Source organism: Gossypium raimondii, chromosome 8 (assembly GCF_025698545.1).
Source record: "Gossypium raimondii isolate GPD5lz chromosome 8, ASM2569854v1, whole genome shotgun sequence".
In the NCBI taxonomy this organism is placed as follows: domain Eukaryota; kingdom Viridiplantae; phylum Streptophyta; class Magnoliopsida; order Malvales; family Malvaceae; genus Gossypium; species Gossypium raimondii.
Genome location: NC_068572.1, coordinates 38,135,369 through 38,207,457, shown reverse-complemented (window position 1 = coordinate 38,207,457; position 72,089 = coordinate 38,135,369). Strand labels below are relative to the sequence as shown.

The window sequence follows — 72,089 nt, the reverse complement described above, 5'->3', positions numbered from 1 at the left end:
CTCGCTTCCAACGGAATTAGGAGGTTTCAGGTTTCTTATCAATTCCTATTTCCTGTTTAACCATTTTCACTCGATCAATCAAGTCCAAAAATTCTTTTATCTTGTTTGAGACCAACTGAACCTTAAGCTCTTCTTTCATCAATACTAATTGCAAAGCATATTTACTGAGCCTAAAAAATTCTTACTCATAATCAACCACAACCTTCTCACCCTATTTGAACAACAGGAACTTTTGTTTTCAGTCCTTAAGATACAATTCCCTAACTTACTTTTTTTGAAATTCAAGTTGGAAGAATTCCCAATCAATCTGTTCAGTGGATGCATGTCATGTTATAGTCTACCTCTAGGTATATGCCTCTCCTTGTAACAATAAAATTACGCAAGTAACACAGTCTCAGGGAGTAGATTCTAATTGTTATAATACACGGTTTGTCTCTTCAAACCTCGTTTCGGCTATCAAAAGGTCAACTCCTTTTATTCCAATGAATTCAGTAGCATCGTACGTTCATAATTTCTTTATATGAGCTCATCGGGCTGCCGATGTTGGCACAACTGAAGAAGTAGCCCCTGTTAAATGTTGAAGACCTTCTACAATAGTACGGAGTATATTTTCATTTCCTTAACCCTCAGGTCTATGTCTAGTTTTACTGGTTTGACGGGTACTAGATAAATCCATGCTCAATGTCTAGGTTTCAAAGCTATTTTCATTCTCAGTGGTTCGCCCACTGTTATTAATGCCATTATCAACAACAGTTCTAGATTCTCCTGACATGTTTAACTACAAACAAAAAACATATATAATTAGCAGCCAATTTTTTCGACCCAAACTCGACTCATCTTTGGCATGTACCTTCTAGACTCACATTTAAGCTTGATTTAGTCCGAGAATTAGCTAAACCTATAGCCCTAATACCAATAAAGGTAACACCCCTCACTCGATCTGATCACCGGACCCGAACTATAAAATTTTACAACAATTAATAGAATGAATCACATACAAATTCTAGCTTTAAAACTCAATTAAACAATTAAAAATATTACATAATCCATGCACAACAAAATTTCAAATGAATCTGAGTCTCAACCAAGCTTACGAAAGCTATGAAGTTGACCCGAAAATAAATAGGGTTAAATTGTAACATTTTCCAAGAATAAAGGCAAACACGTAAAACAGGGGTTACACAGTCGTGTATTCAAGCTGTGTAACTCTCTCAAGTCGTATGAATCAAATTTAAAAAATTCAACAAAAGTCACATGACCAATAATTTGGTTGTGTACCGAACTGTGACCGTGTAGAACTAGAGTCACACGGCCGTGTGACCAGACCGTGTAACTCACTGTGACCATGTGGGTCAAATTTGAAATTATTCAAATAAAGTCACATGGCCATATGGATGGGCCCTTTAAAAATGGATTCATGTGGAAAACTAATTGATCAAATCTACAGTGCTCACAAGAGTGTATGGCCATCCCGTGTGACAATCAAAAATTGTATGGTTGACCACCTCCCGACGTACAAACGTCAGAAGTGAGAATACTACAATAAAATATATGAATTAAGCGGTGACTACAAGTATACGAGTCAGATTGTAGTATAGTTTGTCCAACGAAGTACTGAAAGTACTCTGAGGATCGTACTCAAAGGAGGCTTGATTAAACTAAAGCTAACTCCTACACTAATAGGTCTAACAAGTACTTTACCTAAATTATATTACAACAATTCATAGATTGATAATAAAAGGAATTTTAAGGAAGAAATAAAACAATGATATAAACAAATTGTAAATTTATCAGATCTAAACGCAGAAGACTAACTCGCTTCAGTGTTCATAGTTAACTTGTATTTTGGGTCCTATCCAATCAACTAGTCATTAAACTAGAAAGACCTCTCGACCTTCCACTAACCTACTAAGTCAGCAAGGAATACTTATCTCTCGATGTCACAGGTCAAACTGGGTAAGGGTAAGGTTTTCACGGTAGACCATACCGATTTCAGATTAATTTCTAACTCCATGACTTTCTAGGTCCGTCAATTATAGGGTTTAAGTTCTATCCTTTCCAACCAAATGATCTGCTAAGAAACCCTACATAGGCGTAAACTGCTTCCACATCCACTTGTTAATCTCTATAACGAATGAGTTCCTCATGGATCCAACACATACAATAGAATTGAATTAAAAGATAGACATTTGCAAAATCAAAGGTAAAGATGAGAAAGATCTTGATATATATAAATATTGATGTGCGAGTAGCAATCCATAACGAATCTAATGAATCCACAATCCAGATCTCTCAAAGAGCAAAACAAACACTGAAATAAAATTACAAGTAAAAACCTAAAAATAAGAATAAAAGTGAAAATAAACGAGAGGCAAAGGTTCCATAAATTGTTCTACGCAATCCTATTTGTAGGCCTAGGGTTAACAACTCACCGTTAACCTAAAATGGCTGAATATTCTTCCTTAAAGTAAGTTATGCAAACGAAAACATGCCTACTTCATTAAGTGGCCATGTCGAGCCAATGTCGCGACACCCTATGGTATGTGCCGTGACACTAATGGCAATATATTTCCTTGAGTGTGTCTTCAGGGTTGTTTCGTGACACCCTCTAGCTTGTGTCATGATATCCTTGGCTAACTACTTCTTTGGGTATTATGTTTGCTATGTTGTGACATCCCAGCTCCGTATTGCAACATCGGAAGTAGTCCACTGTCCTTCTGCCCTTAAGTAATGTTCTGTACACTCACCGAACATATTAGTTTACCTTTATGCCTACTTTGGCAAACAAGGTCATATAAAATACCAAAATTTCTCATTTTATTGCTGTCAAAACCTTTTTGAAATCGACTTTTATTTTAAAAAGATAAAAATGGGAGTCGCCACCAATCCTTTTTATGAGGTGTGATCGGATCACCTCGTAATGTGATTGTTTTAGTAAAAGGTTTGATGTACTAAAACAGTTATATTTGGTCTACAAAATCCATGAAATGGTTCGGGAGTCGATTACGCACGAGGAAGGATCAGCACCCTTGTGACGCCCAAAATTGGTACCTAGTTGATTACTTGATGTCTTAGTGTCGAGAATTGAAAATTTGAAGGGAATTTAAATCACGACCCCCTTTTTGTGTTAAGGTGTTACTTAACTAAATTAATTTTCATGAAAAGGGCTTATCTCAAGTTAATCGAGAAAAAAGGATCATGTCCCGTAAGTTAGGACACAATGCCTTAAATCCTCGAAATCAAGAATAAACACCGTTTGGTCGTTACTTAAATCTCGTTTTTTTATTTTTAAAATTGATATTCGACTATCCCAATTTTAGAAAGAAGTCATATTCCGTGATTTAGGAACACGACTATACTAATTCCAAAAATAATGAACATTACCTCGGTTTTGAACATTTTATACGTTAAAAAAATGAAGATAACCCTTTTTTTAAATGTGTTTTCTTTTAAGTAAAATGAATGAACATATTGTGATATAATACATGAAAAGATGATAGTAAAATAAAATGAAATAGCCAGTATAGGTAAAAATGGAAGGATGATATTAAGGTAATAAACAAAAGATAAAATAAAAATAAAATAAATAAAAGAATGTGTTGTTAAATGATGATAGAAATGCCACTACAATAATAATGAGAATATCAATTTTATAATAATAATAATGGTACTAATCATAGCATAGTTATTATAATATAAATTAATAAAATAATGATGAAGGTAAAACAAAAATAAAAATGTATAAACGAAAAGAAAATGTAAATAATATAAATCTAAACACTAAAATAAATTACATAGTAAATAAAATGGCAAAATTAACCAAAATAGGGATTAAATTGAAATTTAAATGAAGTTTAAAGAATGTATTTCAAAAAGGACATATATAAATGGGTAAATGAAGAAATAAAAGGCTAAATCAAAAACATAACAAAATTAACAGTATAAATCATAAAGAAAAGACACAAAAGGACTACATTAAAATATGATGAAATATATGGGGACTTGAAAGGCAATTTTCCTCAAAAAAATTCACACGTGTCCTTCCCTTAATGGGTCCACAATAATCGAGGGACCAAATTGCAAAAGAAAAAGAATAAAGGGGTGAAATTAAAAGAAATAATAAACAGTACTAAGATGAAATTTAAAATAGTGAAAATACGGAAGAACCAAAGAATAAATTAGACCCTCCCTTGTCGAAAACACGCGGATCCTGCGCGGTTCGGGTCAGGTCTTGGGTCTATCTCGAAACGACACTGTTTTGGGTGTCTATTTCCTAAAAATGGCCCAAGGACAAGAATAAAATAAAATAAAATTAAGTGGTAAAATTAAAAGGTAAAAAGGACTACATTGTAAATCACCTAAAAAGTGGAGGGACCAAAGGCGCAAATAGACCCCCCGCATTAAAAACACGGATCCTGCGTGTGTCGTGTCGGGTCTCGAGTCGGTTTTTGTGTCAGTTTTCAAAACGATGCCGTTTTCGGGTTTATACACCCAGGCCAAAATGATGCGGTTCTGACCCCTTATTCAAGTTAAAAATTTTGAAAAAAAATCATTTCAGCCTTAGTTTTTTTTAAAAAAATCGAAAACCTCTTTCTTTTTTTCTCTAAAACACACCGTAGGACCAGCCACTGGTTCGGCGAGCCTCCATGAAGGTTACCGGTCGTCGACGATGGGCTCTGTCGTTCCCGGTGGCAGAAAAATGCAAAAAAAGTCCCCTTTTTGGTCATTCGACTCCCAGAACTCAAATCGGGGGTCGAGTCTCTCGACAAACTCGCCAAAAGTCACCAAAAAAAAAGAGAGAACCCTTTGGTTTTAGGGTTTTTAAAAGGGGTCACCTTTCATCGGAGGTGACGACCTCGGCCACTCTCGATGGTAGAACATGAAGCATCAGGCAAGTTCCTTATTTTTCTTTTTTTAATGTTTTTATATATATAAAAAGATTCAAAAAAATAAATAAAATAAAAAAAATAAATTACCTTCGAAATTTTATATTCTGTTGGTTTTTTTATTGCTTTTTTGTAAAAAATTACATTGTGATTGTTGTGTCTTTTATAGCCGATTTACAACATTGTTTTTTTTCTTTACTATTTTCTTTTGCTGTTTATACACTTGTATCTGTCCTTTTTCTCTTTTCTGGCAGGTGCTGGAATAAACAGAGAGGAGAGGAAGACCCTTTGCCATTTTAGTGAAATGGCTGCAGAAAGGGCAGACCTTGGGCGAGGATCCGGCGCAGGGGGCACTAGGGTTTTTGTTTAGCTTTTAGTGTCATGGGCTTTAGGTTTCTTCGTTTGGGCCATATTGGGCCACATTTGTTGTAAATGGGCTCTCATTTATTGGACTTTATCATTTATTTTTTGGTTTTGTTTATCTGATTTCTGTTTGGGCCTTCTATTTGTTTGCAGTTCGGGCCCGGGAAAAATTGGGCTATCACAATTGCCAAAATGCTAAAAGTAAAAACTAAATAAAAACATAATAAAATTACTTTCTAAGGAGCTTATTAAGTACAGAAAGTAATTTAATCTGCTACAATGAATTGCAGCAGATTGAACTCCCCTACACTTAAGTCATTGTTTGTCCTCAAGCAAGGCAAACATATAAAAAGAAAAACAAAACAACTAACGACCCTTGAGCAAGCATGATACAAATATTAATTTGGGAGAAAAGTAGCCAGGTATAATCATAAGTACGTATAATTCTAGCATGATATGTAAATGACTTACCACTATCAATTTCAAACACCTAAGGTCAGTATATTACAAAGCATATAGGCGAAAAGGTTATCAAGTGTATTAACCCATCAAGAAGATTACATAAGGACTTCAATTATGCTAGCAGAATATTGACCACTATTATTACGTTCACTTAATGCAATGTCCATCCACAAATAGATTTACCTAGGTCACATTAGACTTTCCAGCTTGTAATGTTCTGAGGCTTAAGGTTGGCATGGATTTCAAGAACAGTGCACATCAAAACGGTTTTAATTATGAAATTAGTTTGGCATATCGTATTGTTCTCGATTCACCCCCTTTAGTATCCCATTCCCGCTCACCGCCTTAAATCTTCTTCTCTCACCTTCCTTATCTCTCCATGTAGGAAGTTACAACATAATAGCAACTATAGTCAGCTTAACGAGTTTTGCTGCACTAATGACTGAGTTTTTCTAATTTTATGACCTATGGTTTTTGGTCACTTGACTTTTTACTCTTCTCTTATTCACAATGCTTTTTCTTGATTTTGTAATTTTTCATCTCGTTTTAACTTTTCTTGAATTTTTCATTTTTAATACACTTTTGGTCTGACCTATAATTACTATATCACACTATTTCTTCCTATTTCACTTTAATTTTTCAAAACCCTCATTATGTATCTACCTATCCCTTAATACGTATGGCCTGAAGTTTAAATTCGTGCAATTCAGGGACCAAAGAAAAAGGATAAGTACAAGTTATGCTTTGGGTTTGAGTTTTATATGAAGGTTCCTCGATAAGTGATTTATGGCTCAAATATATGTACTAAAGGTTGATAAATAAGGTTGACTTTTTTGCTCTATTTTTATACCAAACAATGTCTTAGGTCATCCCTAGGTATTTCAATATTCATGAATTTAATTGACTAAATAATTGCAACTCTAGTCACCTATTGTCCATACTAGTATGCGTGTTTCCCTTTATTTCCTTTATAATTTGGTACACTCAATTACTTAATGTCTATTCACATTGTAATATATAGAACTAATTAGTCTAACAATCGATAATTTAAAATCATCCACTATCATACCAAATTTAACAATAAACACAATCAACATATATGCATGCTCTTAACCAATCACTTGTATTTCTACAAGCTTAAGCATACATTTAGACAAGAAAATTTATGAAAAATGAATGTAAAAATAAAAATAAAAGCATAATTTTCCTATTTTACTCTCCACACTTTAGATAGCATATTGTCCTTAATATGCAACTCTAATGTATAAAGAAAAAAGTTATCCGTTTGGCGTTGAAATTGTTGTGAGCTTATTTTGGGTTTCTCCTTCCTTGCTCGTTTTAGCTCCCAATTGTGGTGCTTTCCTTGTATAGTGCTCCTATATAGAAAACTTGCAAAATTAGACAAGGTTAGGTTTCAACTCTTCCTTCCTCCTGGTAGTCCCCGTCGTTTTCTTTCTTCAACTTGCTTCCTATACAATATCAAGAATTGTGTATATGTCCTATCCCCTATCATCTTTTTCGGTGGGTTCATAAATCTTTCGATTGTTTCCATTGGAACTCCTACTTTTTTTACACAATGTTGTTACCAAGTCTGGAAAGAAAGTTCCTTTCGTTTTTATCTCTTACGCATTCGAGCATACTCTGATTTATTCATGTTCCTATGCGTACTTGTTTTCTCTATAAAATTGCATATACTAGAATAGCTTGTAGAGTATTAATGTTAGAGATGTAACGCCCTCAGCCCGATCCAATTTGCCGGATCCAGATCTCGAGTGTTACCACTCTATTACAGACTCATACTTAAACAAAATATGCAAACTACTGAACAAAACATTTCTCCTAGCGAGGTCTTACAAGTATATATCATATTCTGTTCACTCTACAAGGCTTATAAACAATTTTCATAGCTTATTCATAGTAACAGCCCATTTTCAGTGATGTCAAAAATAGTAGTTTCGGGACCACAAATCCTACTACTGAGTCCTTAATTAGTATTATTTAATTCGTACAACTCAAATATAGTTTTATATTGAATGTTGGATTAATAACTTTTACTAACTGAACGAATAGTTAAGTTCAAGTAGGTTGCTTTTAAAATCAAGTGGTTGTAGAAAATGAGGTATTAGGACTCATTTTTGTAAACTGAGCTATATTTACGAGAGTTACTATATAGGTATATTGAAGTTCGGTCCAGGAATTTTAATGTTTGGCTTGTTCATTAAAGAAAAAGGACTAAAACATAAAAATGTAAAACTTAATCACTATTGAATTTTATTAATTAAATGGTTTCAAGAGTAAATGTGAGAGGACTTACGGGGAAATTAAGCCATTATTAAGGTTGGTGGACGGTATTTGATGGTGTTTTAATTAAAATAGTGTATTTGTTAATTAATTAAAATTATAAACATTAGTTAAAACATAAAAACATAAAAAAGTTATCATCTTCTTTTTTTATTTCTTGATTCCACCGAAAACCAAAGTTAAAACCTCCATTTTTGAAGCTTTGAATTAGACCAAGCTTAGATTATTGCATGTAAGTGAGTTTTTTAATTTGTTTCTCATAAATTTTATGTTTTTTAGATCGTTGTAGCTTAATCTAGCTAACCCGAGAACTAATTCGTAAAACTTTTAAATGTTTAGAATTATGTCATGGATGAATATTTTATGTTTTTAAGTTTGATGATAGATTATTAAGCTTGATAGTTAAATAGGACTATTTTGTAAAGTGATTTTGGTTAATTTTTAGTTAAAGGACTGAATTGATAAAATTTTAAATTTGACATGAAATTCTTGTGAAATTTGAATAATTATGGGCTATAATAGTATAAAATAAAATTCAACTAGCATGAAGTTGGTGAAATTGTGATACATTTGAAAGTTTCAGTTTAGGGACTAAATTGTATAAAATGTAAAAGTTTAGGGTAAAAGTGTAAAATTTTGTTAAAGGGTCAACTTTTAAATTTAAATGTTTTATGATATTCAATTGGCTAATTGAATAAAAATTATTATATTTAGATCAAGAAACTGATCAGTCGGTTGATAAACGCAGGAAATAAAAAGTCGTTGAGTAGTCGTCAAGTAGTCGTCGTCGCATGTTGATAGCTATTGTATTTTGGTAAGATCATAGTGCATTAATATATATATTTGTACTTATTACTTGCTATAAAATCTTGAAATTATATATTGTAAATGTTATGCATTGAGATTAATTTACTATAAACGAAAGCTAATGTGAGACAGACTATGTCGTGAACTGTTGAATATTGAGAAATATGAATAGTATGATTTCTGAATGATTTTAAATTATTACAATATATGGAATTGCTTATGTGGAAGTGCCTCTGATTTGTTAATGTGATGAACTCATTTAAATTCCTGTTTAAATGTAGTAAACGATTAGGTTAACATTGACATGCTAATAGGGTTAGAGCATGCACTTGTACGATATTTTCACTTCGGTGCCTCTGTTAGTAGTTTGATGCTCTCCGGTGTGATTGGGTTACCCAAGTATCTGATTCATGTTACTATAGTTCATCGGGCTACTAAAATTTGTGACAAATTTTAAAATGATTTGATAGTTTCGGTGTTTATCTATTAGAAGGTTTATATTAAAGAATGATAATGCAAGAATTTTTCATTATGATATTGATGTAATGAAATGTAGATATATTTATATGAATGAATTTGATTGAATCATTGAAGAGCATGAAGTACATGACGAACTAATTCAACACTAATTCAATGTGTTCTTGTAAATGATTGTCAGGTTTAAGTAATCTAAGCGTTTTTAGTTTTCAAATGTTTAGTTGAGGTAAGTTGATTTGAATATTAGATATGAACTTACTAAGCTACCTAAGCTTACTCTGTCTGCTCTTGTTTTCTGTAGTTAACATTTTGCATAACTAGTTGGATGGATCAAATTTAAGGCTCACACTATCAAGCTTCTGTTTCAATGATTTTTTATTTGTTATTTCGGTTTTATGACATGCGTATACGGTTTTGAAGTTGATAAATTTAAAGTTTTAGTTAGATTTGTAATGTGATTAAAGTTGGTAGATAATGTTAAATTTCATATTTCATGAATAACTTGTGATGAATGTGTGAAACTAATTTGGAACATCATTTTGATTCTATTTTGGGAGATAATAATTTGTGCTATTTGGTTTGTAAACATAATTTTGGTACTTGGTATCATGGAAATGGTAACTTGTCATTTGATGTCTTACTTGGTGATTTTTTGTGGAAATAGTCATTTTGTTTTGACAAATCTTGGAACTTTGGTTGTCGTAATTTGGCATTTGAAAGTTTGGTATAGATGGTTGATTGTAGCTTATGTTACTTGGAATTTATTTGATGATTGAATAAGATTGATATGTTAGTTATGTCTTGTTCTATATGGTTGTTGTTTATATTGAAATGTAGTGCCAACGAGGGCATATTAGTTAGGCGCATAGGTTGAATGTGAATTAGTACATTTTTTAATAGGTTAATCTGGTGGTAAATACATGGCTTGGTGTTTAAGAAATTGTAAGTAAATTCGCTTGTTTTTTAAGGTATTTTGGGCACACACAGCCTATGACATGGTCTGCTACACAGTCCTGTGCCTCACACGGTTCCATGACACAGCCATACGGGCTCTTTGATTTTTAGTGCAAGCTCATCCACAGAGCCTCAGAGAGTTACACAGCCTGGTGACACGGCTGTGTTACCCTTGTTGGAAAACGCAGCAGAAAATAAATTTAGGGAAAAACTAGAGTTTTTAAAAATTTTTCCAAAACAAGATCTTGGTTGTGATATCTAAAGTAATAAACACTTAATCAAAATTGTACCTTTTTGAGTCGTCTAGGATGAGCGCTTCGACCGAGTAGTCTTCTTCGCTATCCTCAAGCTCACGTCTGCCAAGTGTAGGCTCGCTTCGACTCTGAAAATTTTTCACAAAAATTAACAATGGGGTAATTTCACAATTTTCTCTCTACAACTTTCTCTTGAATTCAAGTGTGTGTAAAATAATGACTCAAGGCTCTCTTGATATAAGAAGAGTTTAAAGAGTTCAACTATGATTAAACTTAATCACTTTAATATTAAATTTAATCTAATATTTATCAAGATAAATATTATATTAAATTTAATATTAAATCTTATTAAAAACAGAATGTTTCTCTACAAGATAAATATTAAATTTAATTTAATATTAAGATAATCACTTTAATATTAAATTAATAAAATACTATTAAGATAATTATTAAATTTAATATTAAACTATTAAAATATTATTATTTTTTGAAATAGTTAATCTAAAATCAAATTCTCTGGTAAAGTCCTAGTAGGAGTGTAACTCTTCCACTATTCAACCATCGAAGATCAATCATCGCCGGCCACTGGCACATTGTCGCAGTCGCCGACACCGCCATGTCCAATGATACAGGTGCGACACCCTTCCGGCACCCCAAGCTGGTTCAACTACTCTCAGTTCAGTTCAAGTCAATAACAACCCAACCGGTCCGGTCTAGCCATTAGTTGGACCGTCGGCCCGGTTTCACATATTAGGCCCAATTCGACCAGTTTTTGGGTCTTGGTCTCATTTTTGGGATCCCGGCCCAATTTATGATCTTAGGTCCAATTTTCAAGTTCAATTATCCATTGGGCCAATTATCTGACTTGAAAATTAATTTCCAAAAATATCATATTAATTTTAAATAATTTAATTAATTTAATTGTACTTGATTAAAATTAATTTTCTCAAAAGTCACTTAGATTTTCCAAATTAATTTTTCAAGAAAATTCTTTAATCAAATTTTCTAGTTGAAAAATTCTCACGACCATCTAATTTAATTCCACATCGAATAAATTGACTCAATTAAATTATTTCCAAAGTTGTAGAATTTTCTTCTGATTCAAATACAGTTCGATCGAGCTTTTGTTAAGAAATCAAAGAGACTAACTGGACATATACAATTAAGCTCTAGTGATTGCAATTATGTCCAGAAGCATCATCCTGATAATTCGCAATTACTTAATCTTGGAGTCAGTCCACAAGAAGTACCATGATTGAAAACTTATTATTGTATACTCTTTACGAAAACAATTCATCCAACTGTTATGTCCAATGACCTCGTCATGTGTGTGTTACCCTCATATGATATCCTTGATTCCTTTAAGTTAAATCCGTTCACTCAATAGAATCCTATTTTATATCATTGTCACAATTGTGTCTTATTAACGATTAATATGATCACTATCAACAAATGACTGTGATAAATTGCTCATTCGAGAACAAGCAACTCGTGGCAACGTTCTATATTTATCAATCCAGAAAATGCCAATGGTAGGATATCATTAACTCTCTACCCATGGAGTTCACTGCTCCAATAGCCAATACTAGTCATCTCCCCAATTGGAATTATAGAAGACATAATAATCTTTCTCAGTATTTGAATCAAATGCTCACTTTGATTCTTTTACGGGATTACAAACTCATTTAGATTATCTACTAAAGTAAGTTGTCTTTCTCGCAATGTAAACGTTCTTACAATGTCAGTTATCTTCAGTTTGAACTTAGACAATCAATGAGCTAATATTTGCTTGTCACAATTTCTCTATGCATGGAAATATGAAAGAAAAAAATACAAAAGACATAATAGTGAAATGTGAAATTAAATTTATTTATTTATTCATCGTTCAAATAAATAGAAAACAGTTACATGTTTACTACAATATGGGCACATTTTCCAACAACCCTAAGTTATATGGGAACAATGAGTTACACAGTTTGGCCACACGACCATGTTTTTGAGCCACACAGGCTGATCTCTGTCATACGGCCTTGTAACCCCTGTTTTCACTTTTTACTCAAAATTTTGTAAAATTTTCATTTTAATCCAACATTGTTCCGGATTTGTTTTAAATGTTCTATAAGCTCAAATTAGGTCTTGTTTTGATTGACTAGAATGAAAATTATTATAAATGAATTATATGGTTATTTTTAATTAAATTGTGAATGATGTTAAAGTTTTATAGTTGTAATATCTTATAGTTTGGACTTAGCAACTAGACCTAGTATAGAGTGTTACATTCATTATATTATCTCGAACTCAGACACGCCACTTTACTCGCTTTGTATGCATAATAGCCCATATTGCCACTCCTTTGGCGTACCCTGGCATTGTCCCTCAAAGCGTAGTCTCATCTCAGTTTACCTGTGACATAAAAATCCAGAGGTATGTTAACGAGAACTTAGTGAGTAATCCCTGATTTACTTGGATCTTGTTCGGGAACTCCATTTTCTTCTATCTCATTGTTTCCATTCTTCAATTTGACTCTGGCGAATACATTTTTAAGATTCCATTGTTATGCCATAGGTGTCACACTTCACATCGAGATCATAAATTGCCTTTCATATCTTTGATACCTCATTGGCGCTCTTTGTCTTATCCTTTCATGATTCCTTAACCATTCTTACTTCAGAGAAGCACACAAACATAATATTGTTGATCGATTTGTTCTATAAGTCCATTTGGCTCATACCTTAGATTCGCCACATAATTTGGCACATTCCAGCTTCTCTATTCATACCTTAAGATTATGCAAGATTTACTATAACATTTCACACGAAGCCTTTCTTTCAGAGTTCGCTGTACACATTATTCCTATAAAGTTCACCATACTTACTGCATCTTTAGAGTTCGCCATATATATTATTCCTTCAGAGTTCACCATACTTACTACACCTTCAGAGTTCGCCAAGAATACCATTTCTCTTTTTCAGAATCCGCCACAGAGGCATTCCCTTCAAATGATAGCCACTAAGGCCTTCCTTAAAATCACGCCATAGAAATGCTCTTTTCATTATTAACCACAAAGGCATCCCTTTCTATAGACCCCAACAGAGGCTTCCATTTCAGATACGCCACAAACGCTTCCATTTTCTGAAGTTTTTACGATTGGGATTCACCTAGACTCACATTACATGAGGTTTGCCCCTCATAATTTGGGATCACGCAGAAACCCCATTTGGTAATAACCTTCCTTTAGTTCTTCCCATATGATGCCATAACCCATCAGTTATGGTTTTACATGATATGGTGTTTCCATATGATGCCATATCCCACCAACTATGGTCTTACAAAATATAGTCCTTTCATTTGAAATACTATGGCCATGGACTTTTCCTTTCAAAGTCGTGTTTAAAGTCCTGACAGACCCTTTTAGACGACTCCAAAGACAGACTCGGACTAATCATACATATATAGACTCATCGTACAATGACTTACCCAAAACAAATATATTCATGCTTTCGAACACATATACACCATAATCATTCATTAACTTCCAGATTCGCATCCTATACTTAGTCCATCGAACTTCTTGAAATCCATGCATTTCAAGTTCATAAATCTTACAATCCTCATCAAAATCTTCACTTCATACTTTTCTAGTCTCAATTTCAGAACTTTATCACCTAGCACAAAAATTCATATAAGGCATATTATGCATGCAAGATTCAGTTTAGGGACTCACTTGAATTTTACCCCCTTTCTTCATCTCCAAACTCCAGATCTAAACTTCCATTAAATGATCAGTAACAATTACTACTACAAAACATGGAAACTCATTAATACCCCCTCATATATCCCTTTTTCTTTCATTTCAAATACTAAAATCCACCAAATAAAGCCTTAGGTCTTTAACCTCGCCCAATAGAAACAGACTTACTCTTTTACAAGATAGCATGGAAGATCATAAACCTTACCTTGACATGAAGCACCCCTAAGTGGGAATCCAGATCAGCCCTCAGCTTTCATGAAGGAAGTAAGTTTGGTTTTCTTTAGATCCAGACCAAAGAACTACTTATTGAGAAAAGAGGAGGAAAACTCCTTTTTCAATTCCTAATTACCTAAATATACCACCCTTGTCTCTATGAGAACTTGACACGCATCATAATCCTATTCCATCTGTCATATGGGTGGTTTACAGTTGTAAGGAGACATATAATACAATCCACTATTCTATATATAAATAAACACTTTTAGGTCAAGTCCACCATTCGTTCCTAACCATCTCATTAGAACATAACCAGTACCATAACTAGCCAAACTCGAAATTCCTTAACACTTTAATAAGTTCCTTCCCAGTAATTTCTCACTTTACAAGATATCTTCACTCAATATTCCAATGTTAACTATTCGCCTAATCTATCCACTAAAGGCATCGTTCGGTCAAGTAGATCTATGCCATTCTGTTTTCTTCCGACTTTGTTCGTTTAACAAATACTTCGCCTAAGGGCACACCCATAGACTTCAATCTCTTGGTTGAATCTAACACCTTACTTACTCAAAACCCATTCAAAAAATCTTACTTCGAAAAACAACACTTGAGCGCTAAGGCTTCACCAAGTGAGATGTTATAAGAGATATCTGACGTAGCTATTATCTAGGAGCAAATAAATTACATCCATATTTTTAGTAGATGTGACATTAATGTCTGATTAAATGTTAATGCCAACTCGGTGCTTGTCTAGTACATCCATTCCTCTCATCCTTTTATTAAATATGCTATTATGCTATCCATACTTATGTTTTTGTACTGACATAAATAATTCTTAAACATAAAGTCACAAAAATAGTATGGTGCATCATGATATTGATAAATTACCTTGTGAGCAACTAAGACATCTATCTCTCTCACCGTAACATATGCTTGCATCTCATTATTAGCTCTCTTTTCTCTCTTTCTTTTAGCGCTAAATAAAATTCTTGTACAATTGGTATTACAGCGAGTTCTTCTGGGGTTAGACAGAACGTAGTCCATTCGCACTAATTTACTACTTCCAATATTCCCTTACACACTATCATTAAAGGATCATAGCCTTGTTCTTGGAGAAACATTTTTGGTTGAAGGTATAACATATATTTACTTACACCTTCCTCTTTGAAAACAACAGTTCTATCCATAATATTGATAAGGCTAAGAGTAAGAAAAGTTAACCTTTCTCTTGTTGGTCTCTTTGCCTAGTTGTTTGCTGGAGTTAGTTCTTTACTTGTGTCGTTGACTTGGAAAATATTTTAGAGTTATAGATTTTTCAGACTCGATGTCACAACACTAATAGCAGTATGCCTGTATAGAATTTGTCTCAGTTTCGAGACATGAAGAATAATTTACAGGTGTAGTTGATGTTGTGACTCCTTCCAAAAAACACGAATTACCGACTACAATTTTTTAATTGGTGAGACTGGAATCCTCATTCTGTAACAGGTAGTTGTTTAATTCCCAATTTTCCTCTTGAGTCTCCTTTCCATCATCTTTCTCCCATATGGTTTTACATTGCAAATCTTGTTTTTCGACAACTTCCCTTATTGTTCCCTCAAAATAATGTTTTATTCTCTACTCATTGACAGGGAAAGGTTGTCCCCTGTTTCCTATGAGTTCAATTACACCGTGAGGTGAAAATGTGATTTATGATGTATGGTCCTATCCATCTTGATTTTAATTTCCCTAGGAACAACTTTAACCTTAAGTTGAATAGAAGAAACTTCTATCCTGGCAAGAAGTCTCTTTTCTTTATTCTTGCATCATGTTGGATTTTACTCCTTTCTTTATACAGATTTGCATTCTCATAGGCTATGAATCGAAACTCTCCTAATTCTTGTAGCTGAAATAATCTTTCTTCTTTAGCTAACTCAGGATCTAAGTTCATTTCCTTTATCTCCTAGTATGCTTTCTTTTCTAATTCAAAGGAAAGTGATAGTTTTTCCCATATACGAGTTTATATAGGGACATGCCTAATCGGGTTTTATATGCAGTTTTGTATGCCTATAGTGCATCATCTAGTCTAATTGCCTAATCTTTCCTATTCGGGTTTACTGTTTTTTCAAGAATTTGTTTAACTTCTTAGTTTGACACTTTTGCTTGTCTATTCGCTTGCGGATGGTAAGTAATAGTGATTCAATATCTTACATTCAAACTATTTACTGCAAAAATGGGATCCTTCATTGCTAACGAGAGCTCGGAGGGTCCCAAACCATGAAAATATATTTTTTCCTTAAGAATTTCACTACTGACCTGGGATCATTGGTAGGCAAAGTCATTGCTTCAACCCATTTGGAGATATAATCTATGGCTAACAGAATATACTGGTTCCCAAATGAACTTGGAAAAGGCCCCATGAAGTTAATTCCCCAAACATCAAAGATTTCTACTTCCAAGATTTCGGTCTATTGCATTTCATCCTTCTTCGATATAGTTTCGGTTCGTTGGCATCTGTCACATTTCTGCATAAAGTCATAGGCATCTTTATTCATGGTGTGCCAGTAAAATCCCTATTGTAATATCGTGTGCACGATCCTTTTACCTCTGAATTTTCCATCACAAGGTGATGTATGACATCCTTTTAGAATGTAATCTATCTCTTCTTTAGCTACGCATCTTCAGATCAGATTTGCACATTACCGAAAGACATGCAGTTCTTCCCAAATGTATTTTTCGATTCGTGGATAATCCTCTTCTTTTGTTGCCAAGAGGAGTTAATTGGGAAGACCCCTCAGGCTATATAATTAACGAAATCGACATACCATGGCAATTTATCAACCTTCTGTGTCTTGATACAGCTCTAGTTTAAATAATTGCTCGTTGATGAAATTTTCGTTTACTGCTTCATCAGTTTCTATTTTTGTTCCATTTTCCAACATTGATATATCATCAGCTATTTGACTTTTTGTTCCTTTTTTTATCTTTTATCCAAAGGTAAAATTCTTGAAGCAATATGACCCATCCCATTAGTCAAGCTTTAGTTTCCTTCTTTTTCATCGCATATTTTAATGCAGAATGATCTGTATAGGTATATACTCTATTTGTCATCAACTAAGGATGAAATCTTTCACATACAAATACAATGGCTAGAATTTCTTTTTCTGTGGCAGTGAGATTTGTTTGTGTTGGGTTCAATGTCTTACTCGTGTAATGAATGACATGAAATATCTTGTCTCTCTTTTGTCCCAACACTGCTCCTATCGCATAATCATTAGCATCATACATAATAACAAAAGGTTCTGTCTAATCAGGGTTAACAATACTAGGTGCAAAGGTAAGTTTTTTCTTTATTGCCTCAAAAGCATCAATACACTCTTTATTAAACATGAAAGGTACATCTTTATGAAAAAGTTGGTTTAGTGCCTTTGTGATTTGAGCAAAATCTTTAATGAATTGCCTATAGAAACCAATGTGTCCCAAGAAATTTCTTACCCCACAAACTATAGTGGGAATGGGTAGATTTTTTATGACTTCGATTTTAGCTTTTTCTACTTTCAGGCTTTTCTTAGATATTTGATGTCGAATAACCATTCCTTCCTTCACCAAGGAATGAAATTTTTCCCAATTAAGTACCAGGTTGGTTTCTTCATATCTTCTTAACACCTTTTCCAGATTATCTAGACATTTTCTGAATGAATCTTCGTTTACCAAAAATCATCCATAAACACATCAATGTCATCTTCTAACATGTCTGCAAAGATAGCAATCATACATCTCATGAAATTTGTCAAGGCATTGCATCACCCAAATGGCATGCGCTTGAAAGCATATGTACAAAAGGGACATGTAAATGTGGTATTTTCCTGATCATTGGGGTGTATGAGGATTTCGTGGTATCCGAAGTATCCAATCAGCAAGTCATTAAACTACTAGGGCCTCCGGCCTTTTAATAAATTAATAAGTTGACAAGAACTACTTATCTCTCGATGTCACAGGTTAGACTGGGTCAATGTTAGTTTTCACTACAGACCATACCGATTTCGGGTTAATTTCTATCTCTACGACTTGCTAGGGTCTTTAATCTTACGGTTTAAGTTCTTCTTTTCCCAACCAACTAATCCGCTAAGAAACCCTACATAGGCGTTAACTACTCCCACAACCTCTCGTTAATCTCCTTGACGAATTAGTTCCTCATAGATCTAGCGCATACAATAGAATTGAATTGAAAGGTAGGCATTTGCAAAATTAAAGGTAAAGATGAGAAAGATCTTGATATATATAAATATTGATGTACGAACAACAATCTGTAATGAATTTGACGAATCCACAATCTAGATCTTTTAAAGAACAAAACAAAGACTGAAATAAAAATTACAAGTAAAAACCTAAAACTAAGAATAAAAGTGAAATCAAAAGGGAGTAATCTTATTTATAAGCCTAGGGTTAGTAGCTCATCCTTGACCTAAAACGGCTAACTAATCTTCATTAGAGTAAGTTGTGTTGATGAAAACACCCTACTTCATTAAGTGGTCACGTCACGTTAATGTCACGACATTAATAGCAGTATACTTCCTTAGGCGTGACTTCAGGGCTCTATTGTGACACCTTGTAGCCTATTTCGCGACATCCTTGGCGGATTGCTTCTTGGATATTCTATTTGTTACGTTTTGACATCCTAGCTCCGTGTTGCAACATCAAGAGCAATCCACTGTCTTTCTGCCCTCAAGTAATGTCCTACACGCTCACTGAACATATTAGTCTAACTTTAGGCCTACTTTATCCTACAAGGCTATATAAAATACTGAAATTTCTCATTCTATTACCTAAGTACTGAAAGTAAAAACTAAATAAAAACATAGCGAAATTGCTTTATAACAAGCTTATTAAATACAAAAATTAGTTTAATTTGCTACAAAGAATTGCAATTGATCAATGGTACAAATGGTTCATAATTTACAATGTTCACACGGTCATGTGTCAACCCATGTGGCATAAAAATAAGTCATTTGACGAATGATACAATTCAATCCTTAAAAGTGACCTAAAATGCATTTTTTACCATTGAAATCATGCACAAAAACATGCCAATACCAAGATAAAAATCAAGCCATTTGACACATCCCTAATCATCTAACCAATATGCCACAACTTGGCACCAATTCACAACCAAAACATAGCCAATGTCATTTATCAAGGTATGAACATACAATTCCATAATAACATGTAATGGATATTAAACATTCACCATTTCATTTACATCTTTCAACTAAACACAAAACTACATAACTAAGTGTTAACCATTCACTAGAACACATATTAACAAATTCAAACATACATAAACAACATAGATGTCAAAATGACATCCCCAGGTACAGGCCAAATGATATAGAAAAAGGAACACGAACTTTAAGGAGCGTGGGATCTCAATTGGATCTTGAAGTGAAAACCGAAAGTAACTAAAACCTATCCTACATACAAAAAGTGAATTACACATTGAGCAAGTAATTCAACATGCTTCTTTTTAAATTGAGATAATATGGAGAACATTAACTTGAATTAAGGTTTAAAACTCATACTACTAAGTTTCAACATGAATCATTTGTCACCTATTATTCCCTTTCATATTTAGAAACATCAGTCTGTAATATACCGCCACTAAAATTTTTGAACTCATGAATTCATTTTAACTCTTTTCAATTTATCATCTCAGATTTCCCAGCAACAATGAATTGCCACCCCGGATTTGCCTAGCAATGATGGCTTACCATTTCGGATTGCCCGACAATGATGGTTTCTTATTTCATTTATGTCATCTAGGATTGTCTAGAAACGATTACTTGCCACCTCGGATTCCCTGACGACGATGACTTTTTATTTCATTTATGTCATCCTGAATTGCCAAGCAACGATGACCTGCCACCCTAGGTTGCCCAATGACGATGGCTTCTTATCAAGTCTATTCCGCTGGCACGTCGATCACCTCCATCCCTTATAGTATAGCTAAATATATACGTCTTCATATCTTGATTTCTATACTCAAAACGCTTTTGTCCAAATCATACTCAATAGCAAATATAATTCAACCTCATAATTATACATATATTCATTTTGGTACTTAGTATAGTATTCAATTTCATCTATCCCAAATCTTTTCAACTCACTGCCAACAGTTTATTGTAATAGTAAAATATGTATATTATTGTAGGAATATATAATATAAATAAGTTTTAAACCATAGGAACACTTACAAAAACTCAAACTACTCGTCTCTGATTTTCTCCTTCCTCGTTCCTTTTGATGCTCCCGCGTCGTATTTAGCTACAAACATTAATACGATAATGCATAACTTTATTTTCCAACTCAGTTCACTATCATCTGTAAAGTCTTACATATTTTGACATTTATTCAATTTAATTCTTAAAACCTAGACTGTCATAATTTTCAATTTAGAATTCAAATTTTCAAGTCGATTCCACTATAGTCCTTTTAAGACCTCTTATTTCTCATTATACCAAAATTTTGAAATTTATGCATTTTAGTCCCTATTGTACAAAACTACAAATTAACTTTATAATTTAGTCATTTTCACTCTTATGCTTAAAATATATCTATCTAATACCTGAAACTTCAAAGATTCGTCAATGGAAACTTCTTAAATCTTTAACAATTCCAAAAAATAACACACGAGTCAGCTAGATTAAGCTCTTGGAATTTTAAAAACATAAAAATTACAAGAAAATGACTAAATTGAACTAACCAATTTTGTGATTGAAAATCAAACCCTAGAAGGCTGAATGTTTCTTTCTCCCTTCATTTCTCTCGGTTGTATGAACAAAAATGGAAGAGAATGTTTTGTTTTTCTACCAACCTTTCCACTAACTTGTTTTTAATATTTAACTTTTATTTCATTTTTTTATTACTTACCTATATACATTTCATGCTCCCATATCGTCCACAATACTTACAATGTGGTATAATTACCACATTGGTCCTAAATCTAGGTTTCAAATAAAAAAATCGATAGTAATTTAATTTTTACCACTTTTACAATTTAGTCTCTATACCTTAATTAATCAATAATTCGATAAAATTTCCTACCCGAAATTCAATTCATTTCTACTATAACTCCATAAATATTTAATAAAAATATTCACGGTCTTGGTTTACAGAAATAGGGTCCCAAAATCGGCATTTTTACACCACTAACTTTCAAGTCATTGTAGAAGCACATAATGCCTTCTTTTTCTTCTTAAGAGTGTTAACAAAATTAGCTTGAATATGACCATGGCTAAGGCATTCATAACGTTGGATGCCCTTCTCCTTTTTTTTGCCTCATCTTTGGAAACAACACTTTTTCTCTTGTTCTTAGGAGTATTCTTTAATGTCTTAAACTTTTTGAATCTCCTAGCTTGCTTCTTAAAGGCCTTATTGAATTATTGAGTAAGTAGTCCAATATGCTATTAAAGCTCTTATCTGGTAGAGGCATTGGGAATTGACGCTTCATTAGCGACTTGGAGTACAAAGCTCCTTTCTCACTTAGACTTAACCCTCTTGGATTCATCCAAGTTCAACTCGAAGGTCTGTAAGGATCCTATCAACTCATCAATCTTCAAGCTCTCCAAATCTTTAGCCTCTTCAATGGTAGTCACTTTGATAGAGAATTTTTCAAGCAATGACTGTAAGACTTTTCTCACCAATTTAGAGTTTAAGTACTCTTCTCCAAGAGTGAAAGCTTGATTAAACAAGTCACATAACTTGACATAAAATTGTCTCAAAATCTTACATTCTCAAGGTATCAAATTTGGTGGTCAACATATGCATCTTAGATTGATTGACAATATTAGTTTCCTCATGAACAAATTGGAGAACTTCCCAACCTCCTTTGCCACAGTGCACTTGAAAATCTGTTTGAACTCTTGCATATCAATACCACAGAATATGGCATACAGGGCCTTAGTATTTGCATTTGCAACTTTCTCTTTTTCAGTTGTCCATTCTATTTCAGGTTTAGGAACCTTTCCAACATCTAAATCAACAATAGGATCTTGCCAACTAGTGAGATAATATCTCCATCCCTTTTCATCGACAAACTTAATGTAGGCTTCTATTCTAGCATTCTAGTAGGGATAGTTACCATTCTCAAGCATAAGGGGCGAGTAGTTGAGGAACCTTCCATTTTCAGAAAAAAGCAACACCAAGATTCACCACTAGGTACGTTAAGTGTATGCTTTGATACTAATTGTTGCTATCTTAAGTTGCTTGTTTGCTTAAAATAACAAATGCAATGGAAGTGCTGGACTGTAGTGGCAACTACGACTTGACACTGCGAAAAATTGTGCAAACAAAATAGAAATAACACTAAGGTGTGTTTATGTCATTTGATTTCCCTACGTCTATGAAGCCTAGCTTAGTGAGTAATTCCACTATCTTCTATCGCAAATACAACAAGTTATTCACACTCTATCACTCCTTAAGAATAAAGATCTCACCTTTGTACTTAAAACTAGAATACTTACCTATAAATCCTCCCCCTGGGCAGTAAACACTCAATAATGTTTACAATAAGTTTGCACCCTCTCACAAAAAAATTCCTCAATAAACATATTAGAATGCACTCAATAATCTCTCATACAAAACCTATACAAGCCTCTAAGCATATATCGATTTTGGCTTGCTAACAAAGAATCTATGTGAATACAAAGTAACTTCTTGAAAATAACTATTACATTAATAACAATCAAAGTAGAATCAATCAAAGGTATGCTCTCCAAAATCAGCAACACTGTCTTGATCAAATCTCCACATTCCAAGGACTTTATTGATTCACGTGAATCCAATCCAATCTTCAAATGTCAAGGATTGATTTCTATAGATGTACTAAAGCATCTTTAATATAAAAACATATAACCAGGTCCAAAGATTTTCTTCATTAAATTGTCAAACCAAATAAGACAAGTTTTTAACCACCTTAATAACAGTCTACATTTAGCACTACCGAGTGTCACTCGGAAACTCTTAGCTCATTTTGCCTCAGCAATTTCTTTAAGACAAATAGTTTACAAAATACAAAACAATTTGGGTTTTTAATTAAAATATCTCAACAACTTGTGGCTTCTTCGAGTTCTTGAAGACTTTGTTTCTTAAGTTCATAAAAATTCATGTTTTCAGGTGTCCATTGCATCTATTATTTTAGGTTAGAAATGTTTCAACTACCGCAACAGTAATTATCTATAAAGAGACTTGCCACATTAAGTTTTACTTTTTTATGTGCCTTGTTCATGCCTAAAAAGCCGAAGTATTGTACCAAGGTCTCACGTTGCTTCCTGTTAAAACTAACGTCGATAATGACAATAGAAACAATCGCGAAATAATAAGAAAAGAAAAATAAAACGCACAGATTTTACGTGGAAAACCCTTTCAGGAAAAACCACGAGCAGAGGAGAAGAAAATTCACTAATGTTAAAAATCGAATGATTATACAAGAGGAGTTTCGACTACATCTATTTAAAGGTTGAAAAACCTTATTATAATCAATGAAAAATAGAAGAAGTGTAGTTCTATACGGATTCTACTTGTGTAGCATGGTCCGTACCGTGAGGGCCTTTATCCCTCGCACCCCTAGTCAGGGATAGGGGTGAGCATTCGATCGAATCGAATTGAATCGAATCAAAAATTTTTGAGTTAATCGAGTTTTCGAATCTCATTCTATCATCCTAACTTTATTTGAAGTTTTCTCAAATCGAGTCGAGTGAGATAGAATTCGAATCGAATCGAATATATTTGTTCGAGTTAAATTTTAAAAAATAATTTTGGGTCCTTGTAACCATTGTCACCCATCGTAATAAAATTTGTCCACCTTAATCAAATTTTTTATTAACTTTAATCACCTCATAATTTATTTATTAATTTTTATATATCTTGGTTAGCTTCTTTGCTTGCTTAGTTGTTTCAATTATCTTGATTCTTGTCACTATGTATTTTGGAATTAAAAATATATTAAATGTAAAATATAATTTTTTAATAAAAGTTATTTTTTTTAAAATGTGAAATTGATACCAATATAAAATTTTAACATGAATATTTTATAGCATAATTAATAATTCAATTTTAACATAAATAGTTAATATGACTAAACAATTCAATAATATAAATAATATAAAATGTGAAATTTAATTTAATAATATAAATAGTAGGTATAAATAAAATTATTACTATTTATGTTTAGTGATTTTTTTTGGATAATTTTGATTTTTATTTGAGAGTAAAGGGTGAGAAGTAAAAGTTTAGGGGAAAATAAAAGTTTTGGGAATAAAAGTTTGAGGAATGTAAATAGGGAGTAAAATTTTGGAGGAAAATGTTAAAAAATTAGAGGGGAGGGTTTGGGGTAGATGGGAGGTGGGATGGGAAGGAATAAAAGTTTTAGGGGAAAAGTGGGAGGGAGAAAAAAATTTTGGGGGAAAATAAAAGGTTTTGAGAATTTTTGGGAGTAAAATTTTGAGAAAAAGTAAATGGGAGAGTAAAATTTTGGTGGGAAATGGATTTTGGGTAGATTGGGGGGTTGGGAGGGGAGAAAAGTAAAAGTTTTGGGGGGAAAGTGGGAAGGAGTAAAAGTTTTGAGGGAAAAGTAAAAAGGTTTAGGAGTTTGGGTAAAAATGTAAAATATTATAGTTTGATATTCGAATTATTCGAATTATTCGAGTTATTCGAATTTGAAAACTCAACTCGATTCGAACTCGAAATTCGAAAAAAAAATTCGAGTTGATTCGAATAACTCGATTAACTCGAATAACTCAATTCGTTTAACTCGAAATTCGAATTTTTTTTATTTTTTCGAGTTGAATCGAGTTTTGCTCACCCCTAGACAAGGATTTGTTGGGCTACGGCCTCGGGCCTTCGATTCTTGACCTTAAGCCCTACACAGATCTCGTTATTTTGTCACTATATTTTATTTATTTAACAAGGATTTGTGTCATATAACTCAAACACTCTCACTAATCGGAGTGAGCCCTAATATTCATTTGTTCAATGTAGGTTTATTAGCCCTTTGAGGCATTATCTTGTACACGACTGAGATCTCGACTACTTTCTATAGGTTTATTCACTAATCATGCCCTCGTTCACCTTTGTAAAACACGTTGATCATCATCTGCCACAATCATTCTTTCTATATGAAATGACAATAAAAAAATCATAGCGTTAAAAAAGAGTTCGATGCTACAATAGTTTTCGCCAACACGTGAAATCCCTCGTGCATTAGGATCTGTCTTTTTGCTGTCATTGCATTGAAAGCTTTAAATGCAAGCCACTCCATACTGCACGTGTTTTCTCCATTAAAAAAATTAGAATGTTTTTTTTATTTTTTTAATTTATGTTCAGAATATTCGAATAGTTGTGCCTTCCTTTTGATAAACCTTTTGTGAACAAATAAAAATGCTACAAGCTTACCGCTGGTTTTACGTATTTTTGTTAGGCTTAGTTTAAAATTATTTTTTAAGAGTGTTTTTACCTAAAAAGATATTTTTAAATAAAAGTTAAAATTTTTTATTTTAGTTTTAGAATAAAAATATATTGCAAAAATAAATTTTCAATCAAAAGCACTTATAAAAATTTTAAAATATCTTATTTAACAATAACTTTTTATCTCAATTTTTTTTCCCAAAATTGCTTGTTAGCGCTTAGTCCACCTTATGTTCTTAAGGCACTACGTGGTAATCATAGTGGAGTTGCCTGGAGTAGATTAATTCGTTTGCAATTTTCTGGTTTGTTCCATGATAAAACATAACTAATGAATATTTTTGTCATTCAATTTTATAAAAAAAAAATATTTTCACTTTTCATTAATTTTTTATTTATTTTTGTTATTAAAATTATATTTGTTGTCAAATCACGTTAAGATGAAAAAAATAGATTTGTTAACTTAACTAATGTGGCAATCTACATGTATGTTATGTAGATGACATGTAGTATTTAATTAATATTTTAAAATTTTAAAACATTTTTTATAATTATAATAATTTTAATTTTAAAAATATTTTTATAATTTTTATAATTATAAATTTTAAAAAAACTAAATGTTGACATGTCATTCATATGTATGCAACATTAACAAAGTTAAAAACATTAATTTTTATTATTTTAAAGTGATTTGACAAAAAATTTAAAAACTAAAAACGAAAATTTATATCAAGAATTAAAATAATATTTTTATAAAATTGGAGGCTAATTAAATCATTATACTTAAAAAATCTCAAAAATATATATGTATCATGTTTACATGTATATGAAAATAAATGATTCAATAGAATAAGATCTATTTTAATGTTTGTTTAAAAATCTATTTACATGTGTGTAATAGTCCATTTTAGTCCGGACCCAAATAAATAGACCACAAAAAATAATAAATACAATAAACAGTTCATTTTTACAAATAATCCAAATCCAAATGACCCAATACCATTCAGCCCAATAGCACTAGCCCAAATTAGCCAAACACAGGTTAGCAGCAAACCGGCGCCACATGCCCCACGTCGCAGCAACTGCCCACGTTCAGTAGCCTCTGCGCACGCTACACACGTCTTCTCACTAGTGGTACCTGCAACAAGCTACGAACAGCAGGGAGCGCAATAGGATTATAGGAAAATATGGTTTGTTTTTTCTGGGGGGATTGGATATAAAAATGGATCCATTTTCAAGAGTTTTTCTTTTTTTTTGGAGGGCAGATTGAAACAAAAAAGAGAGAAAGAAATCAAGTGTAAACCGAAGTACAAAAGGGAATAAAATATAGCAGTCTGATTTTGAAGGTGATTTTCTTCATTTTTTTATCGCTTTCTTTGTTATTTCTTTGTTTTTATTTTCCTGGGTGTGCAAAACGAAAGTAAAGAGGAAGAGAAGAGGTTCTTACCAGTGCTGGTTCGCCGTCGATGCCCTTGCTATGCTTCGTCTGAATCGAAGATTGAAAGGGGAAGTTTAGGCGTGAAGAGCAGGGGAGAGGATGAATGCGGCTGCTGCTGTTACAAATGGAGTAGGGATTTTAATTAGGATTTGAAATGGGTTTTAGGCATTGATGGGTTATTTATGTTTTTAATCCTTTCATGTTTTCCATCATTTCAAAACCATTGATTTTTTTTGTTTTCAAATTTTTCCATGACATATTAAATCTATTTTCTTTTAATCCAATGTTGTACAGCGTTTTGGAAGGGCAGGATTAATTTCCCTTTTGGCCCTTCATGTTACGCGCATTTTGCAAATTTGTCCTTTGTTTTAATTTGTTTTCGTTTTTTTTTTCAATTTTGTTTTGATTTTAACTTTATCCTTTGTATTTGTTTTACTAATTAAGTTTAATATTAGTTTGTTATTATAATTATTATTATTATTATTATTATTACTGTTGTCATTACTAGTAGTATTAGTCTTATTATTATGGTGGTATTTGTATATATATTTACCCTTTTTTTGTATACAATATTTTATTCTATACGTTATTTGTTTCAAGTTTATTTTAAAATATAATATAATACTATTTTATATATGTATATATATATAATTTATATTAAATTATGTTCACTTTATATAAATATTATTGATTTCATATTATAATAATTATTAACTGTAAGTTTTCTTATATAATATATATATATACATATTATAAAAATTATTTTCATTTATATAGTTTATATTAAGTTATTTTCATTATGTATACATACATTTTTTGTTTGTTTTGTCTTTTATAATTTTAAAATGTTATATACATTTTATAATACATATACACATGCGCATATATTTTCATATTTTATAATTCTAAATACATGCATACATTCTTATAATATGTATATGCGTACACTTCTTCTTCTTTTTTGTTTTAAATTATTATAAATATTTTATATATATATATTTTATTTTTTATATACATATTATACATATATATACGTATTTTAATATATGCATATACATATTTTCAAGTTTTACTTATATATATCATACTTATATATATATACACTTATTTTGTAAATATATATACATATATAATTCATATTAAAGTATTTGTTTCATGTTGTATATTAACATTCTATCACATTTTTAAGGAAAATATATTTGGTTTCTTCAAAGCATTAAAACCATTTTTTTGTTCAAAGGCTTTTTAGATAATGCAATATTCGGTATCTGGGATCTTCGAGAGGATTGAGCCCTAACGTATTGGGTTCCAATTTTCCTAATTAAACCTAAATAATCGAGAATATTTTTTTAAAAAAACACATAAACAAAAAATCATTTTCGGGATTTCAACATGTTATGTCCTAACGCATTGGGTATGACATATTGCTTTTTCGAGATGAAGATTTTCCTAAAAAAAATAAAGGCAATATTCAATATTTTGGATTCTGAGAAATTGTACCGTAACGTATTGGGTCTCGATTTCTTCGTCTGACTTAAACAATTGAATATCCTTTTAAATTTTATTGCTTGAGTTTTTTGGACAAGCTTATTCTTGAGGATATGAAATATCATGCTCTAACGCACTGGGTGTGACATTTTCTTTTCTCTGAATAAGAGAGTTTTAACATGTAATTTGATTTATACAAGCTTTTAAATACAAGGATCGTATTTTAAAATCTTTTCAAACTTTTGACACTAAGACATTAAACAATCGATTCGGTACCAATTTTGGGCGTTACGAGGGTGCTAACTCTTCATCGTGCGTAACCGACTCTCGACCCTGTTTTCTCAAATTTCGCAAGCCAAAATCGTTTTCAAGGTGAGCTGATCACACCTCAATAAAGGATCGGTGGCGACTCCTATTTTCGTTTTTCAAAGTCGACAACTAAACTTTTTGTTTTATCAAAAAAATGGTTTCAACAGCTTGGCGACTCCACAGGGGACCTATTAGAGAGTCAAGTTGTAAAATTGATTGCTTTCTGTATTATTGTCAAAAATTGAAAATTTGATTTGAAAATTTACGATCCTCTCATTGCATTTTATTTGTGGTATGGTTATTGTAAATTAAGTTTTATAACTTCACATTATATTGCATAAAGACTGCTTAGTCTTACCCTTCTAAGTGGGAGTGAGAAGCTAGTCCTTCGTGAGGTTTTCACCTCTGTATAGGATAGTGGATCGCTTTCAGGATACATTTGTACCTATGCCTCCGTGAGATCTACATCTCCATATAGTCACAGGGAAATATATTCCCCTGAACCGAATTTAGTCCATATGAGCCTATAATGGGTGAGGATCGAGGAATCTGCTGGTTGAGGTACCTATGCTCTAGAAGCCAAACCACATATAGTGAACCTTAGGAACTCACCCTAGGTTGAATTACTCCTAACCTTAGTAGATACCTAATTAGGAGTTTTTACTATTTCTTGGTTGTATTGTATTTAATTGATACTGACTTTTTGTGTTTTACTCTGATTGCATGGCATTACAATTACATGGCATTTCATTATAAAAAGGCGTTGGTTCGTATTCGATTGCTAGATAGAAAGCTTATCATGGAAAAAGGGTTTTTTGATAGAGTAGAGAATAATGCGACTGTCCGAACTTGGGCTGAGATGACACAGCGCGAAAAAGGTGATAGTTAGGCCGAGGGATACGTATCAGAATTATGGGACTTCACCCGTGTTAGCGTATCCCAGAACAACTTGCAGGAGTTGAAAGAGATTTGGGATCAATAGAATAATGAGGTTAGACAGCTATTCTATTTAAATTATGGGGATTTGCCTTATTTAGTTGATATGAAGATAGACAATCATCTATTTCGAGCTCTTGCCCAGTTTTGGAACCCGGCCTACAGTTGCTTCACATTTGGGAATGTCGATTTGGTGCCTACAATAGAAGAATACATGACTTTACTTCGGTGTTCGAAGATTCTAGTGGACAAAGTCTACTTGAAAGTTGTAAATGCACCGACCTTTTTGAAGAGGTTAATGAATATTACAGGGATGAGTGAGCAGTGGGTTACAGCTCGGATCAAGCAAAAGGGGGATAGCAAGTGCATTCCTTGGAAAAATTTGAAGGACCTCATTTTAGTGCACCCAGTTGCAAGGAAGAAGGTAGATATCTTTGCTTTAAGTATATATGGTTTGGTTGTGTTCCCTAAGGCTTTGGGACATGTTGACGAGGTGGTCATTGACTTATTTGGTCGGCTTGATAAAAGAGTTACACCAGTCCCGGCACTTTTGGCAGAAACCTTCAGGTCACTGAGTGCATGCCGGAGAACGGGAGAGGGTAGATTCATTGGATGTGCGCAGCTCCTACTTGCATGGTTCCACAGTCACTTTTGAGAGGTTGATAAAGTTTTATATCTGGTCTTCTCTGAAACTTATTCACCATTGAAGGAGATAGTGGCTACACCAAGGAGGGATGATATATCGGAAGAGAAATGGATGGTAATTTTTTAGAATTTACAAGAAGAGGATATCGAGTGGAGAGCTCCGTAGTTGCTTCCAGATGAGATCCTATATCGGTGTGGGGATTTTGACTGGGTTCCTTTGCTTGGAATTTGGGGAGCTGTTGGTTATGCCCCATTGCTAGTGCTAAGGCAATACAGGTCAAGGCAGTTTGTGCCCGTAACTCAGGGACTGGCCGAGTGTGAATTCTTGTATAGGGGCAATGGTTACAAAAAGAGAGTTCGTGAGATGGTCAATGCATGGAGTCATACTCGTTGAATGAAGAGATTGGCTATGGGTCCGATGACAACTCCCGGGTATAGCAAATGGTAGGTTAAGAGGATCAACGGTAACGTCCCTGGGCCAAGTCAGGAAAATAGTCAGTCGATAGAGGAGCATTTGCGTGTTGTCTCTTCTGAGTTGGAAATCATAAAGCAGGACTTTGAAAGAAGAAATGCAAAATTAAAGAAGAAAATAGAGGAAATAGATGAAGAAAAGGTGAATTTGAGACTGGATGTGGATGTTCAGAAGCTCGAGGCTGATAAACTAAGAAATGGAAAGAATAAAGCCGAAGAAGAACTAGATAGCTTGAAGATGGATTACAAGAAGCTGCGTATGTCAATGAGAACTGCCGGGCTTGGAAAAACTTCAGAGCAGTGGCGTGAAGAAATTTGAGAAGAAAGAAATAAGTCAGACTGGTGGGAAAGAAATTTTCAAAAGGTTCAAGCACGAAATGAAGTATTAGAAAAGAGCTTGTCAGAGAGCCAAAAGGAAAAGGGCGAACTAAAAGACAGAGTGGTTGAGTTAGAAGGGTCTCTTCGTCAACATAGAAGTCAAAATTCTGTAGTAGAGCTAAAGGCAAGTCTAAGCAAGATTGAAGAGATGAAGAATAAAATAGAAGGGTTAGAAGCAACATTGCAAAATTGTGAGGTTCGGATTGAGCATCTAGAGGCAAAGGAGGGTCGTCAGAATGAACAACTTCATTATTTCCAAAATCAAGTTAGAAATAGGGATCACGTTATGGGAGAAGCTGTGGTTCAGATTCGAGAGGTAGTAGATCACCTACAAGCTTTGGCAGTACAGGCCAACACATTGAGCATGAAGTATGAATTGGAGTCAGACCGGGGACAAGAGTTGGACTCGTTACTTAAGAAGATTAAGACCTTGAGTATTAGGGCAAAGCCTTATTTGTAGCCCATTCTATGTAAAGAGATTTATTTTCTAATAAAGTTTTCTAAAAGTAATTGAAATTAGAATTGACGCCTTTTTGCATTCATTTTCATACATCGCATAATATGCATTAAAAACTATTAAAGGGTTCTAATTAAACAAAATCGTTCCTCAGTTAATCTGGAAGCTAACCAGCCAACCCAACACCGTTACAGAACATAAGCGAAATCAAAAAGTATGGATCAAAGATTAGAAAAGCTTGAACAGTTCCAAAAAGAAATGCAAGATCAAATTCAGCAGCAAATGCAGGAGCAGCTCGAGAGGATCCAGCAGAGTATGATGGACAAAATGATGGAATCTCAAGGGAGCATGATGACACAGTTAACGCGACTGTTGACTGAAGGAAAGGATAAAGGAAAGAGCCCTATGATTAATGTCAAAAAAGAAGGTGAAGACGGACCCCTGTATCCTCCAGGCTTTACTCCCTCATATGCACAGCCCCAAGCTGAAGTATACCCGCGCAAATCTTCTGTTACGATAAGCCTTAGCAGTTTCAGGCCGATGCTTCGAGGTCAATGAATTACCAAGCTGGATCAGGCTCTAGCCCTGAGAATAATCTTGTCAATCCTATTGTCCTCAATTTCGATGAGGCGGTTGAAAAGGAAAAAGTGAAAGAAGAATTGCCAAAGTAATTTGAGGAAAGGTGGAAGTGGGTTGAAGAGAAGTTCAAGGCAATGGAAAACACTGAGAGATATGGTAGGATTGATGCTAAGGATTTGAGTTTGGTTCCAGGTTTGGTGCTCCCTTACAAGTTCAAGATGCCAAAGTTCGAGAAATATAATGGGATCAGTTGCCCTAAAGCCCACATCACCATGTTTTGTAGGCAAATGACTGGATATGTCAATAATGACCAACTTTTGATACACTGCTTTCAAGATAGCCTCACAGGGGTAGCATCTAAATGGTATAATCAATTGAGTCGTGCTATGATTAGTTCCTGGAGGGATTTGGCATAGGCTTTTATGAAGCAGTACAGTCATGTGGCAGAAATGGTTCCTGATAGAATTACCTTGCAAAACATGGAGAAGAAGTCGAATGAAGGTTTCAGATAGTATGCTCAGAGATAGATGGAGGTGGTAGTTCAGGTCCAACCACCGCTCTTTGAAAGAGAAATGATGATACTCTTTATAAATACGCTGAAGGCCCCATTCATAACACATATGTTAGAAAGTGCTACAAAAGCTTTTCTGACATAGTCATGAGTGGTGAGATAATTGAAAGTGCTATAAGGAGCAGAAAGATTGATGTTAGAGAGAATAACAGAAAGAAAACCTCAAAGAAAAAAGAGAGTGAGGTGAACAACGTGAATATATACAACAAATCAATTACGGTGAATCAGCCTAGAAAGGTAGTGGCTAATCAACAGGGTTCATCAAAACAAGAATCTGGTGCGAGGCCAAGTACTGAGAGGCCTTAGTTCACACCAATTCCAATGTCATATAAGGAGTTGTATCAGAATTTATTCAACGCACACGTTGTTGCCCCTTTTTACTTGACCCCTTTACAGCCTCCGTATCCTAAATAGTATGACGCGAATACACAATGCGATTACCATGTAGGAATTACGAGGCATTCCATATAACATTGTACAGCTTTTAAAAAGTTTGTTGAAAAGCTCATCAGTATGGGCATTGTCAAGGTAGATGATGCATCTGGTACAAGAAATCTGTTACCCAATCACACTGATAGTGGGGTAAACATGATGAGTGAAAATATGGGGAGAAGGGTCAAGGAGAGCATTGCTGAGGTAAAAATTCCTTTGAGGTGGGTTTGGAAGGAAATGGCGGGAAGAGGGTTAATCGTCTTGAATTCAGAAGGAGGTGGTGAGACCTAAAATTATTGTGAGTTCTATCAGGAGGTGGGACATGAAATTCAGAGATGTAAAGAATTCAGAGCTCTGGTCCAGAGCATGATGGATAATAGAGAAATGAAGTTTTTCGAAGAAGTTGAGAAAAAAGGAAGTATATGCGCATCGAAGTCAATGACGAAGATTCTGAAGGTTAATCATCCTGTGGTTATCATCTCGCGTCCTAAGGTTAACGAGGCAAGGGCACAGGTGACACTGAAGATTGCAATTCAGAAGCCGACAAATTTTTCGTATAAGGATAGTAAAATGGTCCCCTGGAATTATGAGTGCAATGTAACAATCTCGGGGAAGGAAGCTTTGGTTAGTGTTGCAAAAGAAAGCCAAGTGACAGGTTCTTATACGTGTAGTGAGAAGCACTGCGATTAGATAAATGCCCAAGCAGAGTCGGCGGAAGGAATTTTTTTTTAGGTAGACCAAAAGAAAGAAAAGATAGTTGAATCTAGGCCATCGATTAATGAGCCAGTAAAAGAGGATAATTCTTGAAATTTTTGAAACATAGTGAGTATAGTGTCGTAGAGCAGCTGCATAAGCAACCAGCTCGTATCTCTGTGTTAGCTTTGTTCATGAGTTCGGAGGTGCATCGAAATGCGCTGATGAAGGTGTTGAATGAAACGTATGTGGCTAATGATATTTTTGTCAATAAATTGGATCGGTTGGTCAACAATATAAGCGTTGATAATTTTATCTTCTTCAATGATGACGAAATACCATCTGGAGGTATGCGGTCCACTAAAGCGCTGCACATTACTACTCAGTGCAAAGGATACATGCTGCCAGGAGTTTTTATTGATAATGGATCCGCATTAAATGTATTGCCCTTATCTACTCTCAATAGGCTACCTGTGGATAGCTCACATCTGAAAACGTGTCAAAATGTAGTAAGGGTGTTCGATAGAACAGAAAGGAAAGTTATGAGGAGAATTGAGATACCATTGCTGATTGGCCCAAATACTTATGAAATAGAGTTCATTGTAATAGATATCAAGCCTTCCTATAACTGTTTGTTGGGGAGACCTTGGATACACTCGGCAAAGGCTGTGCCTTCATCGCTGCATCAGAAGTTGAAGTTAGTGTCAGAGGGACGGTTGGTGACAATAAACGTCGAGGAGGGTATTATCGCATCAATAACCAATAATATACCATACGTGGAGACTGATGAAGAGGCGGTGGAATGTTCTTTCTGATCTCTAGAGTTCGCAAATGCAACATTTATTACTGAGGGGAATAGAATCCCAGTGCCAAAGATATCCAAGACCATAAAAATGGGTCTCCAATTAATAGTGGGAAGATGAGCTGTATCGGGAAAAGGATTGGGAAGACATCTGCAAGGATGAGTTGAGGCACCAGTAATGAAAGATAAGTTTGATCGTTTTGGTCTAGACTATAGACCAGACATAAAACAAAGGAGAAGAGAAATAGAAAAAAGACGTGAGAGGAGAAGGGCACGCCTAATTGGAGATGAAGTTAAGTGGGAGCATATGGTTTTTCCTCACATATCCCAAACCTTTGAATCAGGGGGGTCATTTATCCTGAACAAAGAATACTTAAAGAGGAAGGTCTTGAAAAAATGTTGGGAGAGGTTCACATCAATGCCATAGACACAATTGAGAGAAAGACATTACTAGAGATTCGCCCTTATGAACCTGGAAGTGAGCTAAACAATTGAACTACGAAAGAGATTCCTATAGTTTTTAGAGCTTGTTCAGAGTAAATGTTCAGAATATGCACATGTTGAATTTTTTTATGGAATATGCACATGTTGAACGTTATGGTTCTAATAAATACACTTTTCGTATTCATTTTTGAGCCAGTAGTCTTTTCATTCTTTTTCGAGTAATTATTCTTTTATTCTTTTATTCTTTTTCCACATCATTATTTTATTCATTCATAATCATATTTTTTCATAAATTCATACATTCTTTGTATATTCTCTGACACCTACTATAGGTCCCCGGATATCAATGATATGAATGACGCTGCTTCAAACTTAGAATCCCCTTTTGAGCAAGACATGTGTTTAGAGGGAACACATGATTTTGAAGATGGCGTAGACTGTGGGGTATCTCCGGACTTATTGAGAATGGTAGAACAAGAGGATAAACAAATCCTACCTCACAAAGAATCATTGGAGATTGTGAGCCTTGAGGAGGGAAATGAGGTAAAGAAGAAGTCCTAAAGCAGTTTGATGCAGGGTTCTTGCAAGAAGTCAAATATTCAGAATGGGTAGCCAACGTTGTTCCTGTCCCTAAAAAAGATGGAAAGGTACGAATGTGTGTGGATTACAAGGATTTGAACAGGGCTAGTCCAAAAGATATTTTTTTGTTGCCTCACATTGATACTTTTGTGGATAATACGATAGGCTATTCACTATTTTCTTTAATGGATGGCTTTTCTGGATACAATCAAATAAAGATACATCCGAAAGACATGAGAAATACTACATTCATCACTTTGTGGGAAACGTTTTATTATAAAGTGATGCCCTTTGGATTGAAGAATGCGGGGGCAACTTACCAAAGAGCCATGGTGACTTTGTTTCATGACATGATGCACAAGGAGATTGAGGTTTATGTTGATGATATGATTGCAAAATCCAGAACAGAAAAGGAGCATGTTCAAGTTTTGAGGAAATTGTTTTTAAGACTAAGAAATTTCTAGCTCAAGCTTAATCCAACAAAGTGCACCTTTGGAGCCAGATCAGGGAAGTTGCTAGGCTTTATAGTCAGTGGAAGAGGAATTGAGGTTGACCCAGACAAAGTTAGGGCAATACGAGATTTACCTCCACCACACACTCAAAAAGAAGTACGAGGTTTTTTGGGAAGATTGAATTACATTTCTCGGTTTATTTCACAACTAACTAAGAAATGTGACCCCATATTCCGTCTTTTGAAGAAGCATAATCCAGGTGTATGGGATGAAGCATGTCAGAAGGCTTTTGACAAATTAAAACGGTACTTGTCCAATACTCCAGTGCTATCACCGCCTAGTTCGGATAGGCCATTATACTGTATTTAAGAGTGTTTGACAATTCCATGGGGTGCGTGTTAGGCCAGCATGATGAGACAAGGCGAAAAGAAAGGGCAATATACTATCTCAGCAAGAAATTCACTGATTGTGAAGCGAGGTACTCGTTATCGAGAAGTTATGTTGTGCCCTGGTTTGGACAACTCGTAGATTACGGTAATATATGTTGTATCATACGACTTGGTTGATTTCAAAGTTAGACCCCTTAAAGTATATGATGGAGTCGACTACTTTGAATGGAAGGATGACCAGATGGCAGATCTTGCTTTCTAAATTTGACATAATGTATGTGAGTCAAAAGGCCGTGAAAGGGAGCGCAATAGCTGACTTTTTAGCTAGCAAAGCCTTGGAGGATTATGAGCCTTTGAACTTTGATTTTCCAAATGAGGATTTGATGTATGTGGCAGCCACTGAAGAAAATCCCCCAATGGATCATGTGTGGAAGCTAAGTTTTGATAGAGCCTCGAATTCTATAAGTAACGGAATTGGGGCAGTTCTGGTATCTCCAAGCGGAGATCATTATCCTTTTGCTAGCAAACTAGATTTTGATTGTACGAACAATATGGCAGAATATGAAGCATGCATTATGGGCATTCGTGCAGCCATCGAACGTAAAATCAAAGTACTAAAAGTGTATGGGGATTCCGTATTGGTGATATACCAACTCAAGGGAGAATGGGAGACAAGAGACCCTAAACTGATTAGTTATCGAAGGATGGTTCTTGAATTGATGGACGAGTTTGATGACATCACTTTCTGTTACCTTCCGCGAGATGAGAACCAGATGGCTGATGCGTTGGCCACCCTAGCCTCTATGATCCGAGTGAACAAGTTAGAGGACATGAGGTCTATTCAGATGAGTATTTCTGAAACCCCGGCTCATTGCTATAATATTGAGGAAGAGGAAAAAGATGATCATCCCTGGTACCTGAATATATCACAATATGTAAAAAATCGTGAGTATCCAGATCAGGCAACAGAGAATGATAAGAAAGCATTGAGAAGGGTGGCCATTAACTATGTCTTGGATGGGGAGATTCTATACAAAAAAGGAAAGGATTAGGTGCTGTTAAGATGTGTGGATGCAGTGGAAGCTAGAAAAATTCTAGAGGAGGTCCATGAAGGTATCTGCGGAATGCATGCAAATGGTTTCACAATGGCCAGGCAGATCATGAGATTTGGGTACTACTGGTCCAATATTGAAAGAGATTGCATCAATTATGCTAAGAAGTACCATAAATGCCAAATTTATGGTGATAAAATGCATGCACCTCCTCCACCTCTTCATGTTATGACTTCTCCATGACTTTTCTCTATGTGGGGTGTGGACGTCATTGGGCCGATATCGCCAAAGGCTTCTAATGGGCATCGCTTCATCTTTGTGGTTATTGACTACTTTACTAAATAGGTGGAAGTTACTTCATATAAAAATTTCACGAAGTCAGCAGTTAGCAGATTCTTGAAAAAGGAGATCATATGTCGATATGGAATGCCTGAGAGGATCATATCTGATAATGCACTGAATTTGAACAATAGTGCGATAGTGGAGGTCTGTAGTCAATTTAAGATCAGACATCATAACTCGTCACCATATCGCCTAAAAATGAATGGCTCAGTAGAATTAGCCAATAAGAATATCAAGAAAATTGTGGGAATGATGACTGAGACTTACAAAGACTGGCATGAGAAATTACCATGCGCCCTCTTTGCTTATAGAACGTCTGTCAGGACTTCGACCGGGGCAACACCTTTCTCTCTGGTTTATGGGATGGAAGCAGTTTTACCTATTGAGGTGGAAATTCCTTCTCTCCGGGTATTAGCTAAGTTGAAATTGGATAAGGCGGAATAGGTTCAATCTCGTTATGATCAGTTGAACTTAATAGAAGGAAAAAGGCTAAAGGCTATTCAGCACGGTTAGATGTATCAAAGGTGAATGATGCGCGCCTACAATAAAAAAGTTCATCCCAGAGAATTCCACGAGGGGGAGCTAGTGTTGAAAAAGATCCTTCTTATACAAAGGGATTTTAGAGGAAAATGGATGCCAAATTGGGAAGGTCCATATGTAGTAAAGAAAGCCTTTTCTAGGGGAGCTTTGATCTTGAGTGAGATGGATGACAAGGATTTACCAAACCCTGTAAACTCAGATTCGGTTAAGAAGTACTTTTCTTAAAAAAAAAAGGGGAGAGGCTAAGGCGAAAACCCACAAAGGGCGCTTTGAGACCAAAGGGGATTTGAGTTGAAAACCCGAAAAAGGGTGGCTCAAATATTGATCAAGTGGGGCATCCAGTGATTTTACTATGATTGAATTAGTGGGAAAGGGGATGCGATATCTTGGGGCATTAACAGAGTTCTGTTGGTCTTCTAAGCACTTGTCAAACTTAAAATGGTCTTCAGAAAGTCTGTACAGAAAAGTTCAAGCTGTGATATCTGGGGCGCCTAGCCTTCCCACTATTTATATTAAATTTGTTGTCTTGGAATACTTTATTTTTGTTTTAAGATACGTGTTTCCAGTCAATTTTTCTTTTATTCTTATTATTCTTGATGATTTATTTATCTCGTATTTTATTTTCAATAAATTTCATCTTGTCCATTTTGATAGTCTTATTCAAGCATTTTACATTGAAACAACGATTAATGGGCCAATAATACTTTTACAAAGGAATTTTTGCATATTACTCTGGAAGTTTCTAAATAATATAGGGACCTAAAATAGGGCCATTGTTTAGAATACACCAAGTGCAATGGTTGAAATGTCTAAAAAGAAAAATTCTAAAGTAAGATTATCCTTTCGGATTTTGTTGTCTAAACACTAACTGAACAAAATGACAAGATGGGGTGTTGGTGATAAAGTTTCATTGAACAAATAAGCAGTGATCACCTTGCGATAAGAAGAGGTTTCTTCGGAGAAAGAAATCCTTCATTTGTGCATAGGCATTTGGTATGACACCCTGAGAATGGTATAAAAGACCAAAGTGCTTCACATTGCAATAAGAGAAGATTGGGAAAAGTCATGTTTTTCTACCCTTGGGTTACAGTGAAAAGATGATACAAATTTTGTGTCTTAGTGGATTAAACTTTGAAGTTTATGGTGGGGGCAGTCTGATTAAGTGTTTCATTAAAGATGCCAGCCAAGCAAGAATGTGTTGTAGCACGTCAGTGATAAAATCTTAATAAACTTTGAGTAATGATAACCTAAGCGGGATCATTCTCGGAAAAAAAATTCTACATTCATTCAAATGTCATTCATACACGTCTAGTTAGGAGCATTTGATTCATTTTGATCAAGACATCCTAATCACTAGGCATAATTAGGTTCATAGATTGAATTATACAGGCCATGTTCCCCAGAAAACAAACCGGTGAAACTTCAGCCTTATCTCCTTGAGCAGTAGTGGAGTAGGTTGAAAATAGCAGATCTTGTCTTCTTGTATTGGCAGCGAAGTAGATCGAAGATACCAGTCTTGTCTCCCTGAGCAGCAGTGGAGTAGGTTGAAAATAGCAGATCTTGCCTTCCTGTACTGGCAGTGAAGCAGATCGAAGACACCAGTCTTCTCGCCTTGACGTTGTAATGGAATAGATTGAAGCCACAACGGCGAATCTTACTTCCTTAGCATTGGAGCGGAGCAGATTGAAGCCACGACGACGAATCTCATCTCCCTGGCGTTAAGACTTGGATTAGCTGAAGTGGAGCTGAAGTGGAACAGATTAAAGCTGTGGGCAGTGAATCCTATCTCTTTGGCATTACAGTGGAATAGATTGAAGCCACAACGGCGAATCTTACTTCCCTGGTAGTGTAGTGGAATAGATTGAAGCTACGACGGCGAATCTTGTTTCCCCGACATTGCAATTAAATAGATTGAAGCCACAACGGTGAATTTTACTTCCCCGGCTGTGCAGTGGAACAGATTGAAGCTACGACGGCGAATCTTGTTTCCCCGACATTGCAGTTAAACAGATTGAATGTACCAATCCTATCTCTCTGAAGCTACAGTGGAGCGGATTAAAACCACAGATCTCATCTCTCTGAAGTTGTCGTAGAATAGATCGTATCCAGTCTTATCTCCCTGAAGTTGCAGTGGAGCGGATTAAAACCACAGATCTTATCTCTCTAAAGTTGCAGTAGAGCAGATCGCATAAAGTCTTATCTCCATGAAGTTGTAGTAGAGTAGACAAAAGAAACCAATCCTATGAAGTTGCAGTAGAGTAGATCGTATCAGACTTATCTTTAAAGTTGCAGCAGAATAAGTTGAAGTTACAAGTCTTATCTCCCTGAAGTTGTAGTGGAGCAGACTAAGGAGAGCAAATTTTGTTCTTTTAAGAAGCTACAAAGTACAAATCCTATCTCCCTGACGTTGCAGTGGAGTGGATCGAAGCACCAATTCCTATACCTTTGAAGATGCAGTAGGATGGAGTGTGGCTACTTGAAGAATAGGAGCACCAAGATCCAGCATGACCAGGCAAAATTGGCCATTTTTAAAGTCTTTGCTCCGTTCCAGTTACACGATAACGAGCAAAGAGAGGCAGCTATAATAGGCCATTTTAGCCCGGGCCTAAATAAATAGACCTCAAAAAATAATAAATACAATAAACAATCTATTTTTACAAATAACCCAAATCCAAATGACCCAATACCATTCGGCCCAATAGCACTAGCCCAAATTAGCCAAACACAGAAACCCTAAGTGGTTAGCAGCAAACCGGCGCCACATGCCCCACGCCGCAAAGAATCGCCCACGCTCAAGAGCTCTCAAGACGCCGCACACGTCTTCTCGCTAGTGGTACCTGCAACAAGCTACGAACAGCAGGGAGGGCAATAGGATTATAGGAAAATATGGTTTGTTTTTTCTGGGGGGATTGGATATAAAAAGGATCCATTTTCAAAAGTTTTTTCTTTTTTTTATTTGGAGGCGATTGAAACAAAAAGAGAGAAAGAAATCAAGTGTAAACCAAGTACAAAAGGGAATAAAATATAGCAATCGATTTTGAAGGTGATTTTCTTCATTTTTATCGCTTTTTTGTTTTTATTTTCCGGTGTGCAAAACGAAAGTAAAGAGGAAGAGAAGAGGTTCTTACCAGGTCAAGGCCATTGTCGATGCCCTTGCTATGCTTCATCTCGAATCAAGATTGAAAGGGGAAATTTAGGCGTGAAGAGCGGGGGAGAGGATGAATGCATCATTGTTGTTACAAATGGAGTAGGGATTTTAATTAGGATTTGAAATGGGTTTTAGGCATTGATGGGTTATTTATGTTTTTAATCCTTTCATGTTTTCCATCATTTCAAAACCATTGATTTTTCTTGTTTTCAAATTTTTCCATGACATATTAAATCTGTTTTCTTTTAATCCAATGTTGTACAACGTTTTGGAAGGGCGAGATTAATTTCCCTTTTGGCCCTTCATGTTATGCGCATTTTGCAAATTTGTCCTTTGTTTTAATTTGTTTTCGTTTTTTTTTCAATTTTGTTTTGATTTTAACTTTGTCCTTTGTATTTGTTTTACTAATTAAGTTTAATATTAGTTTGTTATTATAATAATTATTATTATTACTGTTGTTATTACTAGTAGTATTAGTCTTATTATTATGGTGGTATTTGTATATATATTTACCCTTTTTTTGTATACAATATTTTATTCTATACGTTATTTGTTTCAAGTTTATTTTAAAATATAATATAATACTATTTTATATATGTATATATATATAATTTATATTAAATTATGTTCACTTTATATAAATATTATTGATTTCATATTATAATAATTATTAACTGTAAGTTTTCTTATATAATATATATATATACATACATATTATAAAAATTATTTTCATTTATATAGTTTATATTAAGTTATTTTCATTATGTATACATACATTTTTTGTTTGTTTTGTGTTTTATAATTTTAAAATGTATATATACATTTTATAATACATATACACATGCGCATATATTTGCATATTTTATAATTCTAAATACATGCATACATTCTTATAATATGCATATGCGTGCACTTCTTCTTCTTTTTTATTTGTTTTAAATTATTATAAATATTTTTTATATATATTTCATTTTTATATACATATTATACATATATATACGTATTTTAATATATGCATATACATATTTTCAAATTTTACTTATATATATCATACTTATATATATACACTTATTTTGTAAATACATATACATATATAATTCATATTAAAGTATTTGTTTCATGTTGTATATTAACATTTTATCACATTTTAAGGAAAATATATTTGGTTTCTTCAAAGCATTAAAACCATTTTTTTTGTTCAAAGGCTTTTAAGATAATGCAATATTCGGTATTTGAGATCTTCGAGAGGATTGAGCCTTAACGTATTGGGTTCCAATTTTCCTAGTTGAACCTAAATAATCGAGAATATTTTTTTTAAAAAAAACACATAAACAAAAAATCATTTTTTGGAATTCAACATGTTATGTCCTAATGCATTGGGTATGATATATTGCTTTCTCGAGATGAAGATTTTTCTAAAAAAAATAAAGGCAATATTCAATGTTTGGGATTCTGAGAAATTGTAACCTAACGTATTGGGTCTCGATTTCTTCGTCTGACTTAAGCAATTGAATATCCTTTTAAATTTTATTGCTTGAGTTTTTTTGGACAAGCTCATTCTTGAGGATATGAAATATCATGCCCTAACGCATTGGGTGTGACATTTTCTTTTCTCTGAATGAGAGAATTTTAACATGTATTTAATTTATACAAACTTTTAAATACAATGATTGTATTTTAAAATCTTTTCAAACTTTTGACACTAAGATATTAAACAATCGATTCGGTACCAATTTTGGGCGTTACGAGGGTGCTAACCGTTCCTCGTGCGTAACCGACTCCCGAACCTGTTTTCTCAAATTTCGCAGGCCAAAATTGTTTTCAAGGTGAGCTGATTACACCTCAATAAAGAATCGGTGACGACTCTAATTTTCGGTTTTCAAAGTCGGCAACTAAACTTTTTGTTTTATCAAAAAAATGGGTTCGACAATGTATATATATGTTTCGTACTTTGTATTTGATACAAACTGAAATAAATATGTTTTTTGTCGAAACTGGAATAAATATAAATTTTAAATAGTTATATAATATTTATTTTAGGATATGTATGAAACATAATGAAATTGATCTAAAATCATAAGATGCAAAAGAATCCGGATTCTGAAATACCATTTTAATGTAAGAGGTTTTAAATAAAGATGAGATATTAGAATTTACAAACAAAATCGTGTCCAGTTCCAATGCTTTTCATGAGTGTAAGAAACCCCAACACGACAAGGAAGCTAAAGTAAGTATCCTTAGCAAAGTTCAATAGCTAATCACTAATCGCCACCTGCCACTTCGCTTTGGCTCCTTATTGCCCCAGTGCCGGACGTGCCAGTCCTATAAAAACATCCTATTTCCCTATAAAAGTAGGAGGGGGAATAAAGACAATTTTTTTATTTAGAGTATAATTTTGGTTTTGGTAAGTTGGATGCATCGGATCATTGTATTCGAGAGGAAAAGAAAAAAGAAAAACGCATTAAGCCCCACCTTGCGCTCCTCGTTATCTTTCTTAACACACATAATACGGGTTAAAATGCTACTTTATTACTGTAAATATAATAATTCAACTGTAAACGCGACCAAGATCTTGTGAGTAAACAACAATGACATTTCTTGGTTTAATAAGAGTTGGTCACTGTAACAATCCCCTTCATAACCGTGATTGATGGTTGGATTGGATGGGTAGACATTGTTTTTCCCTAAACCTATTTCAGTAAGTAACCACCCTAATCAAAGGTTCTTTTATTACTTTTACAGCTCCCTTAGCTTGGTGCAATCACAAAGCGTATTGCTTGACAGGTAATCGACCTTTTTTTTTTTAATGAAATTCTTCGAGATCACATAATTTATATGGGATGGATTTGATTTGAAATAGGCCAAATCAAATCTCTTATTTAAAATTAATTTTTCGCATAAAACCTTAACTTGAAACATCGAATTTTTTTGCCAAACGATTTAATACATCCAATTCACTACCCTCCAACATTTTCTTGTCCATGATCAATCAGTGTGTTATTCACTTGCAAGGTGGAGGCAGAACCCAAAAGCAGTTTAGATATAAATAAGAAAAAGACAGAATATCCACAGTAAAGAGCCAAATTAAATTTCAGACTAGAACCTAGACCCCATGGCCATGTGGGGCGGGGGGTAAGTGAAAAAGAATAGAAGAAAAGAAAAGAAAACAGTTGTATTTAATTTTTAATTAAAACCCTTTTGAAGGCTTGGAAGAAAGAAAGAAAAGGAGAGATGAAAAGAGCAGAAAAAAGGTGGAGAATTGGGAGCAGAAAAGAAGCAAAATTTGTGTAAAAAGTTGAGTAGGAGGGTATTATTGGTAGGGAATAGGAAAGGAAGGGGCCCCACTACTCCACTCCTCTCTTGGAGACTTTACCACCCTTTTGCTCAACTTCATCATAACACCACCACCCCTTCCCCTCCTGCCGCTGTTTCTGCAAGAAAGCTAGCTGCTTCACTCTGGGAGTTTTACCAATTCCTTCAGCCTCCTCAACCTAAAATGCATAGAGGTGCTAACAACACTAATGGCCGCTACCATCAACGCCGTCACAACAACCTTTTCAAGGACAAGGGCATTGATTTTTCTCACTTCTTGGCTGATCCTTGCCCCAGTTCTGATCCTGACCAGGTATTTCCTTTTCTTGTTTGATATTTCTGTTTATGCACTAGTAGTGTCAATGTATTTTTTTTTTTTACTTATATGTTAATTTTTCTTTGAAGGATATTTTATCTGTTAGTTGGTGAGATGGGTTTGGAACTTTGGGTGTGGTAAATGAGACTTGTTTTCCCATCTAACTACATGCTTTGTGATGCTTACAGTTTATGTTAATAGGGCTACGTTTTTGCTTTCATATTATTGGTCTTGGTTGTTTGATTATTCTCCTGCATAATTTGTTGCTTTGTTTTCCCGTTTATAGAGTGTGTTTTTTAGTTTGATTATTTGCTTTGAATGCCCTCTTGTTTATTATTTAGTCGCTTATTGTTGGAAAGATTGCTTTGTCAAGCGTTCTATTCAGTTCAAAATCTAGTGCGGCTTTGTATACGATTAAACATGAACAAGTTCAAGGTTTTCCTGGAAAAGAATGGAGAGTTTCTCTTAGTCTTATACTTTCATCTCTGTAATTGGTTTTGTCATTAGTGATTCTGATTGATCCAATTTACAACTTAGTTCTTAGTAGGATCTTAGAATCATCATTAAATGCCGGCATTTTAATTTGTTATATACTAACTTGTTCTGTCTGCTAAATTAATATTATCGAAAAAACAAAGCATACAATTGTCTATTAATAGCATAAACCCGTTGGTGTTTGATGCAGTTATTTGGTAGTTGGATGCTGCTTCATGTTTGATTGTAATTAGTCTTAAGCTTGAAACTTTTTGAAGGAATCGGCCATTGAGTATTTCTTGTACCCTAATGAGGACCAAAAGCCATTGAATTGATAATTATTACTTAAAAAACTCAACAATGAATGAAGTATTAGTTGATTTAATCCAGTTGTTTTTGGCTTCAACACAATGTCTTCAGCCACTTCTGTAAAACGAAGATATAGAGTTACCAGAGGTGGAAGGAATGCCTTCTCTTACCTATATTCCTGTTTTGTTTCTTATATCAGCCGGAGAGTGCTAGTAGTTTGAGGAGGCATGTTGCACAAACACTTATGAAACACCATCGATCAATTGAAAATAATAATGCCCTTCAGCCTGTATCTCCTGCAAGTTATGGCAGTTCAATGGAGGTAAAACTTTCTTCGACTTCCTACTTAAAAGATGTACTATCTGGGGAATAAATATGGAATAGGAAAGATGATTTTTTCCTTTCTGTAATTGCTACTTCAACTGAAACTTCCTGGAATTTGAGTTCGGGTAAGAAAGATTGTTACAAGTCCTGCTTAGCTTAAGCCATGACCAAGTGGATTCATATCAGTTATAGGCTTATAGCCTGACTTTGATTTATGTCTCTCTAGTCTCTGTCTCAAATTTGACTCTTTTTGAGTTAGGTTCTAAGTTGATAGATGTCATGGTTGGGCATTTGTGATATAATAATTATTACTTATGTTTTATTCCTGCCATAGCATGCTTGTTTTAAAAAAGCATTTCAGAGTTTGTTTAAGATGAAAATCTTTATGAATAAATTCGGACTATCTTCAACTTCACACTGATTTCCTTTTTGTGTTATTATGTTAAATATCAATTTCATGGTTTGATTATTAGGTCTTTCCCATTTAATTTTCACTTCTGACCCATCCAGAGATTTGAGATGCCCCACTTTTTCAGGTGGCACCTTATAATCCTGCAGTCACTCCTAGCAGTTCGTTGGATTTTAGGGGAAGGGTTGTTGAGTCGCATTATAATCTCAAAACGTCTACAGAGCTGTTAAAAGTACTGAATCGGATTTGGAGCCTGGAAGAACAACATGTATCGAATATCTCATTGATAAAAGCATTGAAGATGGAACTAGATCATGCTCGTGTTAGGATTAAGGAGTTACTGCGAGATCAACAAGCAGATCGACATGAAATTGATGATTTGATGAAGCAGATTGCTGAAGACAAACTAGCTAGGAAGAGTAAGGAGCAAGATCGGATTCACGCTGCTGTACAGTCTGTGAGGGATGAACTAGAAGATGAAAGAAAGTTAAGAAAACGTTCAGAGAGTCTACACAGGAAGTTAGCTCGGGAAGTATCTGACATAAAAGTTTCTCTGTCTAATGCCTTGAAAGACCTTGAAAGAGAAAGGAAATCAAGGAAGCTTTTGGAAGATCTTTGTGATGAGTTTGCAAGGGGAATAAAAAGCTATGAACGTGAGGTGCATGGTCTTAGACAGAAATCTGATGAAGATTGGGATGGAGCAGCTGACTGTGATCGTATGATTCTTCATATATCTGAATCTTGGCTTGATGAGCGAATGCAGATCAAGCCGGAAGAAGCTCAGTCGGGTTTCCATGAACAGAAGTCAATGATAGACAAATTAGGCTTTGAGATAGAGACTTTCCTTCAAGCTAAACGGATCAGTACTTCTGTTTCTAAGCGTTCTAATTATTTATCACGAAAGGATCGCAGGAAGTCGCTTGAATCTGTACCTCTAAATGCAGTTAGTGCACCTAAAGATGTTTGTGATGAGGAAGATTCTGCCAGCAGTGATTCGAATTGTTTTGAGCTGAATAAGCCAAACAATGTTGACCTCAAATCACATAAAGATGTAGCTCTAAATGGTGATCTTGAAGAAACAATAAAATCAAATCATGCAGAGAAAAAACCTCCATCTCACGAGAAGAGTAAAACTCGGCATCCTTCCAGTTTACAAGTAAAGTTCGAAGAAAAGATGGCGAGAGCTATGTGTAATGGAAATAAAAAATCTCAATTGGCCGATTCGGCACAGGAAGACACTGGTATAGGGAACACCACTGAAAAAACAGTGTCACAAAAGTTTGAAAATGATGAAGCCACCCAATATGGCAGCGAGGGAAGAAAAAATAAGCTTGATGAGATACATGGATTGAGCTCAAATTATGTACTGGATAACTTAATAAGAAATCACATGGCACTGTCGGAAGGTGGGAATATAAATCCTGAAAACGACTGTGGCGAGGCTTCCTGTAGTTTCCCGGCACGGAGGAACCAGCTGAGCCCAGTGCGGCAATGGATGACAAAATTCACATCCCCTGACTTAGATGAATCAGAGTCTTCAACAAAGCTACCTCCAGGAACGAAGGAGAACACTTTGAAGGCCAAGCTTCTTGAAGCAAGGTCCAAAGGGCCACGTTCACGTTTAAAAATATTCAAGGGTAAGTCATAGAATAATCAGCTGACGATTAAAGCTCGCTGGATTGGCTGCTTCTGCATGTGTTGCTTGCAGTGCGGATTTATGTTATGTGAATCCGCATGTTGCTATGTCATGATCTTCGGTCATCTGTAATTCTTGGATTCTTTGTATGTCTGTATATTGAAGTAATATCACACAACATAGTCACGAATCAGTTTGGCTAAAGCTATATTTTGGGTGAAATAAACATAAATAGGTGTTTGGCTGCATGCATTTTTGCAAAGGCACACAGTTTGCTATGTGTCATGTCTCCCCAATTGATGTTGCGACAAAGATAGAACAAAGTAAATCAACAATAGTATTTAAAGAGAGCAAAATAAGGAGTGAAATCTTATATTTTAATGCAGTTGAGATTTATTAATTTTATTTTGCGAAGCTTTGTTAAATGATTTTATTTAATAATGGATTTAAAACTCTGGTAGTTAAAGTATTATCACTCACCTTAAATAATTTAAATAACACACTTACTTTTCAAATAACACTTGGTAAAATAGTGCAAAAATTCAAAGAAAAGATAAACAAATAATCGGCTAAAAACATTCCTACAACCACACAATAGGTGATAATGTAGCTGTATGTGGATTTATGCTTTACAAAACATACCGACAGATTCATAACCCCTATTACGGATTAACAAAGACAGTCTACTCATCTCAATCAAATAAATAGATCTGGTAAATCGTCGTAATTTGCATCTATCTTATATTATCAATTAGCACATGCATAGTGACCTACTCCTAATGTCACACCCCAAAATTAGGCCTAAAAGTTTTGAGGGTAAAATAGAAATTTTAGCTCTAGTGAGCTTAGGAATTTCATTAGCATGGTATTTGGATATGTTTTTGCCTATGTCATTTTAGAAATTAAAACAATTTTTGAAAATAATGTTCAAAATACTTTCAATTTTGAAATAAGGGCTGATTTGTAAAAGGGTTTGAATTATGAGTTTTTAAAAGGAAATTAAACCAAATTTTAATTTTCACCCTATTTTCCCTTTCATCTTTATAAAATTCACATTAATCTCTTCTCTTTATTTTCGTTTTGCCGTCCATTGCATTCCAAAGCTCCTCTCATTCAATTTTGATTCCCAAACTTAATTCCTTAAATTTCTATCATTCATCAAGCCATAAATCTCCATAGTATTTCAAGAAAAACATCCAAGAATACCATAGATTTCTCCATTGTTTAATTTTTAGGTTTTTCAGGTTTTCAATCAAATGTTTCATTTTTTGTCAACTAAGGTAACGATTCGATTCCTAATTATTTTTTGATGTTATTTGATCCTTTAAATTGAGTTTTTAGCTGTTAAATTGCATGTTTTAAATAAAAATAAAAAATTGGATCGTTAATTGTGGATTTTGGGATTTTGGGTAAAACATGGTTTCAAAGTGTTTTTCAATTAGTTTTAACATGATTAGAAGGTTTCTAAACTTACTTTAAGTTTCGTTGAAGATTTCCAACCTTTTATTGAGTTTTTGTGAAAATTGCCATTGTATGTTGAAATTTCGGATCCATGAATCTGCATAGTTTTGAGCAATTTTAAGGTTAGGAATTGTTCTTAGATGCATAAATAGATGATTGGAATCAATTATAGGTAATGAGAATGATTTAAGATAAAGATATTTGAGTTTCAAGTTTGTTAGTCGAAATTTCAATTTCATGAGGGATATAACTTAGGCTTGCATTTTTGGTTGGTTTAGGTGAGTCTTTGGCTGCTAATTGATTGTGTATGTTGTGTGGTTATTATGTGTGAAGCATCGGAACCATTGGAGTTTTCTTCGAGTAAGGCAAAAGGCATGGAAAAGCTACTTTAAACTTTCGACATCTAGGTGAAAGCGTGGACGGTGAGTGTTTGGAATCGCTACTTGTAAACACGATTCATAGTGTTAATTGGAAGCTTAAGAATAGCATAAACCCCTATCCTAAGTTTCGAGTGTAAGCTTTTTATTTCCCTTGCTTTATTTTGGCAATTATGTGATTATATGAATAATTGTGGATTGATTATTATGATGCGATATTGTCATATGAGACATGAGTGATAACTATTGTGAATTGTGTTGTGTTGTGGGCCTTATATACATGCCAAATAACAGATAATGAGACGCTAATAATGCAAATGTGTAGCGAAAGCGAGCGAAATTTCGGTAAGAATATATGTGTTGAATTGTGGAATGTAATATTATTATGACAAGTAATATGTGAGAATACTTGTATGTGATATATGATGTACTGATTTTAATGCACACATATGGGGTCGGATATGTAATGGCTCAATAAGCATTATTGTGGCACTTAATGTGCAATTAAATGTGAGTACTCACCTATATCTATTGTGTTTTTGGGCATTGAGGCCTTGGGACAGGTTGGAGAGATAAGGGAATGTGAGCTAAGCTCCATTCAACGAGATATGTTTGGTGTGTTGGAGAGTGTTAGCTTTATGCTTCACTTTTTGGGATATGTTTGACTTTATGAGTTAATTGGTGTGTTTGAGATCCTTGTATTCGATGTGTGGTGATAGAGCCCACTTTTATGTTTCATAGCCTCAAGTGCCAAATTATTGTTTAAATGTGATCTTATATATTGTGATAATACGATGTGAGACAGATGCATAAACATGTGAATAATATGCTAAATGAGCTCATTTAAGTTTTAAGAAAATGTTAGTATGTTATCATGGTAATTTGTGTATGTAATTGTAGTTTGGGTCATTATCATTTAACGTATGAATGCATGTGAATATATAAGTTAGACTTGTGAGTTATTAAAGCATGTATACATTGTTTAGTCTTGATGAATTATTGTAAAATGAGTTATTAGAATATGAGTCTCATGATTTAGGGCTTATGACCGATTTAGGGCTTAGTGGTTTTGAGACCACAAATTTGAAGAGGAAAATTTTTTTTACTATATTTTTATGGTCTAAAATTTCACGAAAAGATTTCGTGAAAATTTCGTTCGAAAATTTTGACGTTTGGGCACTCAATTTAGTCAAAAGGACTAAATTGTAAAAAGTGCAAAAGTTGAGTTTATTTGTTAAATATATTTAATTGTTATCGAATAATAAATTAGGTGTCCTTATGTTGTAATTAGACCATTAGTTAGTGATGGACAAAATGGAAAAGAAATAAGTGAAATAAGATTTTTTAAGTAAGGGCATTTTGGTCATTTAATAAATAAATAAAATTAAAATGGAAAAATATGTAAAAAATGGTGTTATCATATTTGCTTGCTGCTGAAACTTGAAGGACTCCATAGCGAGGGTTTTGACCACTTTCAAGCTTGATTGTAAGTGCATTTTAGCCCCGTTTTTAATGTTCTTTGCATTTTTGAGATTCTCGTAGCTCGGTTTATCTATTTCTACTGTTATTTTGAGCTAGGGTTGAAATTTAAAAAATTACCCATGTGTGAAATGTATGTATTTTGATGTTTTATGGAAGAATAAGAAGCTAGAATTTATGTTAAACAACTTTTGCTAGTCGATTTTAAGTGAAACCGAGCAAAATAACATAATTGGTAAAAATATTTAATGTTCATAAGTAAGAGTTAGAGTGAGAATTTGATGTTGCCATAGAAGGGAAAATTGTTCAGCATGTTATAAAACATAAGAATAAGGAATAAAATTTAATTTCCGAACTTTGGGGCAAAAAATGTAAATATGCAAAAGTTTAGGGACAAAATTATAATTTTGTCAAAAGTTGAGTCGAGGATTATTTTGATAAACTTTAATATTAAACAATCTAAATTTGCTAGTATAGATCAAGAAAGACGAGGAATCAACCTCGATAAGGGAAAGGAAAAGATTGTGGATTGAATTGCAAAATTCCTATATTTTGCACCGAGGTAAGTAATATGTAATTAATAAATTGTTTATAACTATTACTGATATTTTGTTATAATATATGAGAAATGGTTGAATATGAAATAGTTATATAACAATTAGAAATTTAGAATTTATAGTTGAATTGATTAAAATCTGCTTGAATTGTGGATATATCATTGACAAGTCATAAGTGAAGTAGTTGAAATGAATTATTAAATTTGTTATGGGATTGGACTAAAATATTAAAATTGTGATTTGTGTACGGATAAAGTGTAAATCCTTGAAAGGTAAGAATCTCTGTGGGACTATCAGAATAAGAGAGGCTTGAATAAAGTGCCTATAAACACGTGTGTAGTACTAAGTGCAGGCTACTACATGTATCGATAGATAATGGTCACATGTGTAGTACTATGTGCAGGCTACTATGTGTACCGGAAGGCTTTGGTTACGTGTGTAGTACTATGTGCAGGCTACTACGTGAACCGAAAAGTTTGATCACGTGAGTAGTACTATGTGAAGGCTACTACGTGTATCGAATGATAATAATTACATGGGTGGTACTATGTGCAAACCACCGAATATTCGCTATTATACCGACGTGTTCAATGGGATATGAGTATTGATAAACAAATATGAGTATGTGATGGAAGTGTGAAAATTTGCTAAAGAGTAACTTGAGTGATGAAGTTTCGTATTGTGCTTACAAAATAAATTGTTGTAATGTTATGTAAATGAGTGAAATTGAAACAGAACAGATTCGAACAGTGGAACTGATGTTAGTTTGAAAAATCACCAAAAATTGTAGAAATTAAGTTATTGGTTGAATTATATATGAAATTAAAGCTTAATGCGTCTAATTTCTTATAAAGAAGCAGATCAAGCAAAATAGTTGTATATTTTGAGATAATTGAATTTGAGTGAGGCAGGGTTGGATTGATTTCAGAATCCCCTATTCTGACTTGAAAAAATCATTAAAAATTTAAAATAAATAATTATGAGATATACTTTATATGTTTAGAATTATTAATGAGTCTATTTTCAAAAGAAACAAACAAAAATATCATTCGAATTCTGTACAGTGAGATAATTCATTTTTAGTGAAGCGAGATTAGAGATGTTGAGCGATGAAATAGGGATGAATTTAAAGAATAAACTGTACTAATTGGCCAAGTTAAAAATTCTGAAAATTTTATGATAAGACGGTATATGAGTCGAGTTTCAGGAAAAATTTACGGAACTTAATTTGGAGTTCCGTAACTCCAGATAAAAATAATTTAGTGACTGCGATGCAGAAAAAGAGTTGCTGGGATTTGAATAAATATCAAATTTATGGTTGATTAAAATTATGTTATCTATGGAAACATGTTTTAAATTTTTTTTATCAATTACATACGTGTTTACTAAGCTATATGCTTACTTCTCTTTCTTTTTTCTTGTTTTATAGTGTTATAAATCATCTCGGAATTCAGACAGAGTCGGGGATCATCCATACTATCTACATCTTTTGGTGTTTTGAAACCAATATTTCTGAATTATGGCATGTATAGAAGACTTAATGTTAATGTGATGTATATATATACTAATTACTACTTAGCTTAAGATGTTAATGTATATTAATTGATAGGTTTTTAAAAAAATGCTAGCGAGGTTACTTTGAATGTCGTGAATGATTTAATTATGTTTAAGTATATAGCTATGTTAGTTAAAATATTGAATTGGTTTGAGATTGCATTTTAACAATTTGCAGGAGGGATTAGACATTTGTAAAAGGGATTATGTCAAAAATTTTATAAAAAAGAAAAAAAACTCCGATTGTATGAAAATATGTATTTTATGTTTGATAATACTTTTTACCCTGTTTCGATGATGAACACGGGTAAGAGGTGTTACATTTTAGTGGTATCAGAGCTACGGTTTTGCCGGTTCTCAGACTAAAAAAATATGTGTGAAAGTCTATCTATACATACCATAAATATATTGTGATAGTGTGATGATTTTGACAATTTAAAATTGTGTTTTTATATAGTAAATGGATCCCGACCGAGTTGTAGCGGATGATGTAGAAAGCAATGCACCGGCTCCCGCGCAAGGGACTGCACCTAAGGAAAGTAGACATGGAACTGAAACACATAGTCAGGATAAGGCTCAAGAAGCCTTCCTTCATATGATGAATAATTGGTACACAGAGTTTATTCGAGCAAATCCGAATGTTCAACCTCCTCCACCCCTTCCTATTCCTCAACCGATTCTTGTAGCTTCACAAGGTGTTGAATTAGTAAAATTGAGTAAACTCCCAGTTGATAAAATCCAAAAACAAGGGGCGAAAGATTTCAGGGCTAACATAGATGATGATCCCGAGAAGGCAGAATTTTGGCTTGAAAATTATATCCGGGTATTTGATAAATTATCGTGTACTCCTGAAGAATGTTTAAAATGTGCCATATCTTTACTGAAAGATTCAGCATATCGTTGGTGGAAAACATTAGTATCTGTGGTTCCGAAAGAAAGGGTTACATGAGATTTCTTCCAAGAGGAGTTCTGAAAGAAATACATAAGTAAACGGTTCATCGATAAAAAATGTAAGGAATTTCTCCAATTAAAGCAGGGCCGAATGTTTGTGGCAGAATATGAAAGAAAGTTTGTTAGACTTAGTAAATATGCTCAAGAGTGTGTGCCCACAGAAGCTATTATGTGTAAAAGGTTTGAAGATGGGTTAAATGAAGATATCAAAATGTTTGTTGGGATGTTGGAACTGAAAGAATTTGTGGTACTGGTTGGTCGAGCTTGCAAGGCTGAAGAATTGAATAAAGAAAAGAGAAAAGCTGTGATTGAGGCTCGGGATGCAAGAAAAAGACCAATGAGTAAGTCATTCCAAAATCAGTCAAAGAAGTTCAAAGAAGTGAATTCTCGATCGACTGCTTCAACTGGGTATTCTTACCGAGATCGTGGGAAATCATATTTGAATCTGAAAGCTCAAGCTACTTCAATAGCAAGTGTGGGTAGTGTGAAGTCTAATAAACCTGAGTGTCAACATTGTGGAAGGCAACATCCTGGTGAGTGCTGGTTAATTAGCCGAGCTTGTTTCAAGTGTGGTTCTCGACAACACTACATTAAAGATTGCCCTGAGAAAGTTGAAGAAGAAAATTTTCAAAATGTTAGATTGGGTGATACTGTTAGCAAAGGTAGACCACCGAGAAATACTGGAAATAGAGCTAGTAGTAAAAGTGAAATGAAAGATACAAGCTGTGAGACCAGAAACTAGAACACCTGCTAGAGCTTATGCTATACGTACTCGAGAGGATGCATCATCTCCCGAAGTGATTACTGGTACATTTTCTCTCTATGACACTGATGTTATTGCATTGAGTGATCCCGGGTCTACTTATTCTTTTGTTTGTGTGAATTTAGTATCTAATAAGAATTTGCCTGTTGAATTTACTGAATCCGTGATTAAAGTGTCAAACCCTTTTGGCAAATATGTGTTAGTCGATAAGGTTTGCAAGAATTGCCCTTTAATGATTCAAGGTCATTGTTTTTCGAAAAATTTGATGTTGTTACCATTTGATGAGTTTGATGTTATTTTGGGGATGGATTGGTTGACTTTGCATGATGTCAACGTGAAATGTAGGCAGAAAATTTTTGAATTGAAATGTGAAACTGGTGAAATTCTTCGGGTTGAAACAGATGAAACAAATAAATTGCCTATGGTGATTTCGCACATGTCTGACCAAAAATATTTGAGAAAAGGGTGTGAAGCTTATCTTGCTTGTGTTAAACACTGAGATGACTGAGTCGAAGCTTGAATCAGTTCCAGTAGTCTGTGAATTTCTGGATGTGTTTCCAGCGGAATTGCCTGGATTACCTCCAATTAGAGAAGTTGAGTTTGCTATTGATTTGTTACCTGGGACTGCACCGATCTCTATTGCTCCGTATAGAATGGCTCCAACAGAATTAAAAGAACTAAAATCTCAGTTACAAGAGTTGACAGATAAGGGATTTGTGAGACCGAGTTTTTCTCCCTGGGGTGCTCTTGTGTTATTTATGAAAAAGAAAGATGGTTCTATGAGACTTTGTATTGACTATTGTCAGCTCAACAAAGTCACTATAAAGAACAAGTATCCGTTGCCAAGAATTGATGACTTGTTTGACCAGTTAAAGGGAACAACAGTGTTTTCAATGATTGATTTGAAATCAGGTTACATTCAATTGAGAGTTAAAGAGTTAGATGTGCCAAAAACTGCTTTCAAAACGAGATATGGACATTACGAATTTCTAGTGATGCCTTTTGGTTTAACTAATGCTCTGGATATTTTTATGGACTTGATGAACTAAATTTTCCAACTGTATTTGGATAAGTTTGTGGTGGTGTTCATAGATGATATTTTAATCTATTCTCGAGATGAATCCGAGCACGTCGAGCATTTGAGAACCATGTTGAAGATTTAGAGAGAGAAGAAGTTACTTGCTAAATTTAGTAAAAGTGAGTTTTGGCTTTATGAAGTCAGATTTTTGGGACACATAGTTTCAAGTGATGGTATTCGGGTTGATCCGAGTAAAATTTCAGCAATTGTTAATTGGGAGCCGCCAAAGAATGTACCCAAGGTTAGAAGTTTTCTGGGCTTAGCCGGGTATTATAAACGTTTTGTTAAAGGATTCTCAATGATTGCTTCTCCTATGACTAAGTTATTGCAAAAGAATGTCAAATTTGAATAGACTGATAAATGTCAACAAAGTTTTGAGAAATTGAAGGTGTTATTGATCGAGGCGCGGTGTTGGTGCAACTTGAGACAGGGAAAAAGTTTATAATTTACAGTGATGCATCGTTGAATGGTCTTGGATGTGTGCTAATGCAAGAAGGTAGAGTAATAGCTTATGCTTCGAGACAGCTGAAACCACATGAGAAGAATTATCCGATGCATGACTTGGAATTAGCTGCTATCGTTTTTGCTTTAAAAATTTGGCGTCATTATTTGTATGGTGAGAAATGCCGAATCTTTACTGATCATAAAAGTTTGAAGTATCTGATGAATCAAAAGGATTTGAATTTGCGACAACGAAGATGGCTTGAATTAATAAAAGATTATGAGTTAGTTATTGATTACCACCTAGGAAAGGCAAATGTAGTCGCTGATGCTTTGAGCAGAAAATCTTTGTTTGCTTTGAGAACCATGGATACGAGTTTAGCTTTGTCTGAGGATGGTTCAATTTTGGCTGAGTTGAAAGCTAGACCGTTATTTTTGCAGCAAATTTGTGAAGCTCAGAAGAATGATAGTGAATTACAAGTCAAGAGATCTCAGTGTGAATCAGGTTGTGATTCAAACTTTTGAATTAGATCGGATGATTGTCTAATGTTCCGAGATAGGATATGTGTACCGAAAGATGATGAGTTGATTCGGACAATTTTACATGAGGCACACAATGGTAGTTTATCAGTTCACCCATGTAGTACGAAAATGTATAATGATTTGAAGAAATTGTATTGGTGGCCGGGTGTAACACTCCTTACTCGTATTCGATGCCGGAATAGGGTATGAGGTATTACCAGAACATATACACTTTTAACCGTAGTAAACCAAGTCGTAAAATTTCATCTAAATTAAAACTTTCAAGTTGTTATTCTCGAGTCGTTAATTAGGGTTTTCTTGGCTAAATATACTCACAATCTTTCACTTCATCGTCGTATGAATTTATAAATTTTCACTTACTTGTTGAATTCGTCCTGAGTACCTGAATTTACCCGTATCATTACATATTCTCATATCGTCAAATTTTCCTTTTTAACTAATGTAATATATCAATTACTCACTATCTAGTAAGCTAATTGTCACATATATATACATTATCCATTCATCTCCCACAAAGCTAACAAAATTAGCCACAAAGATAGTACAAATTTTCTCTATTTGATATAAACAAAAACTGTTATTTCTTTTCCAACAAACCTTACTAAATATACACTTTATACTAACCCAAGTGTTTAACCATTCACCCATGACATAAATATATTTTATTCATTATTGCCGAATATAGATATGCTTCACAAATCATAATTCACCTCACATAGTAACCGAATTAATTTTTATCATTTGTCAAATAGATTACAAAATAAGTTATATAACAAAATATAGATACATTTTAAACCACACAAATAAACAAATTTTCATGGCATTACATGATCATCACATATCAAAGACAAATGTTCTTGACATTTCTATAACATAAACCGAATTAATCAATGCAACCTCAATGATATAATCATCCATATATCATTATTTTCACACGCATAAATATCATGACTAAATTTCTTAAACATTTGATCAATTGCTTTTCAATACCGCAATAGTCCTTCAAGATCAATACATATTTACCATTCAATTTAACATTTACCGATTATAATCAGACATATGACCATTTATACACAATTAATTCATACATTTTATTATCCTCATCCTCCTCTCCATTCCACATCCTTTATGTATAAAACATGCTTAATTAGCATTATAAATAATTTCACTATTCACTTATATTTAAATTCATAGCTATCTATTTGAGTCAGAGTTACTAAATTATTTTTATCCGAAGCTACAGAGCTTCAAATTAAGTTCCGTTAATTTTCCCTGAAACTAGACTCACATTTATTATTACCATAAAATTTTCAGAATTTTTTACTTGGCCAATTAGTACAATTTATTCTTTAAAGATTCCCCTATTTCACTGCTCAACATCTCTGACCTCTCTTCACTAAAAACAAATTATCTCGTTGTACAGATTTCGGATGATATTTTCAGTTGTTTCCTTTGAAAATAGACTCATTAATAATTCTAATCATATAAATTATAACTTATAATTATTTTTTTACAATTTTTAATTATTTTCCAAAGTCAGAACAGGGGATTCCGAAATCAATCCGACCTTGCCCCACTAAAATTCAAATATCTCAAAATGAATAACTCTTTTGCTTGCTTTGTTTCTTTTATGTAAAAATAGACTCATTAATATTTAAGTACATATCTCACTCAACCATTAATAAATTCCTATAATTTTTGGTTATTTTTCAAACTAACATTACTGTCACTATCCAAATCTGTTCTGTTTCAAATTCACTCATTCACATAACACTATAACAATTTATTTTGTAAGCACGGTACAAAACTTCATCACTCCAGTGACTCTTTAGAAACTCCTCGCATTTCAATCACATATTCTTATTGGTTTGCAATTTCTCATATCCCGTTAAACATGTTGGTATAATAGCGAACATTCGGTGGTTTGGACATAATACCACTCATTTACCTATTATCATTCGATACACGTAGTAGCCTTCACATAGTACTACACACGTGACCATTAATATCTGATACACGTAGTAGCCTACACATAGTACTACACATGTGATCGAAGCTATCCAGTACGCATAGTAGCCTGCATATAGTACGAGACATGCGACCTTTCATTCCGGTACACGTAGTAGCCTACACATAGTACTACACACGTGACCATCACTTTCACTTTCACATAGTGACCTACACACAGTCCATGTCACACATGTGATCATTTCTATCACTTCATTCGTATCCCTTTTTATTCCGAATATTCAATCGGGAAATTTCTCACTATTTCTCATTTTTTTCTTTTTCACTAAGCAAAGTCAATTCCTTGTCTTTCTTGACTTATAATAACACATTTAACTTATTTTACACTCACATTATTCAATCCAGTCCAAAAATCACATTTTGGCAAAATTACATTTTGGCAAAATTACATTTTTGCCCCTAAAGTTTCACAAATTTACGATTTTGCCCCTAGGCTTGGAAATTAAATTTTATTCCTTTTTCTTATGTTTTATGACATGATGAACAATTTTTCCTTCTATAGAAACACCAAATTCTTGCTCTAAAGTGCACTTATGAACAATAATAATTTTTAACAATTATACCGTTTCACTCGTTTTCGCTGAAAATCATTTAGCAAAAATCGTTTAACATAATTCTAAGCTTCATATTCTATCATGAAACATCAAAATTCATACTTTTCATCTATGGGTAATTTTTCAAACATAATTTCTAGCTCGAATTAATGATAGAAATAACTTAAACAAGTTACCGGGACTCTAAAATATAAAGAACAAGAAAAATGGGGCTAGAACGAACTTACCATGAAGCTTGAAAGAATGAAAAAACCCTAGCCATTGAGTCCACATGATATTCGGCCATCAGTCATGGAGAAGATGATGATTTTGGCCTTATTTTGTCTTTTTAATTTGTTTTAATTACCAAATTACCAAATGCCCTTAACTTAAAAATATCCTATTTCACCTATTTCATGTCCATTTTTGTCCATAACGTAACCAATGTTCTAATTACCATTTAAGGACCTTCAATTTAAAATTTCATAGAAATTTGACACCTCTAGCTTCTAGAACTCAAATTTTGCACTTTTTACAATTTAGCCTTTTTGACTAAATTGAGTGCTCAAACGTCGAAATTTTCACGAAATATTTCCGTGAAATTGTATACAATAAAAATATAATAAGAAATAAATTTTTTTTTCTCATCAGATTTGTGGTCCTGAAACCACTGTTCCGACTAGGCTTAAAATCTGGCTGTTACACCGGGTAGGAAAAAGGATATTTTTGAATTTGTATCAAAGTGTTTGATTTGTCAACAAGTAAAAGCTGAACATCAAGTACCTTTGGGTCTACTTCAACCATTAATGATTACTGAGTGGAAATGGGACAGAATCACGATGGATTTTGTGACGGGTTTGCCTCTGACTCCTAGGAAGAAAGATGCTATTTGGGTAATCGTTAATAGATTGACGAAATCAGCCCATTTTATATCGGTACGTATTGATTACTCACTTGACAAGTTGGCGGAGTTATATGTTGCTGAAATTGTGAGGTTGCACGGGGTGCCTAAGTCCATTATTTCAGATAGAGATCTGAGGTTTACTTTGAGGTTTTGGAAAAAGTTGCAAGAAGCCTTGGGTACAAAATTGAACTTTAGTACTGCATTCCATCCGCAAACTGACGGACAATCTGAAAGAGTAATTCAAGTTCTTGAAGACATTTTTGATGTTGCGTCTTAGAATTTGAAGGTAGTTGGGAGAAATATCTACCATTGGTTGAATTTGCCTACAACAATAGCTATCATTTGAGTATACAAATGGCACCGTATGAAGCGTTATATGGACGTAAGTATAGAAACCCTTTGTATTGGACTGATCTCAGTGAGAAACGGATTCACGGGGTTGACTTGGTGAAAGAAACTGAAGAAAAAGTGAAAGCAATCCGTGATTGTTTGAAAGCTGCTTCAGACCGATAAAAGTCATCTGCGGATTTAAAGAGAAAAGAAATTGAGTTTCAAGTGGGCGATAAAGTATTTTTGAAAGTGTCTCCATGGAAGAAGATTTTGAGATTTGGCTGTAAAGTTAAATTGAGTCCACGTTTTATTGGGCCATATGAAGTTATCGAAAGGATTGAACCCGTGGCTTATCGGTTAGCTTTGCTAGCAGAGTTGGAAAGGATACATAATGTATTTCATGTGTCAATGTTACGATAATATCGTTCTGATCCTTCACATATAATTTCTCCGACAGAAATTGAAATTCGATCGGATATGACTTACGAGGAGGAACCGATAAAGATTCTGGCTCGGAAAGTCAAACAATTGAGGAGTAAAAATATAGCTAGCGAAAGTGTGGTGGCAAAAACATTGAATGGAAGAAGCTACATGGGAATCGGACGAAGTTATGAGAAAACAATATCCAAACCTCTTTTCTGGTAAGATTTTCGAGGACGAAAATCTCTAAAGGGGGAGAGTTGTAACAGCCCGATTTAGGGCTTAGTCGGAACAGTGGTTTCGAGACCACAAATTCTAAGAGGAAAATTTTATTTTTACTATATTTTTATGGTCTACAATTTCACGAAAAAATTTCGTGAAAATTTCATTAAAACATTTTGACGTTTGGGCATTCAATTTACTGAAAAGGACTAAATTGTAAAAAGTGCAAAAGTTGAGTTTTATTTGTTAAAGGTATTTAATTGTTATAGAATTATAAACTAGGGGTCCTTATGTGGTAATTAGACCATTAGTTAGTGATGGACAAAAATGGACAAGAAATAAGTGAAATAGGATTTTTTTAAGTAAGGGCATTTTGGTAATTTAGTAAATAAATAGAATTAAAATGAGAAAAAGATGTAAAAAATGGTGTTATCATATTTGCTTGCTGCTGAAACTTGAAGGACTCCATAGCTAGGGTTTTGGCCACTTTCAGGCTTGATTGTAAGTTCATTTTAGCCCCGTTTTTAATGTTCTTTGCATTTTTGAGATTCCTGTAGCTCGGTTTATCTATTTCTACTGTTATTTTGAGCTAGGGTTGAAATTTGAAAAAATTACCCATGTGTGAAATGTATGTATTTTGATGTTTTATGGAAGAATATGAAGCTAGAATTCATGTTAAACAACTTTTGCTAGTCGATTTTAAGTGAAACCGAGCAAAATAACATAATCGGTAAAAATATTTAATGTTCATAAGTAAGAGTTAGAGTGAGAATTTGATGTTGCCATAGAAGGGAAAAGTGTTCAGCATGTTATAAAACATAATAATAAGGAATAAAATTTAATTTTCGAACTTTGGGGCAAAAATGTAAATACGCAAAAGTTTAGTGACAAAATTGTAATTTTGTCAAAAGTTGAGTCGAGGATTATTTTGATAATGTGAATATTAAACAAGATAAATTTGATATTATAGATAAAGAAAGACGTAGAATCAACCTCGATAAGGGAAAGGAAAAGATTGTGGATTGAATTGCAAAATTCCTATATTTTGCACCGAGGTAAGTAATATGTAAGTTTATAACTATTTCTGATATTTTGTTATAATATATGAGAAATGGTGTAATATGAAATAGTTATATAACAATTAGAAATTTAGAATTTATAGTTGAATCGATTAAAATTTGCTTGAATTGTGGATATATCATTGACAAGTAATAAGTGAAGTAGTTGAATTGAATTATTAAATTTGTTATGGGATTGGACCTGAAATATTGAAATTGTGATTTGTGTACGGATAAATTGTAAATCCTTAAAAGTAAGAATCTCGTGTAATGTCGAATAAGAAAGGCTTGAATAAAGTGCCTATAAACACGTGTGTAGTACTAAGTGCAGGCTACTACGTGTGTCAATAGATAATGGTCACATGTGTAGTACTATGTGCAGGCTACTATGTGTACCGGAAGGCTTTGGTCACATGTGTAGTACTATGTGCAGGCTACTACGTGAATCGGAAAGTTTTATCACGTGTGTAGTACTATGTGAAGACTACTACGTGTATTGAATGATAATAATTACACGGGTGGTACTATGTGTAAACCACCAAATATTCGCTATTATACCAACGTGTTCAACGGGATTTGAGTATTGATAAACAAATATGAGTATGTGATTGAAGTGTGAAAATTTGCTAAAGAGTAACTGGAGTGATGAAGTTTCGTACTGTGCTTACAAAATAAATTGTTGCAATGTTATGTAAATGAGTGAAATGAAACAGAACAGATTCGAATAGTGGAAGTGATGTTAGTTTGAAATATCACCAAAAATTGTAGAAATTGATTTATTGGTTAAATAAGATATGGAATTAAATATTAATGAGTCTAATTTTATATAAAATAAGAAGATCAAGAAAAAGAGTTGTATATTTTGAGATATTTGAATTTTAGTGAGGCAGGGTCGGATTGATTTCGGAATCCCTGTTCTGAATTGGAAAAATCATTACAAATTTTTAAAAAATAATTATGAGATATAATTTATATGCTTAGAATCATTAATGAGTCTATTTTAAAATAAACAAATGAAAATGTCATCTGAATTCTGTACAGTGAGATAATTCATTTTTAGTGAAGAGAGGTCAGAGATGTTGAGTAGTGAAACATGGGTGACTTTAAAGAATAAACTGTACTAATTGGGCAAGTCAAAAATTCTTAAAGTTTTATAATAAGACGGTATATGAGTCTAGCTTTAGGGAAAATTTACAGAAGTTAATTTTGAGTTATGTAGCTTTGGATAAAAATAATTTAGTGACTGCGACGCAGAAAAATAGTTTGCTGGAATTTGAATAAATATCAAATTTATGGTTGATTAAAATTATGTTATCTATGGAAACATGTTTTAAATTTGTTTATCAATTACGTACGTACTTACTAAGCTATATGCTTACTTCTCTTTCTTTTTTTTCTTGTTTTATAGTGTTATAAATCATCTCGGAATTCGGACAGAGTCAGGGATCATCCACACTATCTACATCTTTTGGTATTTTGAAACCAATATTTCTGAATTATGGCATGTATAGAAGAATTAATGTTAATGTGATGTATATATGTACTAATTACTACTTAGCTTAAGATGTTAATTTATATTAATTGATAGGTTGTTTTTTTTTAAATACTAGCGAGGTTACTTTGAATGTCGTGAATGGTTTAATTATGTTTAAGTATATAGCTGTATTAGTTGAAATATTGAATTCGTTTGAGATTGCGTTTTGAAAATTTGCAGGAGGGATTAGAGATTTGTAAAAGGGATTATGTCAAAAATTTTATAAAAAAAAACTCCGATTGTATGAAAATATGTAATTTATGTTTGATAATACTTTTTACCCTGTTTCGGCGATGAACACGGGTAAGAGGTGTTACACTAGCACTTTTGATGGATGTCATAATTATTTCATTGGTATTGTTTTGGTTTGAATATTTGCTATGTTGAAGTGCCATGAACTATATGTATGGTTAAAGGATGTTGAATAATGTGGTAGAACTGTTGCATGATATTGCCATAATGTTTTGGATATTTTGTAGCTTAATTATTCCTAGGAACTATAGATTTGGACCTTGGTAAGTTGATTCTTGCTCGGACATGTTTTTGATGTTTTGAACTGTTATTTTGGTCGTTTTGACATTGGTTTAAAGAGGTAAATGATGCAAGTTGATTAGATATTTGTTACAATGGATTAAATGCTTAGATGTGCTATATTTTTGTGGTCTGGAGTAGAGGTATCGATATTCGGGTTATAAAAATGACACCTCTATGATATTTCGATATGTAGGAAGTTAGTATTATAATTTGTTATTGATACCTTACCATGAGTATCGATACTCGGGGTAAAATAATCGATACTTTAATAAAGGTACTGATAAATTTTGGGGTTTGATTTTTAAACGAGAAATATAATTCTGTTTTGGTATCGATTTTCCAATCGGTATCAGTACCATATAAGTGAAATATCGATACCTTTGTTTTAGTATCGATAACTACGTAACTTGCTTTGAAATTTTGCTAAGTGGTTCTAATGCATGTTTAATTGATATTATAAGTCTGTTTGAAGTATATTTGGCATATATTAATGATGATTAATATATGCTTGACTTAAAAATTTGTAAGAACGCTAATAAAGAGGACGATGGCCTATTAATGTGACATTTTATAATGTGTTATGCGTGATAGTGGTGTGACATCCTGATATTCGGGCTCGGCGACTGGGCCGGGCATAGGGTGTTACACCTAACAAATCACCTTTTTGGCGAACTCGTACAAGCGGATCTCTTCGTTGTGGAATCCTATTTGTAAAATAGCCCTGGCATATTTCTACTTAAAATATAGTCCTAACGAACTTCCACATTTAAGATAGTCATAACGGACCTCGACATATACGATAGTACTAACTTCCACATATATGATAGTTCTGACTTCCAGATATACAATAGTCCTGATAGACTTCCACATTTATGATAGTCTTGACAGACTTTTACATTTACGGTAATGTCATGGCCATAGACTTTCATTTCACATATAGGACTTAAAGCCTTAGACTCCCAGAGTCTTATACTACCTATTAAGGGCTTTCATATATTGGTGCGCACCTTTCTCCTCCAAGAATTCAATCCACCCGAAGCTCCACAAAGCCACAATTATAAAATAAAATGCCTATGTAATCTTCGTACTATCCATCCAAGCCTTCGCAAAGCCATAAATATAAATGACATGCATACATTTCATACACCAACACGAAAACAATACTAAGGTTTAATGCACGACATATATCATGCCAATCATTTCATTTACTCAACATAGTCAACTTACACCCATCCATGCAATTGCATATCATTACGCAACATGCATCATGACACATCAACATTCTACCTTAGAATGATTCATCATTTGTAAAACTTAACACATACAACATGCAACAAAAAACCTCAACATTCAGCCATTGGTAGAACACTAAATAACTCATATTCTGCACACGATTCTGAAATAGAAAACATTCATTTAATACCTAAGCTCTAGACCTCACCTGGAGGTTGACACCGAAATCATCTACTTAGCTTCCTTTGCTACTTGAGCCTCCAGCTTACAAAACATAACAACCGATTCAAAATTTCCAATGAAGATAATTCATCATCATAAGGATTCTACTTTGCTTGCATGTAGAGGTCATTTAAATGATTTACCACAACCCCAACCAAAATAAAATAGGTTTGATGGATAGTTGAATACCTTAACTTTCTTCCTTTTTTTTAAACCCGTGAACACAGAAGGGTTAGGAAGCTTACTAGCTTGATAAATCCTCAGTTACATATGTACAAACTCTGGCTTCTTCCCTCCATTCAGACTGCTCTTAATATTTTTTCCTTCAACCAGACTAATGAAGAAGATGAAGAAAGACCAAGAAAAAAAAATGAATGAACCACCCCAAAGAATAATCTCTCTCCCTTAGATACTACTCATTCATTTTCTTCACTGATCTCAACTCAATAACCAAGTGTGGATATTCATAATCATCATGTCTCCCACTATGAGACTTTCTAGTTCAAATGTAACAGAACCAAGGTTGAAATCCAACCTTTCCTCAACCAGTTTGCCATTTCTTCTTATTTCCACTAAAACTCGTTCAATTTGTAAACTTTTCAAATTAGTACCCAAAATCAAGATTCCAACTTAAATTGACATTTCGGGGTGTGACATATTATTAGTTAAACTTTAGGTAATCAAAGAGCATATATTTGCTTTTTATTAAAAACCCATTAAGGTGAATCATACAAATATTTAAATCAATCAACCATGTGGTAATTTTATTTATTCAATCAGCCCGAAAATTACAAGTAATGACGCACTAAGGGCACAAATCCTAACACATATATAATGAGGGCTTAAATAATTTATAATTAAGTTTTGATTGTTCGTTTATTAATTACAATGTTATTTATTCACAAAGATAATCCATTAAAAGTAACCATGAATGATTTCCTTATTATATACCATTACAAAAGCTACATGAATGAAGATTTTGTCTAATGACCTTATCATATGTGTATTAACATCATATAATATCTTTTTAATAAATCAATTTTTTGTATTGGTAACGACACTATTTCAAGGTGAGAAAATATTACTGAGTTGATTGTAACTCTAGAATATATTTTTATATTTTTATGCCTTAATTAATGCCTTAGAAATAAATTACTTTAGTAAAGGAAATTAATAGAGTCAAAATAGAAATTGTATTATTTTTAAGTGGAGAAAGTATGAGATTTTAAATGAATATTAAGCCTTGAAATTAACAGAATGACTAAATGATCATAGTTATAATTTTTGTATAACTTATAGGATATGATGGACATTTTTAATGTTTATATACATCTATATATACTTTTAATTTAATAAAAATTAGAAATTTTGGAGGTGAAATAAGAGCTCTTGGAATTGTCCGTAAGTTGGGTGAGTTAATCTTGGCCATTTATGGGTTTTATAATGGATTTGCACGAGAAAGCACTATAGAAGGGGGATAACCCTTTCTTACTCTATTTATTTTATTCATTTGAAAAACCCAAAGAAACAATGAATGAAGCCAAATTCCTTCTAAAAACCATAAGCCTCCATTGCTAAATCCATAAGTTTTAGCTAAATCTTGGGTGAGAAATTCTGAACAAGATCATCTAGCGCAAAATTCCCATATCTTAAAGTTTTCAATTGAAGGCTTTGGTAAAGGTGGGGCTTAACTCAACTATAGATAGTTCAGTAGAAAGGTGAAAAGGTTTGGTTAACTCATTATTCATGTTTAAACTAATATTTTGTTATAATATTTAAGATATCAATATATGTGTTGTTGTGGTAACTTGTGTTATAGTATTTGGTTTGACATGTATTTGGAAGCCAGAAAGAGTGTTAAAGGAAGAGGCTGCAAGGCTAAGGAGTAATTGTTGAATTAAAGTTAATGAGGTCTTTTCTATATTCATGGAAGCAAGAAGATTAAGTGAGTACTCCCTAAACTTCAGTTACTTTAAATATGTGTTATAAATTTAATAAGAGGTAATATTTATATGTGTGTGTTAAAGGTTAATAATTGTTATGGTGTTCGTTATTACCGACCTGCTACCCGATTACTTGACTGGGACCGATCTGTAACCTTCATAGTTCACATCTTTACATGGGCTCGCACATGATGGGTTCACACGTGGTGAAGTTCACATCCTTTCACAAGCTCACACAGGGTGAGTTTGCATTGCCATGCAAGCAAACCCTCACCTAGAGAACACTTGTGGATCATAGAATAAGGTACGCGTTGGCATGCATGGGAGCCTACCTAGGACATTACATTTAGGAACAAGAATTGTATCATATAAATAGAGAAATCATCCCTCTTTGCGAGACAAACGCACAAAAAACACTCAACAATTTGGTACGGTGAGCGTGGGTAGACTTTCAACCGTCAAAAAATCAGAAAACCAAGATGACTCACCCTAACGAGAATTTCCCTAGCAACTTCCTATCAGACCAAGCAGAAGGTTCTGAAATCGACAATTATCCTCAAAATAGGAATCTTTTTGCTGGCTGGTTTGTTGATCGGCCAGAAAACTTGGGCAACTTAGGCTAAGGAGGTGTTTTTAATTCTTTTAACCTTAATGCCCTTTCTGGTATGGGCCATCCTTTCCCTATGATCAGGGAGCATCATTGTAACAATTATTTTGTTTATAGGAACAATTAAATTTAATGAATGAACAGATGACTCAGCAGAGTACAAGGTTTGAATAGCAGCAATTGTTTCATTAGGAGCTGTTAAGATAGAACAAGGAATTAAGAAGAAATATGCAGTTTGACCATTCTAATATTCAAGTTAATGTCATGCCCCTCCAGGAGGAGGCTATAAGAGCACATGCAAAGCTATGGTAGAGTGATATGGATGCTTTGCATAGAGATGTTCATGCATTGCACCGTGATATATACAAGACATGGACTAGTTTTTTTGTTCTAATAACCCCTTTTCACCAAAGATTGAAGTTGTGAACCTACCATTTGAATTCAAAGTGTCGAAATAGATGTTTGAAGGTAGAAGGGACCCTAGAGCATATCTCATGCAATATAACGACTATGTTAATATGTTAGTGGCCTCGGATGAGACGAAGTGCAAAGCTTTCTCGATGACTCTTAAGGGAAACGTGAAAGATTGGTATTTATCTATACCATAGGGTTTCATCTAGAGCTTCTCACAGTTGGTCAGATTTTTTTGGGTAGGTTCCAGGCTCATAGGGTGATACTGAGAACTCCAATGGGTTTAATGTCAGCAAAACAAAGAGATGGAGAATCTTTGTAGAATTATGTGAAATGATTTTATGCAACCACATTGAACACGAAGAATTTGGATGACCAATGGGTTGTTGATGCCTTCATTATGGGAGTTCAAAATGAACATGTGCAATATTTGTTTATTGAGAATAGACCATAGAGTTTGGCTAACTTATATGAGAGGACACATAAGTTCGTTGAGGCAGAGGAAATTAGAAGAGTAGCTCGTAACACCTTTCAGAGAGATGATAGGCAATTTAGGGGTCGCTAGAGTGCGCGTGACCAGCAAGGTCCTTCTTAGAGTTTACGGGTCCAAAGTGGGGGGAAACAGAGGAATTACTCGTAGAATGAATCAATAAGGGTATTTCAGAGGCCTGAGGGCGAGCACACAAGAAGGTATGTTCTTCATGGGCAATTTGAAGCTTACATCATGGGCAATTTGAAGCTTACACTCTGTTAAATGCTTCGCGCACCTACTTTTTTAATCAGGTAAGAAGTTTGGGAATTTTGCTAAGTCTACCACCTATGCGACCCAACCAATTGATATCCAACTTAAGAACAGAAGTAGTTTCCACAATGATAGAGGACATAAGAATGAGGATTACCTCTCTTTGAAGGATGCTATAAAGGAGGCTAATAGAAACAATAGGCTAAAATATTTTGTAGCCAAAAAGACCTCGCCGTTAGGTCAGATTCCGCGAGGTACTAATAAAGGTAAATAGAAAGCTAGAGGCATGATACATGTAATAACTAACATAGATGAAGAGCGGGGGACCTCCAACCCGAAAAGAAAGCTCATCTTAAGAGCGTTATGTCAGTTAATTGTGGGTGGAATTTAATAAGGAATATGAGGATTCAGTATGTGGTGAGGAAGGAAATGACCCTATGGTCATGACAAAAGCTATTTTAAGATTAGAGGCTAAAAGGATTCTAGTTAATAGTGGAAGTACTGTAGAGGTTTTAACTTGGGATGCTTATTAGAGGTTAGGGCTAAAAAAGAAGGCTTTGAAGAAGGCAAGCCCTTATATGGCTTTGCTAACCATCCAGTTGAGGAGAAAGGGTGTATTACTTTGCCTGTTACCCTTAGGGATGGCGAGCGCACTACTACAAAATATGTTCAATTCTTTGTGGTAGAACATCCTATGGCTTACAACATCATTTTTGGGAATCCTATTATAAGAATGGTTAGAATGATGATTTCCACCTTTTGCATGAAGATCAAGTCCCTACAGGACGGGGATAGATTTCATGAAGTCTGACTAGTGGTTAGCTAGACAGTGTCATATGTTGTCAATTAAACAGACTTGTGAACATGAGCTACAAGAAAAAAGTTACAGTAGGTAGAGGTGGCTAGTCAGGTTTTAGATTTAGATAGTTTGGATGTTAGAAGTGAGAAAAAATTTTACAAGCTAGAAGCAGCAAAGGTCACATAAACCCTGCAATTATTTTATGATGACACGGAAAGGTTGGTAAGGATTTTATTAGCATTAGCAGAGGAAGAAAAGAAGGACTTAGTACAGTGCTTGAGGGAGAATTCAAAAAGTTTTGCATGGTCAACAACATACATGCTTGGTGTGGACCCTCAGGTGATTGTGCATCGACTGAATGTGTTCCCTGAGGTCAAGCTGGTTAAGTAGAAAATGAGAGGGTTCACTACACAAGTTGTGAAGGCCATCAAACAGAAGGTGGGTAAATTGCTTTCAGCAGGATTTATTAGGAAAGTGGCGTACCCTGACTGGGTATCAAATGTTTTTATGGCGAAAATGTTGTTATGGAG

The 72,089-nt window shown here is 34.0% G+C and overlaps 2 protein-coding genes and 1 long non-coding RNA gene across 3 annotated transcripts; 2 read left to right on the top strand and 1 right to left on the bottom strand.

Moving 5' to 3' along the window:
• Positions 1–26,739: 26,739 nt before the first annotated feature.
• Positions 26,740–27,721, bottom strand: LOC105791375 (uncharacterized). The gene is made up of 2 exons (XR_001132959.2): positions 27,358–27,721; positions 26,740–27,058 (listed from the first exon to the last, which is right to left on the bottom strand). It is a non-coding gene; the product is annotated as an uncharacterized LOC105791375 (long non-coding RNA).
• Positions 27,722–36,970: 9,249 nt separating this feature from the next.
• On the top strand, positions 36,971–38,025 carry LOC105793293 (uncharacterized). The gene is made up of 2 exons (XM_012622219.1): positions 36,971–37,118; positions 37,370–38,025. Exons 1-2 carry the CDS (start codon positions 36,971–36,973, stop codon positions 38,023–38,025), a joined length of 804 nt encoding a protein of 267 aa, XP_012477673.1.
• A 7,189-nt stretch (positions 38,026–45,214) lies between these two features.
• On the top strand, positions 45,215–49,083 carry LOC105791374 (uncharacterized protein At5g41620). Its single transcript, XM_012619420.2, has 3 exons — positions 45,215–45,680; positions 46,666–46,788; positions 47,327–49,083. Exons 1-3 carry the CDS (start codon positions 45,552–45,554, stop codon positions 48,845–48,847), a joined length of 1,773 nt encoding a protein of 590 aa, XP_012474874.1. The 5' UTR covers positions 45,215–45,551; the 3' UTR covers positions 48,848–49,083.
• Positions 49,084–72,089: the final 23,006 nt, after the last annotated feature.

Bases quoted from the DNA above. Each gene is read 5' to 3' on its own strand.
- LOC105793293 (XM_012622219.1), top strand. From the start codon at position 36,971: ATGGGGTGCGTGTTAGGCCAGCATGATGAGACAAGGCGAAAAGAAAGG. The intron at 37,119-37,369 runs GTAATATATGTT...TGTATGTGGCAG, and splicing joins TGGACAACTCGTAGATTACG to CCACTGAAGAAAATCCCCCA.
- LOC105791374 (XM_012619420.2), top strand. From the start codon at position 45,552: ATGCATAGAGGTGCTAACAACACTAATGGCCGCTACCATCAACGCCGT. The intron at 45,681-46,665 runs GTATTTCCTTTT...TTCTTATATCAG, and splicing joins CCAGTTCTGATCCTGACCAG to CCGGAGAGTGCTAGTAGTTT. The intron at 46,789-47,326 runs GTAAAACTTTCT...CCACTTTTTCAG, and splicing joins GTTATGGCAGTTCAATGGAG to GTGGCACCTTATAATCCTGC.